The sequence below is a fragment of the Mytilus californianus genome, unplaced genomic scaffold (genome assembly GCF_021869535.1).
Source record: "Mytilus californianus isolate M0D057914Y unplaced genomic scaffold, xbMytCali1.0.p SCAF_8, whole genome shotgun sequence".
Classification (NCBI taxonomy): Eukaryota; Metazoa; Mollusca; class Bivalvia; order Mytilida; family Mytilidae; genus Mytilus; species Mytilus californianus.
In genome coordinates this window covers 74,334,046-74,406,134 of record NW_026262734.1, presented here as the reverse complement: position 1 = coordinate 74,406,134, position 72,089 = coordinate 74,334,046, and the positions used below count along the sequence as shown (strand labels likewise).

Genomic DNA, 72,089 nt, shown 5'->3' with positions numbered 1-72,089 from the left:
CTAAATTTTATCATCGGTATAAGGACATCATTCGTAAATATAGCTCAACATGCAGACTTCTTATACGTTCAGGTATATCACATCCAATTTTTTATGGAAATATTCTTTATAAAGCACAAAAATGTCAGTATTCACCTCTGAAACTAACAAAACCTTTAAATAGACTTATCAAGAAGGGATATAGTTACGATACTGTTGTCAGGTCATTAAAGATTGCATATTTTGGCGTTAATATTGATTCACTTATAGGGTCTTTGCATCGGCACTAAACACATTTATTTAAAAACCAGTTGTTGGCATGACACGGGTTATGTTCTTCTCATATATGTTATGATGGTATGATACTAAACCCCTAACGGGAAGGATTGTGCCTGATATTCATATGATGAAGACATAATCTTTCAATCAGTTTAATTGAAGTCTGGAGCTGGCATGTCAGTTAACTGCTAGTAGTCTGTTGTTATTTATGTATTATTGTCATTTTGTTTATTTTCTTTGGTTACATCTTCTGACATCAGACTCGGACTTCTCTTGAACTGAATTTTAATGTGCGTATTGTTATGCGTTTACTTTTCTACATTGGCTAGAGGTATAGGGGGAGGGTTGAGATCTCATAAACATGTTTAACCCCGCCGCATTTTTGCGCCTGTCCCAAGTCAGGAGCCTCTAGCCTTTGTTAGTCTTGTATTATTTTTAATTTTAGTTTCTTGTGTACAATTTGGAGTTTAGTATGGCGTTCATTATCACTGAACTAGTATATATATTTGTTTAGGGGCCAGCTGAAGGACGCCTCCGGGTGCGGGAATTTCTCGCTGCATTGAAGACCTGTTGGTGACCTTCTGCTGTTGTCTGTTCTATGGTCGGGTTGTTGTCTCTTTGACACATTCCCCATTTCCATTCTCAATTTTATTTGTGTTTGGAAAAATAATTTCAATCCATGAAGATTCAATACTACCTATTTCTAAATCGATTCTTCTCTGGTGGCATACACTATTTCGTATGTACGCAATCACACCTCCGCCATCATTAATAGCGTTTCTATCTTTTCTTTCTATTTTGTAACCTTCAATTTGTAATGTTACGGTACCAATTTCATCATTTAAAACTGTTTCTACCATACCAAATATATCAAATAATTGTTCATATTTTAATAGGAATTTTATTTCTTCAATTTTGGGTTGTAAATGTTGAATATTTAAACAACCTAGTTTAAACCCTTTTTTAAGTAACCAACTTGCTTCATTATTTCTACTTCTATTTACAGAACTATGTGTTTTATTTTGACTTCTATTTCTCTTTTGAGATTTTCCCCAATTAATATTATTAATGTTGTTTAAAACATATTACATGTACATTGTATACTACTACATTGATCACATAACAGATTTAAAATATTATATCTGTTTGAAAAATTAGAACAAGCTAAATGCTACCTCTGAATATAATCTGACTTACGATCAGAATTTGGTAAATGGAAGTCAAAAAATGGTGCTCTATCTTCATTTTTTCAATTTAGCGCATTATTGTTTCCCCACGAGTTACGAGAGTTCATAGTGAGATAATTCCTGTCCTTTACGTTTTTAGTGTTGACTCCTGCATGGTTGAATTTTCTTCTGCTTTCTGTTGTGTTCATGTTACTCCGTGATTGATATCTTGGTTTTATGGGGCTCCTTCTGAAGTTGTTTGTGTAATATTGGTAACCGGAACTTTGGAATCTATTTCTGTTTTGTTGGTTCAAATGATACTGTTGTGGTTTTCCCTTGAATACTTTAAATATTTTATTTACATTTGTCAACAGCTTTATTGTTCCATATCTATTTAGATGAATGCCATCTATAGTGTAAAATGATTTAGCTATATGATCATCCTTGTAGACAAAAGATTCATAATTTGATATAAATTTGACATCATTATGATGACACATTTGTTTTAGGATTGTGTCATATTCAGTGACATCACATTGTATCCTTGGCAATATTCCAGACACAATTGCTCGACAGTTTTGACTTCTTACATAGTTAATAATTTCTTGGTAAATGTCCACAAATTGTTGTACATTCATTTTGCTGCTTGCATCATTGCCCCCGACATGAATTATCATTGTATTGTATGAACTCAGATCCATACTTCTTATGTCATCGTACAAATCTATAACATTTGCTCCTCTGTGAACATGAACATCTATATACTCTTTTGATCTAGATGGGTTTATTCCTTTTAGAACTGAACTTCCCGCAATTAAAACTCTACTTCCTGATAAAGGCAGTTTCAGTTGTGTGTCATACACAGGATTTTGTGGTTCTTTAATTAAATCAGCATTTCTTGGCTGTTCTGTTTCAAAGATAAGCTGTTCTTGTTCATGTATAGGTTCTTGTAATAAATTTTCAAATGTTATTTTTGGAATTGTAACATGTTAACTTTTTTATCCAAATTTTTATTAACATTTTGAATTTCTACTTCAATATCCTGCATTTTATCCATTGACTATTGATCATGTTGCATGCGCACCTTTGCCAAAGCTGTTATGCGATCATTTAAAGTTTGCATACTACTCGCATTTGACAAATTGCTTTCTTGTATAGATATTTCTAATTCGTCAACTTTGTCTTTTAAATGTGTTACAACAGTAGTTAATTTGTTTAGAGTTGTAATGAAGTCTTGCATATTCAACTGTGGTAATTTGTCACCAATTTCATCTGAACATGTGCTTTTATCATTTGAATTAGTCGGATTTATATCTTTAATTTTTGCTTGTATATCATCTGGAGTATCTGTATTTGTAGCTATTGACGAAGTTGACGGTTCCCGATCTGTATTCGACGATACATCATCTTTTATTGATTTTATTGTGTTGTTATCGGAACTTGATATTTGAATGGTACATTCAAAATAAAAATAAAAAATACCTCTGTGGAAATAAAATAATGTCTACTAGTCCAAATGCATGTCCCAAGTCAGGAGCCTGTAATTCAGTGGTTGTCGTTTGTTGCTGTTTATCATATTTATTGTTCGTTCATTGTTTTATATATATATATATAGAAGTCTATAAAAAGGACCAACCAGCAAATTTACTATGTACCGGATCGTCTAGAATAGACGATACTATGCAGATAAGGAAAAAATTATATATATATATATATAAATCAGCTCGTTAGTTTTCTTGCTTTAAGGTAGATCATAAGTATATACTTTTTGAGATAGAATTTTCTTATACATTGCCAAAAGGAAGATTTTACTATGCTTTTTTCAAAAATATAATAAAAAGTATGGGTCACCGTGCTATTTTCCAAGCTATGAGTCGTTGAAATTTGCCCAAATTTGGTTAGATTGTACATGAAAAAACACATTTGTGTGCATAAAAAAATTTCTATGAGATAGAATTTTGAAATAAATTGTAGGAAAATAGGTTTTATAATATGTTTTAAGAAAATAAAAAGAAAAAATGGTGTCACAGAACTTGTTTTCTTGCTACAAGTAAAAATAAAAAAATTTCCTATCAGTCCAGTATATATTTTTTACTAAAAGAGTTATATCCCCTTAAATGGCTTATTTGGGAAAAAAAATGATTCTAAAAACACAAAATTTGATATTTGTTTAAATATTTTTAATAATACAATAAATCACCAAGTTTTCTTTATATAAATAAACAATCTAACTATTAAATTGCAAATCTGTCTCCAAATTTGCACATTTGGGCAAATAACTAGACCATTTTTGTACTGAGATTATACAGTCCAAGATGGCGGTATACCATGAATCTACCTTAAATGTTTTGAATTTGTCAATGACATTTCGGTGACTTTTATAGCTTACTATGCGGTATTGTTTTTGCTCATTGTTAAAGACCGTATAGTGACATATAGTTCTACGCAATTTTGTCTCTGGTCGAGAGTTATCTCATTGGCAATCACACCACATCCTTTTTTTTATTCCTCGACCGGTCTGTGTTTTTGTTTGATCTTTTTCTTTGTATCGATCTGAAGAGTTAAGCCTTTTCAACTGATTTTCACAGTAGATGACCGTGAGGGCATTCCGGTGTTATGTTGCCGCAGTCATTTCTACCCACGCGACTTGCGTTTTTGACTGATAACCGATTGTACTAAGTATAATTACGCAGATATTATTGAGTGCAAAATTAAAATTCCTTGTCGCTTGTTATAAATTAACTTGGATACTGAAGGACGTTAAAATATCCATATCTACGGATATGGACGTAGATAACGAATTTATCCACGGTCTTAGTCCAAATCTGGCGATCATTAGAGAAATTCGACCACTAAGTGTAACGTGAAAGCAACGTTTTTTTTCATTTTTAAAAAAATCTTTTATTGAAAGTGAATTTTACATATTGTTTACGGGGTGTAGGACCCTACAGGTAGTCAAATATAAGACGTTTTTAATCCAGACACAGAGAAACTGAGATGGGTCGAATTTGACGCTCAATCAGTTGGAAAGCAGGTCACGGTTTGACCCCAAGTCTATCAGCAACAATAGAGTCACGTGACCGAGAAAATTCAGTAAAACTAAGGATGAGACAAACCTCACTTTTACTCACTAAAATACCACTGTCATGATAAAAACTTATTGATCAAAATAATCTTGAATATACATATTTTTAACTCGTCAAAACTTACACATCAACTCAAAGTCCTTTATTCTTTATTTTATCTTCAAACTTGAAGTTTGTGTGAAAATTGTCAAGGCTCCTGATCGAAAAATCTAAATATTTTCGAGGAAACTAAAAATGATGGGCTGAATTTGAATTTAATAAAGCATCTCATTAAGACAAACACTCGATATGAATATCTAGGCAATACAGTTTTGGATACGCAAACGTCAAGTTATGTTCAACACGAAGCGGTGGTTTTTTTGCCGATTTGTGCAAGTGGTTATCTCCCCTTGATATCACCAGTCAAAAATAAAAACCCACCAAAATGAATAAAAAGGAGTTTATTTTACCAAAATCAAGAAGAAAATAAAAGAAAGTCGATTAACAACTATGTTATTATAATATTAAGAAGAGATACTTCCCTACTTTTCAGAGAAGGATTACAGATAAGAATTAAAAATAAAAGACAAAAAATTGGTAAAAATTAGATCTAGAAACCTAGCTGAATTGATATAAATTAGCACTGGCTATCATGACATTTACTTTCAGTTTGCAATTTTTATAACGGGATATGGGATCATCCCTAATGGATTTATTAACTACTTCTAACAATGTTAATGCAATAAAACATACTGTATACAATTTAAATAATATTTCTGAAAAAAAATAGTACCGACCATTTCAATGATATTTTAATAAAGTGGGACCAAGAGTCAAAATTTAGTTTCTTCAAAGTAAAAAAGCCTTTTAACTCAAGCCTATGTTTCTTAGTTGAACAGTACAGTACTGCCTAGAAAATATCCTACAGAAAAAGGAAAAGTTTACCAAAAAAATGACAAAATTCTGTAAAAAAATAATGCTTAAAATTATAAGTGAAAGTGACATAATTTTGAATTTTAAAATCATTATTATTGTAAAATTCAACTATTAGATTAGCTAGCACAGAAGCCTTCGTCCATTTTCTCAGGGTATTTTATAGATTATGAAAGTAAACTTTTTGAAAAAAGAATGGGGCTTCTTCTCTTCAGGTTGCTGTATCTGCTGCTTTACATATTTATAAACAAAGTATTGTATATTTTACCTGAATAATTGAATATTAATCTCAGAAATGAAAGTTGGTATGACAACTCTTGTGCATTTTACTTTAATAATGATCAATGATGATGAAATTTAACAAGAATTTGCCATTTGAATAAATTCAATTTTGTAAGAACACATCTCTATGAATTAATTTCTTGTTTGACTTGAAAAGCTAGTGTTTGCTCTTATTAATGTAGCTTACTTAGTAAAGAGATAATTAATAAGCAAGGTTTTTAACTTATGAAATATAAATATAATATTAACTGACCTTTATTTCCTTTATTTATATTTTTGTTCCTCCAGAAATTTTCTTTGCAATGCATTTTCTATTGCTATTTTTGTGCTTTTGTTTATCCATAGGCCATCATTAATTTGTCATATTTGCTTCCAGTATAAATGAAATTTTCTTAGACCTATAGTTTCAAACGCCATAAAGAAGAACTTTGATTGTTGTTTCACTTGTCCAATGTGTAAATTTTCACTATGCACATGACCCTGACACATATTTTGTAAACGTTATATGACGTATGTTGAAAAAGAAAACAATGTCACCGTCAATTTGTGTAGGGGATCAAAAAGGGTTTAATTACTTTAATATGGAGGTATCGTATGGAATTGTGAAAAACAACAATTTTTAATCACAATTTCATTCATATTTATAATTAAATCAGTATTTTAGAGTACTTTGGAAACAGGTACAATGAAAAGAAGTTGAACTTTACTGTTTTGAAGTAGAAACGCAGCCAAAACCAGGTACAAATTGACATGACTGGTGGTCACCAAAATTGATGTATAATAGTAAAAAATGATGGCTTCAAAATTGTGCAGAAATTTGAAATAGTTTACCCGGTTTCATTTAAGATTATTACCGTTCTCTTCCGTATTTGGATACGCAAACGTCAAGTTATGAAAAATCGATGTTTTTGGCGAACAAAAAAGATGGCTGAAATTTTTCAGAACGGACAGGATAAAGAAATAGCAATAACAAGCTATTTTGATAATGTTTGTATGACGTATTGAATCTACATTGGTCGCAAAACCTACAAATTTTAAAATTCAATTATAATGAAAGCATGACAAGTTGAAATAAATACTTTAAACGTCCATCTTTTAGCCGATTGATTTGGCGGACTTTTTGACGTCACGGACGACTAAAGCGCCACCTAATTAATTCCCCCTGCTATTGTTGCTGATAGAGCTTGACGACAACGGACGTTTCCAAGGACTTGCTTTCCAACTGCAATGTTGTGAGAGTTACATCATAGACGGTGTGACGTCAACGTGTGGGTAGATTGCAAAGCTAGGTCAGTAGTCCCATTCATTGACAATGTGGCAGCTAAGTGATGCATTACTTAAATGAGTGCAAATGATAAGTACATGTTATAAGTTAAAATTGTTAGTGGATTAAATGTTTAATTACAGACTTCATTGATAATCTGCAGAATTCTATATTTCACAAGGAACAACCATGGAACTAAGGAAGACGCGCGTGACGTCCTCCCGGAGTAATGGATAGCAACGTCCGGGTATATGAGTTAACACCCAGGGGCTATGGGTTTTGTAACGACGTGCGTTAACCAATCAAAATCCTAGAAATATACTAAGCCGGGGATAAGGTTTTTTCTCGTTGTTGATGGCCGTGCGGTTGCCTATAATTGCTCAAATCCACTTAATTTGAACTTTGTTGGATAGTTGTCTCCTTGGCATTCATACCACTTGTCTTTATTTTTATTTTTTATTTAGTCTTTAAAAACTGTCAAAAACACAAACATATTCATGCAAACTATATAACAGTTGTAAAGTAAAAAACCATGATTGTGAGAGTGGGTTATGCAATCTCCTTGAAAATGAGATGCTAATGAAAGTGCTAATACAATTGACTTATCAAAAGCCGACTATACGGTATGTTTTTTTTTCATTGTTGAAGGACGTATGGTTGCCTATAATTGCTTACATTCACTTTATTTGAACTTTGATGGAAAGTTGTCTAATTGGCAATAATGCCTAATCTCCTTATATTTATATTATCTACAAATTTCAACATTTAAACTATGAAAAACATTCTGGTAAGTTGCAGTGCCAAAACATATGTGTTGGAAAAAACGTCAATGTCAACACAAGTGCATATCAAACACCATTGACGTACCATTAGTGGTTCCCTTAGATTGATCAAATCACAAAATTATACTAATTAACTGTTGACGGCGCCACCATCGACGCCGACGAAAACAAAAAGCCCGCAGAGGCAAGGCAATAACACTGAGTTTATTAATAACATGTATGAATTTTACCACGTTCGATCATATCATTAAATAAAAATTATAAAATATGTATATATTTCAAATTTACAAATATTTCGTGACCTTATCAACTTGTGATTACCATCTACATGCCATAAAGCGTTTGGACCAGAAACTTGGTACGATCTTCTTCGTATCGTTCGGCACCATCGTATTGCTACTCCGGCTTCGTCAACTCTGATGAGGGATTCTGCTACTCTTCGTCTTTGCAAAACGATTCCTTCTGTTTTCAAAATTCCTTGGACCATTCGTTGACCTAACGATCTGTTAAACTGGGTTATCCTCCTTACATGATTATCTAAATCGGTGTCACTAATGACTGCATAACGTCTCCTGAGGAGTATTCTGTATAGTCCCTGAAAATAATTATTTTCTATGTTATTTAGAGTATGTTCGGGATAGTTTACTTAGGTTTCACCGAACATATCAATTCTTTTTATAAGTCTATTCAATTATCGAATATATATATCAGAGTATTTTACATGCAATGGGTAACTCCATAGATACCACTTGCACTAGAGTATCAAAAACAGCTAACCCTTCTGATGCAAATGGGATAGAACCGGTTTTTTCGTTCGGTTAGTGTTGTACAATATTTAGTTTTCTTTCAAATGTTTTGTTATTGCTGTTTGCATGTTTGTCCTTATTTACTTTGGAGATGGTGTTGTCTTTTTTCTTAAGATTTGTTTTATTCCCCCCTTATTATTTAGTTATATAATCTAAGATATAAGATTGCTTGCTGTATCATAAATTGTTAGAATTGAATTTGATATTTACCTCAATCGACGCTTTATGCTAGATACTGATACATGTAGAAGACTTTCCATACATTTTCTAGAAAATCCAATCTCAACCAAAAATTCCAATTGTTCATGAGAGATGTGGTACCTGGGGCATCCTATACCGCCATATTGAGATAGCCTTAATCCAATATGTTCTGTTTCCGACCTGTAAATGAGCGATGAATAAATCAAGTATCCAGATCCTTCTCCTCGTTTTACTATTGACAGTTTTTTTTTTTGTGAAGTAGAGTCCTGTGGAGAGTCTATAACAAAACTCTGCATTCCCAGCCTACGACAGTAGAGGGGGCACAATGTTTAGGTATGGGTGTCCGCCCGTTCGTCCTTCTGTTCGTCTCGTATCTGGTTAAAGTTTTGGTTAAAAGTTGGGTAATGTTTTGGTCTTCAGTACTTTTGGTTATAACAACTTCACACTTAATGCACATGTATATTTTAAAGTGAACTGTTTAATATCTATATATGAATGCATCGATGAGTTAATGCCACAACCTCGTAACTGAAAATGTGTCACTTTTCAGAAAATGATATACAAAGTTTGAATGCCAATATAAATTTCATTTTACTTCAAAAATGTATCAAATTAACTTTGATTGCGCAAATACTCCTAATGGTTATAATTTTATAATTTGATGCTAATTGGATGGCAGATAACCGATACAAATGCTTTTGAAATGTTTAACGGATACTAGTATATAGGCATTCTATAATGATCAAATTTAATGCAGATGTGTTTGCCATAAGGTCATAGCTAGTGATAACACGAAAAAATGGATCAAATTTAGCAGTTAGAAAAAAATTAAGTCGCTATCCATTAGAATTAAAAATAAAGGTCCAAAGTTTACTATATTTAACAAGACTTCTAAATAATTGTTTAAATCCCTTATTGTATGAGGCTTTCACTCTATCAAAGAATCTAGACTCAGCAGGATGTTACACATGGTTTACGTATATAAAAAACATTGCAAAGGAAGCAAATGTAGATTTTAAACATATTGAGGAGTGTAAGAATCTAAACCAAATAAAAACACTTAAAACTGAATTAAAAGTTAAACTACTTAATCATTATGAAAAATTATATAAACATAAATTTGAGAAAATAGATACTAGTATTTTCTGGGACCTTTTTTTTATTACCATGTTTTTCTATTAAATGGGCAGCTTTTTATTAATATGTTTATGTTTAGTAATGTTTTTAACTTGTATTTTCATAAAATATTATAAAAAAAAATGTTTTATAGATTTCAGTAATAAAAAAACCCAACTGATTGTCTAATAAAATGCTCCGCAGGGCGCAGCTTGATACGACCGCAGAGGTCGAACCCTGAACAGTTGGGGGAAGTATGGACACAACATTCAAGCTTGATACAGCTTTGGATTTGGATTGTGATTAAATATTTGACACAGCATAGGTTTCTAACACAGATTGAATGTGGTCTAAGAACTTAAAAATTTTAAATTGGACATTCACCTATTATGGTCCAATATCCAAAATCTAAATACATGGTTAGATTCAGCATATCAAAGAACCCCAAGAATTCAATTTTTGATGAAATCAAACAAAGTTTAATTTTGGACCCTTTTGACCTCAATGTGGACAAAGTTGATAACGGGGCCCAAAAATCAAAAATCTAAATACATGGTTAGATTCAGCATATCAAAGAACCCCATATATTCAATTTTTGTTGAAATCAAACAAAGTTTAATTTTGGACCCCGATTTGGACCAACTTGAAAACTGGGCCAATAATCAAAAATCTAAATACATGTTTAGATTCAGCATATCAAAGAACCCTAAGAATTCAATTTTTGTTAAAATCAAACTAAGTTTAATTTTGGACCCTTTGGACCTTAATGTAGACCAATTTGAAAACGGAACCAAAAATTAAGAATCTAAATACACGGTTAGATTCGGCATATCAAAGAACCCCAATAATTCAATTTTTGATGAAATCAAACAAAGTTTAATTTTGGACCCTTTTGACCTCAATGTGGACAAAGTTGATAACGGGGCCCAAAAATCAAAAATCTAAATACATGGTTAGATTCAGCATATCAAAGAACCCCATATATTCAATTTTTGTTGAAATCAAACAAAGTTTAATTTTGGACCCCGATTTGGACCAACTTGAAAACTGGGCCCATAATCAAAAATCTAAATACATGTTTAGATTCAGCATATCAAAGAACCCTAAGAATTCAATTTTTGTTAAAATCAAACTAACTTTAATTTTGGACCCTTTGGACCTTAATGTAGACCAATTTGAAAACGGAACCAAAATTTAAGAATCTAAATACACAGTTAGATTCGGCATATCAAAGAACCCCAATAATTCAATTTTTGATGAAATCAAACAAAGTTTAATTTTGGACCCTTTGGACCCTCAATGTGGACCAATTTAAAAACGGGGCCCAAAATCCAAAAACTAAATACACGGTTAGATTCAGCATATTAAAGAACCCCATGAAATCAAGAATAAAACCCCATTGAAATTGGTCAAGAAATAAGCAATTTATAGGAAGTATCTTCTTTTGCACAATCCTGTGCTATTAAATATTTCTTGCTATTGCGCAATACTGTACAATTGACAATTTCTTGCTATTGCGCAATATTGTGCTATTGGATATTTCTTGCTATTGCGCAATACTGTGCAATTGAAGATTTCTTGCTATTGCGCAATACTGTGCAATTGAAGATTTCTTGCTATTGTGCAATACTGTGCAATTGAAAATTTCTTGCTATTGCACAATACTTATTATATAATAATTTACACATCCTGTTTGGTGTGTATCTCCTACCATATCATTATTATTTGATTTTAAATATAAATCAGAAATAACCAACTTAAAATGGAAAATTTTAAAAGAAACAAAAAAGGAAAAAAAGAAAAAAAAGGAAAAAAAAATAAATCCCCCCCCAAAATTTTTTGAACCCCCATTATGATTCATCACCCCCAAACTCAATCCCAGCCTTCCCTTTGTGGTATGGTACCTTGCAGTACAATTTCAGAGAGATCCATACACTTGAACACAAGTTATTGTCTGGAAACTAGAAAAAAATGTGTTTTTTGGCCCCTTTTTGGCCCCAAATTCCTAAACGTTTAGGGCAATTACCCCCAAACTCAAACCCAGCTTTCCCTTTGTGATATGGAACCTTGTAGTACAATTTCAGAAAGATCCATACTCTTACACACAAGTTATTGGCATGAAACTAGAAAAATGCTTGTTTTTTGCCCCTTTTTTGGCCCCTAATTCCTAAAATTTGGAGGCAATTACCCCCAAAATCAATCCCAGCATTCCTTTAGTGATATGGAACCTTGTGGTACAATGTCAGAGAGATCCATACACTAACACACAAGTTATGTCTGGAAGTTACAAAAATGCTTATTTTTGGCCCCTTTTTGGCCCCTAATTCCTTTACTGTTATTACCATAACCCCCAAAATCAATCCCAACCTTCCTTTTGTGGTATTGAACCTTGTGGTAAAATTTCATAAAGATCCATTCACTTAAACTAAAGTTAGAGTGCGAAAACCAATGTGTCTTCGGACGACGCCGGACGACGCCGGACGACGACGACGACGACGACGACGACGACGACGCCAACGTCATACCAATATACGACCACAAAAATTTTTTTGCGGTCGTATAAAAAGATAAGTCCTTTCTTAAATTTAATCAAAAAAACAGTTTTCTTATCACTGGATTATGAGTTTGTCGTGTGTTAAAATATGCAAGTCAATGTAAAAAGTGATTATTAGAATAAAAGATTAGAGAAAAAGATAAAAAAAAACAGCAACCGTAAGAATATATAATCTTTCAAAATTTCTTTTTCGTGTATGAATTAATTTATTGTTATGAATAGTCATAAAAATAACTTTTATTACTTTTTTCCGGTTATGTCAGCTTGCCATTTATTGGGGGTAGTTGTTATTGAAATTAAACGTATGTCAAATATTAACAATATCATGAATATAACAGGTAAAGCTTTGATAATCTGGTCACCTGTAATTACATTTACCTGTTAAAATCAAACTTATTTTGTTCAAGATTTAGAAACAACGGAAAGCAACTCTTTTCCAGGTTTTCTCTTCTTTCTTAGTAGCGAGTACACATACATTTAGTATTTCCGACAATGTACATTTATTGTTTATATCCTACAATTTATAACTGACGCTCTAATGGTTAGTTTTTAAATCCAAGTCTGAATTTTTACATTTTGTAAAGAAATCTACATAGTTTTAACCGCTGACCGCGAAGTTGATTGAAATTGAACTGTCACGGCAGAAACAGAAATATTCTCATTACCGTTTGCTCAATATGGAGGTGGAGTACAAGAGGCTTTATTTGTACAAGTAAAAATAAACAAAACTTTATTTTTGAACTTGTTATTTATGCAACAATTAGTTGATAGCAGGATAAAAGCCGGTAACAGCAACCGTAAGAATATAAATCTTTCAAAATTTCGTTTTCGTGTATGAATTAATTTATTGTTTTGAATAGTCATAAAAATAACTTTTATTACTTTTTTCCTGTTATGTCAGCTTGCCATTTATTGGGGGTAGTTGTTATTGAAATTAAACGTATGTCAAATATTAACAATATCATGAATATAACAGGTATAGCTTTGATAATCTGGTCACCTGTAATTACATTTACCTGTTAAAATCAAACTTATTTTGTTCAAGATTTAGAAACAGAACGAAAAGCAACTCTTTTCCAGGTTTTCTCTTCTTTCTTAGTAGCGAGTACACATACATTTAGTATTTCCGACAATGTACATTTATTGTTTATATCCTACAATTTATAACTGACGCTCTAATGGTTAGTTTTTAAATCCAAGTCTGAATTTTTACATTTTTTAAAGATATCTACATAGTTTTAACCGCTGACCGCGAAGTTGATCGAAATTGAACTGTCACGGCAGAAACAGAAATATTCTCATTACCGTTTGCTCAATATGGAGGTGGAGTACAAGAGGCTTTATTTGTACAAGTAAAAATAAACAAAACTTTATTTTTGAACTTGTTATTTATGCAACAATTAGTTGATAGCAGGATAAAAGCCGGTAACAGCAACCGTAAGAATATAAATCTTTCAAAATTTCGTTTTCGTGTATGAATTAATTTATTGTTTTGAATAGTCATAAAAATAACTTTTATTACTTTTTTCCTGTTATGTCAGCTTGCCATTTATTGGGGGTAGTTGTTATTGAAATTAAACGTATGTCAAATATTAACAATATCATGAATATAACAGGTATAGCTTTGATAATCTGGTCACCTGTAATTACATTTACCTGTTAAAATCAAACTTATTTTGTTCAAGATTTAGAAACAGAACGAAAAGCAACTCTTTTCCAGGTTTTCTCTTCTTTCTTAGTAGCGAGTACGGGTGCGTCTAAACACTGCTAAGGAGTCCTTAGTGCACTAAGGACTTATGATATGCCACTAAGGACTAGATGGGGTGCTATTACATGTAATGTCTTTTCATATTATTGTAGATATTGATATTTAATGCATAAATTTCAAATTTTATAGAAAAATAATCACAAATAAATTAGTTATTCAACATTGTTTAGACACGTGCCTGTTTTTCTTTGATATGCCGAAAATCAATGAACCGTTAGACACGTGTCAAATTACATAACTGATTACACGGGAATCCTGCTATCTGTTGTGTTTAATCGACAATATTGGAAAAGTTGGATACTAATAAATGAATAGTTTTTAAGATTATATTTCAGTGATCAATTTTGATTTAACTTGGCACTGAATAAGTCGTTAAAATTTTATTCATGTTTTTTTCAGATTCTCAAGAGTATTTTGTAATTATTTCTTGTAAATAATAGATTTGTTTCCAGAGCAATATATCTAAATTTATTTTCATATATGAAGACGTTAAGCAATGTGTTACTGGACAAAAACGATTTCAATATGATAATAAATGTTTACTACATGCAACCAATAAAAGAAAGAAGATGTGGTATGATTGGCGATGAGACAACTCTTCACAAGAGACAAAATGACACAGGAGTTAATAACTATAAGTCACCGTACGGCCTTCAACAATGAGTAAAGCACATACAACATAGTCATTATTTCATACAATATCTTAAACAGACAATTTGGTTAAAAAAATACAAATCGGATTTCCTTCAAGGTGTAAATGAAGTTTTGAATTCAGAAATTACCGCAGAAGAGATTAGCAAGTGTAATAAACTATACGAGAATTGAAAAACGGAAAGGCCAGTGGCGATGATTTAATAATCAATGAATTTATTAAAAGCACATCACACATTTTTATACCCGTTTATGTGAAACTTTTTAATATGATTTTTGATTCTGGTACTTTACCTGAAATATGGCTTATGGGAAATATTATACCTTTTTATAAAAACAAGGGTGACCAATCTGATCCCCAAAATTATAGACCAATTACTATACTCAGCTGCCTGGGAAAACTTTTCACATCTGTCTTAAATTTTAGATTGAGTTCTTTCTTAGAGGATTATTTATTATTAAGTGAAAACTAGGCTGGCTTCAGAAAAGGTTATTCCACAGTAGACAATATATTTGTTATTCACATATTATTTGAGTTGCTAAAGAGGAAAAAGAAGAAACTATATTGTGCATTCGTGGACTTTGCGAAAGCTTTTGATACTGTTTGGCGGTCTGGTCTCTGGTCAAAACTTATAAAACACTCGATTAACGGAAAGATGTATAACGTTATTGTCAACATGTACAATAATATCAAATCACGTATTCACTTTGGATCAGATTTTTCTGAATTTTTCCCTTGTTCCATTGGTGTTAGGCAGGGAGAGAATCTCTCTCCTTTGCTTTTTTCCATTTATCTAAACGATCTGGAATTGTTTTTACAGAATAATAATATAGAAGGTTTGTGCACTATCTCTGATGAGTTAGAAATAGAGTTAAATGTTTATTTAAAATTGTTTGTCATTTTATATGCTGACGATACTGTCTTAATGGCAGAATCTCAGATAGATTTACAAAGACAACTGGACTCCTTATATGAATATTGTGAGTTATGGAAACTTAAAGTAAATGTGCAAAAAAGTAAGATTGTAATTTTTTCACAAGGTAGACTACCGCAGAATATTGTTTTTAAGTATGATAATATAATACTAGATATTGTGAGTGAATTTACTTATCTTGGTGTATTACTGTCTAGGTCAGGAAATTTTTCAAGAGCTAAAAAAAAGCAATGTGAAAAAGCAACACATGCTATGTACGATATTATTCGAAAAGGTAGAGTACATAATCTGTCAATTGAATGCCAACTTGATCTATTTGATAAAATTGTGAAACCAATACTTCTGTATGGGTGTGAAGTTTGGGGTTTTGGAAATAATTCAATAATCGAGAGGGTTCATATTAAATTTTGTAAAATATTACTTGGAGTAAAAAAGTCTACTCCTGATTTTATGATTGATGGTGAATTGGGAAGATATCCATTAGATATTTCAATCAAGTTACGAATGATAAATTATTGGTAACTGGAAAACATGACAAATTGCCTTATATTTTGTATAACTTAGCAACTGTCAAATATGGTACAAATATTTTATGGTTAAAACAAGTCAAATCAATTTAAGACACGTGTGGCTTGTCATATGTATGGAACAATATCTATTTTGTAAATAAAACATGGCTACATGTAACCATCAAACAGAATTTAATAGATCAATTCAAACAAAATGGCAAGCAAGCCTACAGGAATCACCAAAAGCATTAAATTATCGTTTATTTAAAGATACTTTGGAGTTTGAGAAATATTTAAATATTTTGGATGACAGGCAGATATCCTTATTTCTTAAATTTCGAACTTTGAACATGAAATTTCCAATAGAAACTGGAAGATGGCAAAACATAGAAAGAGAAAACAGAAAATGTGTATTGTGTAATTCAGATGCCATTGGTGATGAATACGATTACATTTTTAATTGTTCAGCTTTTGATAATTGTAGAAAACAATGTATTGCATTTTACTATAGAAATAGACCAAACACATTGAAGTTTTATGACTTAATGAATTCTAAAAAACGTACAGAACTGAACGAACTATGTAAACTTATTAAGGAGATCAATAACAAATTGCACTTTTCTGGGTGAAGAATTGTGAATGCCTCTATCTACTTTCGTACATTATTTATTTATGTAATTGTATTGAAATATGTATAATTATCTCTATACCTTTGTAATTTGGTTTGTGAGAATAAAGAAATATTCTGACATACTTGTTCTTCTTAAAGAAAAAATAGATTTAAAGAAATTATATTTGAAAATATTTCTGTTGGTTTTTTCAAGGATTTGTATAGTAATATACTATACAAATCCTTGTTTTTTTTTTCATTTTTACACGTGATAGATTTAGGTATAAAGTATTCAAATTATCTTGTATTACAAAAAATGATTATTTTCACATCATGAAAAAGCATATTTTCACATCACATTGTCGGAATTAAGTCGTGCACAAATGGCAAATATAACTTTGTCGAGAAAGAAAAAAAAAATAAATAAAATTATTTGTCCTTTTAATCATTGCAAATAAGAACAACATATTTAATTATAAATTATTAAGCATTAATCTTTTCGATACAATTGTTAATTACTTAAAATAAAAAGATTATGATTGTTCATTCAGTTGTTATGTTATATGGCACGTGTCAATCGGTTCACTGATTTTCGGCATATCAAAGAAAAATGGGCAAGTGCTTAAACAATGCTTAATAACTCGTTTATTTGTGATTATTTTTCTATAATATTTTTAATTTATGCATTAAATATCAATCTCTAACTTAATATGGAAAAATAATACATGTAACAGCACCCCATCTAGTCCTTAGTGGCATAGTATACGTCCTTAGTGCACTAAGGACTCCTTAGCAGTGTTTAGACGTACCGGCGAGTACACATACATTTAGTATTTCCGACAATGTACATTTATTGTTTATATCCTACAATTTATAACTGACGCTCTAATGGTTAGTTTTTAAATCCAAGTCTGAATTTTTACATTTTTTAAAGATATCTACATAGTTTTAACCGCTGACCGCGAAGTTGATCGAAATTGAACTGTCACGGCAGAAACAGAAATATTCTCATTACCGTTTGCTCAATATGGAGGTGGAGTACAAGAGGCTTTATTTGTACAAGTAAAAATAAACAAAACTTTATTTTTGAACTTGTTATTTATGCAACAATTTGTTGATAGCAGGATAAAAGCCGGTGTTTCGTAGATATTTTTGTTATTCATATTTTCCACTGATCTAGTTCAGCTACATGCTTGCAGTAACGTATGGTCATCGTATATAAAAGCGCTCAAACAACTCTTATATATAGGTGGCGTATTTATTAATATTAGAAAATGATTTTTTAATATTAAAAAATCAAGCTGAATATTTAATATTAAATATTCATTTTTTAATATTAAAAAATAAGACCATTTATTAATATTAGAAAATGAATTTTTAATATTAAAAAATGATTTATTAATATTAAAAAATGATTTTTTAATATTAATAAATAGGATCTATTTTTTAATATTACAAATTATTTTTTAATATTAATAAATCGAATATTTAATATTAAAAATTGAATATTTAATATTAATAAATAAAACCCATTTATTAATATTAAAAATTACCTATTTATTAATATTAAAAAATATTTATTAATATTAAAAAATATTTATTAATATTAAAAAATCGATTTATTAATATTAAAAAATAATATTTAATATTAATAAATGATTTTTTAATATTAATAAATAGGGAATAAATTCCACAACGGCTTGCCATAAAGATCTATTTTTTAATATTACAAATTATTTTTTAATATTAGTAAATCGAATATTTAATTTTAAAAAATTGAATATTTAATATTAATAAATAAAACCCATTTATTAATATTAAAAATTACCTATTTATTAATATTAAAAAATATTTATTAATATTAAAAAATCGATTTATTAATATTAAAAAATAATATTTAATGTTAATAAATGATTTTTTAATATTAATAAATAGGGAATAAATTCCACAACGGCTTGCCATATAAATAGGATCTATGGCAAGCCGTTGTGGAATTTATTCCCTATTTATTAATATTAAAAAATCATTTAGTTAAACATATTGTATGTTACAGCATCGATAAAGCCTATTACATAAATATGCATATGTTATATCAGAGACATATATACACAGAGATTGGCAACTCCGTGAAATCCCGTTAAAAAACGCGGCCCGGAATGAGATTCTCGTCGATAATTATTCTACAACATATAGACAAGTCAGGGATGAATAACCTCGATAGCTTATCAAGAAAAGTAATAGGAAAACTTATTTCAGATCAAATAAATTCTTTTTCTAAAAAACTACTTGAAATAGTTGTATTTTTTTTAATGTATTTGATTGAGAAAATATTTTTTTCTTTTTTTCGGCATTTCTTTCAATTTAAAAAGTAAAATCTGGTAATGATCATGATATTACAAGAAACATTTCTTTGCTAAAGTTTGCTTCTAAATTACACAGTGAAATTATGATTTTCCGGCCATTATTTCCTTAGAGTTGTGACTGTGGATTCACAGGTGTGCGATTACGCAATTTATTGCCCTCCGATCACCTGAATTTTGCCGGAGGTGAAGTTCTAAGTGGATTATTACTTGGTAATTGTTTTTACAACTAAACAAATTCTGACATTATTTTAACCATGACCAGAACTTTATTTTAACAGAAACACTGGGCTATACTATGAATAGGGTAAACGGACAGAAAGTCACAGTACAAAAAGTCACAGGACATAAAGTCACAAATTGGATAGGACAAAAAGTCACAAATAATTTATTGACAATTGTTTGAATATATAAGAGAAAGATCTTCAAATAATATCTTTTTTTACATTTATTCATTTTTAAGTTCAGGAAATTGTTCATAAGCCTTGATAAATGAAAAATTATTAAATTTTAATCATGCAGGTAATATATTTCTTGGCACCATGAAGCCATTTAAGTGCCAAACCACTTTGACATTTTGTTATCATAACAATTATTTGATCATCATTGATATTTATTGAATAAATTTTAATTACAAAGTTGCTTCATATATTATAGTTCAATAAAAAATCAAAAAATTATTTTTAAAATTAGTGTTTTCTTGTTCAGAGAAAAATAATCTCAAAACTGAATTGTGACTTTTCGTCCGTGACTTTTTGTCCTATGACTTACTGTCCTACATTCTACTATAGTATTCAATCAGGATCAAAAATAGTCATTTAACATGTCAAAAAAAGAAATCAGAAAGCAACTTTTTTATATAAAAAAAATATGTAGCCAGTAGAATTTTGTCTCGTGGAAAACGGATTTAAAGGATTAATTTTTGATTGACCTACAATTTCATTATTTGTGGAACCTTTGCATGAATTTCCTAAATGAACGTACATTATGTACAGTGTTGTCGAAATCACTATTTTTGCTGTCATGAAAGATTGAATATGAATCTGTCATTATTTGTAGTTTTTTATAGACTTAATATCACAGACCCTGATTAAAAACAACGTGTATCATAAGTACAGTAAAATGCTCTGCTAAACTGTAGAATTTTAATGTTCTGTTTCATAGACCACAGAAGTACTGCAACATCCTTATCTTTATTCTTTCCTATCGGGTAGTGAAACTCGAGTTTGAAATTAGAAAGATTTAAAATTGAAGACAAGTTTTATCTGATCTTTTGTGGGTTTATGTTTCGGTGCAGTGCTATGTGGGCTGTTATTTTTTCATTTGTCATTTTTTTATCTGTGTTACATGACCTTGTACTTTTTGTATTGCCCCTTGATATCTCCTGCTTCTGTTTAAACCTTTACCACTAATATCTCATCTGGTTTAAATAAAATAGTCTCATTCCCGGAATTTGTTATACAGGAATTCATTTTAATATCAGTTTTTTTATAAGCATATAAACTGCTTGGTCTCTTCACACAATTTATGTTTAGGACGGAATGCATCAATAGGTACATACATGTACCAGGTCACCAATATATAAGTACACGTTATGTGCTTTTGACCTCCACAAGAATTCTTAAACATTCATAGATGTGCAAAGAATATTTTTGTCGTTGTGGTTGTTGTCTCATTGACATATACCTCACATTTCTGAATAGTCATAGCAGCTGTGCCTTTTCAATTTATTGCAGAAAATATTTGCATTAACATTTTTCAAAATAGGCGAGGTGAAACAGTGATCACAGAATGAGGACACGTAAAACTGAAACAACACAACACAACAGATAAATATAAACAAGCACCATTGCTAAAGGACTGAAACAAACATAGATGATGACTAATATGAGCGACTAGTAGTGTACAAGTAGAGTGAACATTTCTTGCTTCTTATTCTACACATTTTGTCATTTCATGTAAACAATTAAATATGATATTTTCCGAGGAGAGGAAGGAATTTGTGAAACGAAATATTTTGCCTTCAGTACTGTCAAGTTATATATTCACAGGAGTGTTGTTGAATAAATGAACATTTTCCCTTTTTTTACATTATGCTACCTTTATGCTACAAAGGTAGCATTTCCATTCTCATGATATACAAAGATATTATAGAGTGGCCTTCCAATGATAGTCATACATGTAAATCATTGTCTCATTGGCAATCATACTACATCATCATATTGTTATACATGTATGTAAAAATTATGTACATGTATACTTTGTAAACGTAAAGAAGACAAATGAAGTTGAACACAAGATATTTATTTGCATTTTTATCTGTATAGTCTCTGCACAACTGCCACTTCTGTTTCAAATTCAATAGATTGAATGCGGAGTCTTGTATTTATTCTTAGTTCAATGATGTCACCATCACTTGCACAAAAATCGCATACACATGTACATCAAGTTTGGCATATGAACTATGATATTTGAACTACAATAATGTGGTGTTTTCACAGTCAGGATAAGCACATGTCATTTTCTCTCTTACAAAACCATTTTTTAGTATCACATTGATAGTAGTACATGTAATCGGTCCACTACATGACTGTGCAGTAACATTTGAAAAAAGTCATCACTAATAGTTGTTCCTGTCTGCCAGGGAATCTTTTTTTCAATCAGAAAGGCTAGGGAGTCCTACATTCAGCACATGTATGATATTACATCTCTTGTATGCTGCACTGTTAGGTAAATTTGATCAACATCTTTGTTCTTTTATAACATGCAGGATCCTGTTAAAAAAAAAATGCTGTCAGATACTGAATGTAAATATACATGAATATAAACTTGTAAATGTCATCAAAGTGGTGGAAATAATGAAAAAAACAATTTATATACACAAAACCGGTATGTCTTGGGAAAGTAATTCTGTGATCAATGGTGATGGGTACATTTGTTCTTTAAAGATGGACAATTTTATAAAGTGTAGCCATGGACAGGTGCCTGTCTTTATATTGAAGAGAATGAAAATGGCCGACAGCTTGAATGGTCATTTTTAATTGTAAATTGCATCAAAGCTGGTGAAAATATGGAAAAAACAACTGTTATACACAAATCCAGTATGTCATAAGAAAGTAATTCATGTGCTGGGAATAATTATTCTCTAAAGATGGAAAAGTTTATTGACTGTAGACATGGACAGGGGCCTGTCTTTATATTGAAGAGAATGAAAATGGCCGACAGCTTGAATGGTCATTTTTAATTGTAAATTGCATCAAAGTGGGTGAAAATATGTAAAAAACAACTGTTATACACAAATCCAGTATATCATAAGAAAGTAATTCATGTGCTGGGAATAATTATTCTCTAAAGATGGAAAAGTTTATTGACTGTAGACATGGACAGGGGCCTGTCTTTATATTGAAGAGAATGAAAATGGCCGACAGCTTGAATGGTCATTTTTAATTGTAAATTGCATCAAAGCTGGTGAAAATATGGAAAAAACAACTGTTATACACAAATCCAGTATGTCATTAGAAAGTAATTCATGTTCTGGGAATAATTATTCTCTAAAGATGGAAAAGTTTATTGACTGTAGACATGGACAGGGGCCTGTCTTTATATTGAAGAGAATGAAAATGGCCGACAGCTTGAATGGTCGTTTTTAATTGTAAATTGCATCAAAGTGGGTGAAAATATGGAAAAAACAACTGTTATACACAAATCCAGTATGTCATAAGAAAGTAATTCATGTGCTGGGAATAATTATTCTCTAAAGATGGAAAAGTTTATTGACTGTAGACATGGACAGGGGCCTGTCTTTATATTTTAAAAATTGAACGTGGCCGACCGCGAGAATACTGAATTTTAATTGTAAATTGCATCAAAGTGGGTGATTTAATGAAAAATTCAACATATTTACACAAAACCAGTATGTCTTGGGAAAGGTGATTCATCTCATAAATGGTTTTATTCCTTTTCGAATGAAAAGGTTTTAATAAAAAATACGTCCGTGTAAAAAATTTTCATAACGTCTATGTCGGCCAAGCTTTCCCCTTATTATTGACCACAATAAAACGTTAATCGTCACAATATTTTAACTAACAATTACTACAAACTGAATAAAACAAGGTAAATAATTTACGAAATTGAAATATGTACTTACATTATGCTGTTTTGAAAAGCTTGATGCAAAATAAAAATCGAAGCGGTGGTGAACTTGTCATGATCAGATGCAAAATGGCGATCTCGTTAAAGTCTCGTGTGATGCGTGTTTTTAATTGGATTTCGCTGACCACTGTTACAGTTGCCAATCTCTGTGTATATATGTCTCTGGTTATATCGTTCTGAATATGTATGTCATATTTGCATGCCGATGGACAGTATTTTAGGTTAGAATAAAACGTGTATTCACAGATATACAAACAATGCAATATTGCGTTTTTTATTAGTGTATATATACATTTGTTTTACAGTGGATTCTGGAACAGAAACGGAGTGTGGACGAATTGCGCGATGATAAACATGATAACACATCACGTGGTTTTCGACAAATTGCAGATACTGAAACTGGCGTTTTGCTTCTCAGAAATAATTGCACTGAAAACAATACTGCACTTAGTACAACTAAAAATCGTGTATGTCACGACAGTAACAATTTAAATCCGGAGTCAGGACATTGCAAATTATCATACTTACGGGTTAGGAAAATGGTTGCCTAAGAACAACCAGTACCGTTGGTAGTAGCATCTCTGGGTTTCTGCTACATGGGAGGAATTTGATATTGATCATACAGGCAAAAAAAAAACAACTTTCAATTACAGCAGTCCTTTGAAAATCGTTTTTATTAGTAAACCTACGCACTCCAAAAGACAAGAAAAGGGGTTTGCACTCAATCTGTCAAAAAATCCAAATGAAACAAAAAGAAGATTTTCATCTGATAACGAAAAATGGTTATATGATCGGTAAACGGACAAAAAGTCACAGGACAAAAAGTCACAGGACATAAAGTCACAAATTTGATGGGACAAAAAGTCACAGGACAAAAAGTCACAAATAATTTATTGAAAATTGTTCGAATATATAAGAGAAAGAACTTGAAATATTTTCTTTTTATTACATATATTCATTTTTCAGTTTAGGAAATTGTTCATAAGCCTTGATAATGGAAATTTATTAAATTTCAATCATGCCAAGAATATATTTCTTGGCACCATGAAGCCATTTAAGTACCAAGCCACTTTGACATTTTGTTTTCATAACAATTATTTGATCATTATTGATATTTATTGAATAAATTTTAATAACAAAGTTGTTTCATATATTGTTCAAGAAAAAAACAAAAACAAAATTTTTTAAATTAGAGTTTTTCTTGTTCAATTAAAAATAATCTCAAAACTGAACTGTGACTTTTTGTCCTGTGACTTTCTGTCCTGCATTCAAATGATCAGCAGCAAAATATGAATTTGAAACATCATTCAATTAAAGAAATTTTGTCAGCACATTCGAAAACTGAACAAAATACAGCTAAGACCACAAAATACCAAAAGGACAATATTGAGAAGAGTATCAAAAGATTAGATCAGAGACATATAAAACAAAATTTATTGTCAGTATTATATGTCTGATTAGATGTACCATCATTGGTTTTCTCCAGTTCACAGAAACCCTGAAGTCAGTCTGCAAAATTGAATTTATCAAATTCCAAGCAATCATTAAAAAGTGATCAAACATTCAAGATATAGAACTTGTCCGAAAATGTAAATCCGAAAATATAAATCAAAGGAATAAAACACGAAAAATATATAAGGAAACAAGAGTGCACACGCTGAAATGACTCTCCTGCTTTACTTACTATGCTTTTATATTGATAGTCATAAGGATAACGTTTTACTACAAGTTTCACATAAACATGAATGATCCATGAAATGAGGTCCAGGTCAAATAAACTAAATTGACAGACATGTACATCTTACAATCTTTCCATACACCAATTATAGATCTATTGCTTGTAGTATACAATAAACAGACCAAAACCATTAAAACGTTTTACTACTAATGAACCATGAAAATGAGGTCAAGGTCAGATGAAACCTGCCAGACTGACATGTACACCTTACTATCATTCCATACACCAAATATAGTTGACCTACTGCTTATAGTATCTGAGAAACAAACCTAATCACATAACTTAAATCTTGATCACCGATCCATGAAATTATGTCGAGGTCAGGTGAGCCTTGTCTGACGGACATGTAGACCTTGCAAGGAATCTATATCTATATACCTAATATTGTTCCTATTACTCAAAATAAGTGAAAAATTCACATAAGAAAAAACCTTAAAAAAAAAATTCATGCAGTCGCTGAACCATGAAAATGAGGTCAAAGACAACAAACATATGACAGACAGAAACTTCGTAACTTGAGGCATCCGTATACAAAGTATGAAGCCTCCAGGTCAACTACCCTCAGAAATATAAAGCTTAATACAAACAGTTTACACTCCTGCCAAATTGTAATCCCGATGTCCCTTTCATCGCAGGCGTCACAAAAAACAGGGTAAAAAATCAGAATCAAAAAGGTTGGAACTATTTCCACTGAAATTATTTCAAACCTGGATCATTTTCAAAATATCTGTTAAACTTTACTTAAATTCACAGTATCACAGCTCCACGTTGTACCTTGAGGTTATTATTATGTTTTTCCGTCTGTGCGTCCGTACGTCCGTTCATTCGTCCGTCCATTCGTCCGTCTGTACCGCTTCAGGTTAAAGTTTTTGGTCGAGGTAGTTTTTGATGAAGTTGAAGTCCAATCAACTTGAAACTTAGTACACATGTTCCCTATGATATGATCTTTCTAATTTTAATGCCAAATTAGAGTTTTGACCCCAATTTCAAGGTCCACTGAACATAGAAAATGATAGTGTGAGAGTGGGGCATCCGTGTACTATGGACACATTCTTGTTATAGTGGGATTCTTTAGTTTTTTGTGAAATTTTTGGTAAACTAATTCAGTATTCATTAATGCAAAAATATTACAACAGCACAATTTTGTATAAGCTTTCAGTATTTAATTCTTATTTCAATTCCACATTTCTAGTAATAAGTGAAATCGTGTCCATCTGGACTGTTTGAGAATACGGTAATGTCAGACGCCAAGTTCAACTCTTGAAAATACCAATGAAAATGTGTATGAACTTTTCTAGGTGTTGTCAACAAAGATGAAGACCAGGTCCTTTGCCATGAGCTCCTGCAACCAAAATAAAATAAGTCTACTTGAATCTAATTTACAATTAATTTTATCTACATTAAATTAAAAGTATTTTTTTCAAACAATATGTAACATACAATAATATCTTTGAAGACCAAATTGTGTAGTGGCAATGTTGAAATTGACAGAAGTATTCATCTCATGACTTGCGGTTTATTTAATTAATTATCATGAGAAATTGTTCAAATAACAAGATATAATGTGACTTGCTTTAAGTATTTACTAAATAGGATCTTGAAGATTGATGGATATGAAAAGGCATCAAAGGGTAAAGAATGCTCACATTAAGCTCGATACCAAATTTCAGAAAATTCTCTGATTTGTAGTTCCTGCAAGCCTTTTTCAACTGATTTTTTTATGTTTGTTCTTGTGCTCTGCTGTTACATCATTTTCACAGGTTATAGGAGGGTTGGGTAACCTCACACATGTTTAACCCTATCCTATTCTGTATGTGTCTGTCTCAAGTCAGGAGGCTATAATTCAGTGGTTGTCAATTATTGCTGTATATCATGTTTGTTTTCTGTTTGTTGCTTTGTACATAAGTCAGTATGGGTTTTGCTCATTTTTCACATATAATTGTTAACAGCTATGTCATTTTGTCTACAGTGGATAGTTTTCTCATTTGAAATCACACCACATCTCCTTATTTTATATAAAAAGCATAAAAATGTATCTCTCTGAAGCACATTTAAAACAAACAACTAACCATGTAGAAAGAGCCAAATTTTCCCAATAATCCCTAAAACAGAGAAATTGAGTTACGAGCATGTTTAAATACTGAAGATTTTTCTGTGTACATATTATAAATTTCAGATCTATACCAGTTTCTTACCAAGTATGCTACTAAAGAAAGAAGCATATGTAGCACTGCCCGTGACTGCTCCAACATTTGCTGGATTATTTCGTACAGTTTTAACATGAAATGCTGTTTTATTTTCTATTGATCCAGGTCCCCAAGTCTCTACTTCCACAATATGCCAGTTTTCTAACCTGTCATTAATAAACAAATCTCAAAATTAAATGTAGAAATAATGTTGGAATGGATTAGTAAACCTGAATATTACCCTCAGAAATAATGGTGCAAATCTTTTCTTCCCAGAAATTTTTGGAATAAGTTAGCAAATATAATTATTTGAGAATTTTTGTTTATCTTTCCATTATTTTTCATGACTTCACTTGGCCAATCATATAAAATTTTGACAGTTGAATACTTTCATAGAACTCTTTAAGCAGAACATTTATATTATTTGATAAGAACCAAAAGGCTTAAACATTATTATTAAATTGATGAACCAATTCTAGTATGTTCATACCTACAACTTTTACATGCTGAAAATAAAGTCATCAATGATCATTCTTCAACAATAACTAAACTGACAGATGCTACTGAACACTATATGGTTCTAACAATGTATTTGCGTCCTATATTACACGAGAAACCTTATTTTATGTTTTATATCTACATCCGGTAAATATTCAAATTTTAAATGATACTGTTCTTTCAATTTGCCTCAACTATTAAAAGCTATTTTTGTACATGAAATGATTTATTTTATTTGGGGAAGGTTATAGGAGAGAAAAAGGTTTTAGGAGAGACTGTTGTCTCCCTTTAGGAGTCCCCACAATATCAGGTAAGCATCATGTTTGAAAACATTACAGCAGTAAATATAATACTAATATACTTACTTTGGATCAGCAATTATTGATCCCTTAACTTTGTCGAAACCAAGGTTATGTGCTGCTAATGCTGCTGCTGCCATTGTGTTCACATTGTTAGGTGCTAAAGCACAAAGGTTACGGACTGGCCCTACAATTATAAATGATGAAGGAGAAGTTATAAAGTGTTACAAAAGCCTTGAAATGATATTATACATTATCTATTAAACTGTGTTAAACTATGTTACCATAAGACATAAATCAACAACAACATTTTCAAAAATGCTTTCACATCTTTACTTCAGAGCAGAGTTTTAGGGTGGAAACAAATAATAATACATTCCCATTTATCATCTTTTCATTGAATTTTGAAATATAGATTTTCAAGTTCCTCTGTTATAGCTCTCCTGGCCAAAAGGCAAATATACAATTTATGTACATGGTTTAAAAAATCTAAGTGCCTGTGAGCACTAAAGGATAAAGATTGCATTCATTTCGCAGTGGGGACATAAAATTTATCATTACATTGGCAATACTATGAATTTGTTCAACTACAATTATGGACAAAAGAAGATAACTCCAATTCTAAATATTACCTTAACAATGACACCATTGATATTTTTTAACAGATACTAGATTCATGCACAATGCACAATTTTTGTAATTTTCCTGACAAGTATAGTTATACACATACACATCATTTTGTAAATTGAATATCTGAGTATATGTTTCATTGATAAATTTGTTGAATGTTCATGGACAGGATGTATAGAATGTTGTTCCCAATTCACTATGTTTTGACCATCTCAAAAGAAGTGATGAAGTCTGGAAAATTGAAAAATATCAAGCTAACAACATAAGGGATTTAGAGCAAGGGCAAATAAATCTTATATTTTTTCGACAATGTACATACTGGTATATTGTTCCATCTTTCCATTTATATCTTGATCCATGAACATTTTATTTGGTGGAATCTATGGTGACAGATTAATAACCACTAAGCCTTATTTGATTATTGTTTCTTCATACGTAAAACTTAATAAACATGTTTTTATGATGTGAACTTTTTTATATATATCTAAATTAGGGTTTGTTCCAAGATTTGACAGTAATCTAAACATGGAAATTTGATATTGCCAGTAGGGCATGGTGTCCTAAGGACAGATATTCACGTTTTTTTTTTCTTTTTTTAACTTGGGACTGAACTATCTTTTAAATTGAGGAAATGTCAATATAATCTTTTCACAGTGAGGGCTGATTCTCTGTTCATTGTTACACTTTCAACATTGTTTTACAAAAAAATGCAGTTGTAATTTTAGAGGGGCATTAAACTTATCGGCCCTTTAAATAATCTTATTCTAAAAAGTTACCAATTCAACACTGTAATTATATCTTTGAATATTGTTTTTATTGGTATAAATATTGGCTTGGGATGTCTTTTTGTTATAAGTAAATTTTAAAAACCAAACTAAATATTATTGTTATATACATATGCACATTCACGGATCTATAATCTGTCGATACCTGTATCTTAGCATAATATCAAACATATCCAGGAAAATGCAAGTTTACCTCAATCAGGAAAATTGGTACCCACAAAAATAAATGAATGCATAGTACATCATAAATAGAGAAAAGGTCAAAACTGAAGATATTAAATTAAAGGGGTGCTAAAATGTTAAAGAATAAAATTTATTGGCAGAAAAAATAAAGAATAGAGAAAACTGGCAAAAACAATAGAGAATAAATAAATAAAGATCCCATCTAAACCCTCATATAAGAACATTTACTTCTAAAGAAGAAACATCTACAACTTGTGTGTTGACATTTTTCACTACATGTAGCACTGCAATTACACACAGTTTCATTGACATGTCCGACAATTTTGTAACAAAAAATTCAAATGCAAATTTGTTGAAAAGTGAAAACTATAATTCTTTAAAAAACATTCATAGATGTACCACAGATGCAGCCACTATAATGACTCAACAATAATTATGTTGTAACCCCTGGCAGGTGACCATGCAAGACCCTCAGAGGTAGTCAAGGTTGTTAAACACCCCTGTAGTAGTTGTTGTTGTAATCCAGTTTTATAAACTATATTTCAAATTTACAGCTTTTCACTTGGTCAGGATTTTGTTAATGTAAAAGAGTCATTAATTCATATAATTTATAAACTTATTTTTTTCAACCAAATACTGTTGTCATTTATTAAGAAGACTCCAGAATTAAACATTGCACAGCTATCAGGTTAATGTTTCTGTTAGAACTTCTCCTATGGTCACTTTTACAATTTGTTTTTCCAACAAATATCTGGCCAAAACACAACCAATAAAAGAGCTGTGGCATACTTTATGTTGTGGTTTTTCCTAGCTTATCAAGACCTCATGTTGTTGAATCACTGAGGCATATTTGTGATGATCATCTATGCATTACTCTATTTCATACTCAGGAGTATAACATAGTATGAGGCTCAGGAGTACATGTGTATAACATAGTATGAGGCTCAGGAGTATAACATAGTATGAGGCTCAGGAGTATAACATAGTATGAGGCTCAGGAGTATAACATATTATGAGGCATATTTAAAACAACTATTCAAAATAAAAGAAAACAAAACGCTATTATTTTGAATAGATTCGACTTTGTTGGAATCCAAAATCTTGAAAGCGTCTGGGGAGCGCAGCCTCCCAAATACCCTGCCTTGGTAATGACTTAAGACAAGCTAAGCCACTGATATATCTTGGAACACTATAAACAAGAATAAATATTTTTGATGGCAAGTTTAAGATTTTTTAAAGATTACCGCATACATGACATAAATGTTATCAAATGACTGAAAAAAAGTGACATAAAAAAATGAAGAAGAAATGAGGGTTTATATGAGTGAGCAAGAAGTGATAAAAAGAAAAAAAAGCATCAGTATATCAGACCCTAAAACACACTATTTGCTTTGATGTAAAGTGTATTTTAAATATAAGAGGAAAATAGACTTATGTTCTGAAATATTGATATGTTTGATGCATGTAAATTCAGAAATTATTACATTATTGTGCTTTTTGAAGAATGGACAAAAATGTGAGATTAATTATTGCCATTTCAGGAATATGCATAAGATAGATGTATCAGATAAATGAAGTTCTTATTCTTCCGATACTCACCCAGCCACATTATTCACATTTATAAAAACCTCACAATAATGTCAGAATTTACAGTAATTAGGTCTTTCCACTTTTCCGCCTAATTTTTTTCCTTCGCTATTTTTTGGTTTCGCAAGATGTCGCTTAGATATTTGGAATATGATATCGAACAGTTTATACGCTTTTGAAACTGACACCGCTTAACTGAATACTTTCCCATATAAGAGTTATCTCCCCGATCACTGTTTTTCTTGTTATTTCTAAGGCTTCGGAACCGTATAAGAAACCGACAAATTTATTTTTCCAAATTGCTTGTTATATCCTCAGGATGTTCTGTTTTATTATGACCGAAGCAGTATAGAGATTCCATATGAGAGTTATTTCCCCTTTTGTATTTGATATAAGTGAAATGTATTTTTAACTCAAAAACCATAAGTGTTAGAGGCCTAGGGTCTTTTGATTTGAGGTCCTTGGTCCAAAAAAATGAAAATGAGGTCAAGGTCAAAGGTCAAGGTCATGTTCAAAATTTTGATTTTGGCTTGTTATCTCTTATTTTCAGAAATCATATAAGATATCGACAAAATATTTTCACACAATTGTTAGTTGCGACATGTCGTAACATGTAAATTTTAGTTGAAAGGGTACATAGACATTTGATGCGAGTTTTCCTCCCTTTTATATATAATATAAGTTGTATGGTAATATAACTCATTAACAATATAAAGTAGAGGCCTAGAGTCTTTTGATTTGAGGTCCTTGGTTGATGACCTTGAAATTGAACTCAAGGTCATAGGTAAATTTAACGTTCTAGATTTTGACCTATGCTTTTACCTCATATGTATACATGATAAAGACATGGGACTTTTTGCATTAGGTTGCAAGCAATGTGACCTTGAAAAAGCCAACCGGAAGTGACCTTTTGTAAACCGGAAGTGACTTTTTGTAAACCGGAAGTAGCTATTTTTTGTACTAAATTAATGTAAAAGTATATAGAACCAATGATTTTTGGAATCTGTGTCAAGTAAATTATCAAAAAATACCGGAAGTGACATTTTTCAAACCAGAAGTAAAAAAATTTCACCCTAATTTATATATTTTTGTGTAGAAACCATATATTTTTGGAATCACCGTACAATAAGCTGTATTTTGACGCTAGAATAGACATTCAAAACCAAATTTTAATATTTTCATATCAAAATAGTTCCTTTCTGGTGGAAAGACCTTCAATTGTTCTCTGAACAATTTGTTTTTAATTTATTTTAAAGTTTATTCCTAAATATTTCTATGAGACATTTTAAAATAATGTAATGTTAGAATTAAAAAAGAATAAGTGTGAAGTTATCATGTTTTAACCAATTCATTCCTTCCAATGACAATCTGACCATTGTTCATACTGACTGACCTTTCACTTAAATCAGTAGACTTAATAAAAAGTAACACTTAAATACTATGATGAGATTTCATTACACCTGTATATATAAAGATGCAAATATTCTACCTATAACATTAGCAACCCTTCTAGAAATATCAAGGATATTTGTACATTTTGACTAAATTATTGCTTTTTCTAAGTTCTATAAATGTTAGAAATTAGTGAATAGTTTTGAGAAAGTGTTCTGTCAAGGATTTTTATTGTTTATCTTTATGACATAGTTTTAATAGTTAGAAGGTAAGTTTCTGTATACAAACTTTTCAACCTCACACTACTTTGTTCTTATACATAAGTCAAGCTATCTAGCCTTTGTGTTATTTTCTATCATTTTATGTTTTTTTTGTTATCATCAGTTTAGTTTGTTGTTCTATATTATACCTGGAAAGCCATGTAAGCTCTAATACAGACAATATATAGAGTAAATAAAATGTCTCATAATTTTGGCTAATAGATGTACAAAACACAACATAAAATGATATGCAATTGAACAAACCATGTTTTTTTTATTGCAGCTCTTCCTTCATTTAGAAGTTCAGCATAAACACCTTTTTATGTTTCTTTTTTTCTAAAATGTAAATAATAACAGGCCACTGTTTTACTCTTGATGTTTGTGTATAATAATAACATGTTTTTTACCATCATAAAGGACTAATGGCTCTTCAGATACTTCTTCAATCTTTTTCTTCAAATCACCTTCCAACTTAAAACTACTGGGATGCTTGGTCATTGTTACTTTTAATGCCTGAAATAGATAGTACATGCTTGTATGCAATTTTTTTGTAAAACTATTTTTACAATTTTCTATGCAAATATAAATTATTCTTATATGATTACAGAATAAGAATAAAAGAAGGCAAGGGTTAAAAGTCACATTACTTTCCATCTGATCTTGCACTGACACACAAATATATGAAACAACAGCAATGCATCAATGTAAAGGTGTGTGTGTAGGGTGGGGGTAATGCAATTTTGGTGGGGCTTTTGGAGGATTTAGAGGTCCCATATATAAAAATAACACAATAATTCAATAATTTGGGGTTTCCAAAGAGCTCTAGATTTTTTGGATTTACCCTCATCTGGAACACTCAAACCAAAAACAAAATGAAAGCCAAGGCTGTATAATTTCTTGAACATGCGAGAAGCTGTATGACTTAGAGGGACCAAAAGAGAATAGCCATATCTTAGAGGGACCATTGAAAGAGAATAGCCATATCTTAGAGTGACCAAAAGAGAATAGCCATATCTTAGAGGGACCAAAAGAGAATAGCAATATCTTAGAGGGACCAAAAGGGAATAGCCATATCTTAGAGGGACCAAAAGGGAATAGCCATATCTTAGAGGGACCAAAAGGGAATAGCCATATCCATCTAAGGTCAACTTTCCTTGAGAAAGTTGGAACTTTAGTTTCTTAATAATTTCTACATACATAAATGAAGAATTTAAGATATAATGTCTGATAAGGTAAAATACACAAACAAAAGGATAATCAAATATAAGTATAAAGAGATGTGGGTAAAAACCATATTATTAGAAATAAAATGCTCTGCTGGGCGCAGCTTGATACTACCTCAGAGGTCGAACCTAGAACAGTTGGGGCAAGTATGGACATTACATTCAAGTTTGATACAGCTTTGGTTTTGGATTGTGATTAAATATTTGACATAGCATAGGGTTCTGACACAGAATGAATTTGGTCAAAGAACTGGAAAAATTGAAATTGGACTTTTACCTATCATGGCCCAATTTCCGTAATCTAAATATATGGTTTGATTCAGGTTATCATAGAACCCTCAGAATTTGATTTTTGATGAAATAAAACAAACTTTAATTTTGGACATCACTGTGGTCCAATTTGATAACAGGGCCGTGAAAATCCAAAATCTAAATACAAGGTTAGATTTAGCACATTAAAGAACATCATATAGTTAATTTTTGGACTTATATTTGGACAGATTCAGTATATTCAAGTATACCAAGAAATCAATATAGGAGTAAGATCACAAATGGTTCAAACTGGCCCTAACAATTTGATATTTTTTTTAAATCAGGCCAAAATACTACAAATTTCAAAAAGAAATAGTTGCGATGTAACTATTTATACAAGGCAACTTCTTTTTGACACATCACATTGAAAATGACGAATAAATTATCCCTCAAGTATGCATTATTTGTGTGGAAACGTCAGTTTTTGGTAAAATTTTCAATATTTCAAACAGTTTTTTACATAATTTACTTTGGACGCCATCCCTGATCCAGAATGTTTTGTGTCTAGGGATTGAATATCATGATTGGCAACTTTGGCTACTGAACATTTTTTATCCAAGGTTGCGGCCAAAGGTGGTGAAAGTTATAGGATGTACTGAGGCAGCTAAAATATGTCATGTCTTAAATTCCAGTGGTTTTGCATGTGTCAAACACTTCGAAAAGTTAAAGCGAGTATTTATAATTAAAAATGTATTGCAAGTTACATTGAAATTATAAAGTGCTACTGTCGGGGTAAATTTGGGCACTACTACCCAAAGATTAGGCAAAATTTTCTGAATATTCAATTTTCACTCCCAGGGGGGGGAATTTAAGTTTTGTTCTTTTTCTAGTTGCCTTTTATCAACTATTTATTTGTAAATGACAAACTGAATAGGTAAAAAAAAATACAATTAATTTAGTGTACATCATATATATATACTAATTAAGGTGGCACGGTAGTATTTCCTGGCCCATAGGGATAATGATAGCCTTTTTAGAATGTTCTCCACTTTCTAACACTGCCCAAAATTCTACATACACAATCTGAAGTACTTTCAATATAATATTTAGAAATGAATGACCGGTTTCTTTTTATGCTATCTTTTTGAATCTGAGGATACTTTTTTTTTTTATGTTTTTTATCATGCAGAGAATATAAAATTCTCAAAAATTCTTTTTCACTGTATGTAAAATTATTTTATAATTTTCTACACGTGATTCATTCCTCAGTTTAGGAAAGTCTGTTTAGAAGAAACTGTAAGTCTGTCCAATCACACTCTTCAGATACATTAATTGACTTAAGTAGGGTACACAATGAGCAACCTTAATACTGGAATGTAAATACATTGTACTATTGTGCCACCTAGAAATGTTTGGAAATTTGTTTTCAAAGGGAGAAAATGTTATGTGTTTAATAGTGAATAATAAAATGCTCCGCTGGGGCGCAGCTTGATACGACCGCAGAGGTCGAACCCTGAACAGTTGGGGCAAGTATGGACACATCATTCAAGCTTGATACAGCACTGAATTTGGATTGTAATTAAATATTTGACACAGTTTCTGACACAGAATAAATGTGGTCTAAGAACTTAAAAATTTTTAATTTATCTATTCAAACCATATCATTATTATTTGCTTTTATATATAAATCAGAAATAACCGATTTAAAATGGAAAATTTTAAAGAAAAAAAGGAAAAAAAATTCCCCCCCCCCCAAATTTTTTGAACCCCCTTATGATTCATCACCCCCAAACTCAATCCCAGCCTTCCCTTTGTGGTATGGTACCTTGCAGTACACATACATGTGATGGACTGTGAAACTAAGATCAGGAATTTTGGAGATTAGGACTCAGATCAGGATGTTTTTAATCGACATAAATTCTGTTGTAAATGTAACCGTGTGCTGTAGAAATTGTCTGTTAAAGTGTGTTTTCTTCAACTTTCCATCCGAATGTATTATGTATATAGTACCTTTGTACTTATAAATTTTCTCTATCTTTTTAAACTTTCAACTTGTTCAATCTAACATTCTTCTTTTTCAGTATGTTCTTTAAATTTTTTAGGTCATATCTTTTTTACCATTATTCATTGCAATCAGAACATTTGCTTATCTATCTGCAAGTAGATCTTTTATTTTTATCTTTATGCAAGTAGATTTTTTTTTATTTTATCTTTATAATATGCAAGTAGATATTTAATGCATGATAAGTAACACATTCACACTGTAATCATGGGTCATAGTTATTATATAAATTTCAATTTAAGTCTAGAAAGGAAGTATAGAACCCTCAAATAGTTTTCAAATTATTATTTTTTTTTTATGTGTCCTAAAACATTTAAAATCATTTAATTACCATCCTTTTATGATTATTTGTTCAATTTATATTTTATTTATATTCTTTTAAAAATTTACATTATTTAAAGGAAAGTAACTTAAAACAGGATAAATCAAGGGAAGTAACCCAACATTCATTTTAAATAAACAAAGTTTTATTACACAACGGCAGTTAGCCTGAGGTAAAAATCGTTTATTACCAGTATGTTTGACACCCAAGGTGACAAGTGAGGCCATATAATTATGCATGTTAATTGATTTACAGGTAAAATATAACTTCAGTAATGTCAGTTACACCTGAGACTACTATAACACATATATATAATGTGTTATAGTAGTCTCAGGTTACACCAGATATGTTGGGCTGAAATTTCATTCATGAAATATTTCATACACGGGATTTTTTTGTCTTCAACGGGAGGTCGGGAGGAGACCCCTGAAAACGGGATTATTGTACTCCGATCGGGAGGTTCACATGCATGAACTGTACAATTTCAGAGAGATCCATACACTTGAACACAAGTTATTGTCTGGAAACAAGAAAAATGCTTGTTTTTTGGCCCCAAATTCCTAAACATTTAGGGCAATTACCCCCAAACTCAAACCCAGCTTTCCCTTTGTGATATGGAACCTTGCAGTACAATTTCATAAAGATCCATACACTTACACACAAGTTATTGTCCTGAAACTAGAAAAATGCTTGTTTTTTTGCCCCTTTATGGCCCCTAATTCCTCAAATTTCTAGGGAATTATCCCCAAAATCAATCCCAGCCTTCCCTTTGTGGTTTGGTACCTTGTAGTACAATTCCATAAAGATCCATACACTTACACACAAGTTATTGTCATGAAAGTAGAAAAATGCTTGTTTTTTGCCCCTTTTTGGCCCCTAATTCCTAAAATTTGGAGGCAATTACCCCCAAAATCAATCCCAGCATTCCCTTTGTGATATGGAACCTTATGGTACAATGTCAGAGAGATCCATACACTTACACACAAGTTATTGTCATGAAACTAGAAAAATGCTTGTTTTTTGCCCCTTTTTGGCCCCTAATTCCAAAAATTTGGAGGCAATTACCCCCAAAATCAATCCCAGCATTCCCTTTGTGATATGGAACCTTGTGGTACAATGTCAGAGAGATCCATACACTAACACACAAGTTATGTCTGGAAGTTACAAAAATGCTTATTTTTGGCCCCTTTTTGGCCCCTAATTCCTTAACTGTTGGTACCATAACCCCCAAAATCAATCCCCACTTTCCTTTTGTGGTATTGAACCTTATGGTAAAATTTCATAGAGATCCATTCACTTAAACTAAAGTTAGAGTGCGAAAACCAATGTGTCTTCGGACGACGACGACGCCAACGTCATACCAATATACGACCACAAAATTTTTTTGCGGTCGTATAAAAAGTAAAATCACAAAAATACTGAACTCCTAGGAAAATTCAAAAAGGAAAGTCCCTAATCAAATGGCAAAATCAAAAGCTCAAACACATCAAACGAATGGATAACAACTGTCATATTCCTGATTTGGTACAGGCATTTTCTTATGTAGAAAATGGTGGATTGAAATTGGTTTTATAGCTAGCTAAACCTCTCACTTGTATGACAGTTGCATCAAATTCCATTATATTGACAACGATGTGTGAACAAAACAAACAGACACAAAAGGTAAAAATGTCAAAAATAGGGGTACAGCAGTCAACATTGTGTTATCATCTTAATCACTATAAAAACAAACAAATGTAATGAAGAAGCACAAAAAGGCATACCGGTACATCAAATTTAACATCCTCATTTTGCTTTTTTATTATACAATTTTATTTATCTATGTAAAATCCACCCATAAAGGATGGAAGGTTTTAAGTACTGGCGTAAAATCGCGCGTTTGAAATTCGCAGAGGTAGACATAAAATAATTTTGTCGTTCAAAGTATGATGGGATACATAAGTACAGAATCACGTAAAATGGATATCACAAAAAACAGACTTGACAGTAAAAGTAATATTAATAAATAAAATAATTTTGTCGTTCAAAGTATGACGGGATACATAAGTACAGAGTCCTGTCAAATGGATATCTAAAAAAACAGACCTAACAGTAAAAGTAAGATTAATAAAGACAAATAAAAGAGTACTATAACACGTTATTAAGATGATAAACAACGTCAGTACACAGAATCTATACTTCAAGACCATCCTGTATTATTTGTGAAGTTGATACGGAATATTTATCAACAAGGTCTTGGTACCTTCCGATGAACTTTTTTAGAAAAAGGACAAGACGTTCTTTGGCATACCCCTGGTTCATCAACTTTCTGCTCAGACACTGGTGACGTTTTACAAAGTCTGAGTAGGAGCTGCAAGCTCTTGAATAGCGAATAAGTTGGGAGATGTATATCCCATATGCAGGTGAAGTTGGTATATTGCTACTAAGGTGGGGCAAATTGATAATTTCAAAACTAAAATCGTCTCGTTTGTCATAGATTCTGGTACTGAGATGACAGTGTATGTCAAATTCGAGGTATAAATCTAACTAGAGGCTCTAAAGAGCCTGTGTCGCTCACCTTGGTCTATGTGCATATTAAACAAAGGACACAGATGGATTCATGACAAAATTGTGTTTTGGTGATGGTGATGTGTTTTGGTGATGGTGATGTGTTTGTAGATCTTACTTTACTGAACATTCTTGCTCCTTACTATTATCTCTATCTATAATGAACTTGGCCCGGTAGATACATAGGAAAATACTTTGTAAAAATTTACAAAAATTTACAAAATTTATGAAAATTGTAAAAAATTGACTATATAGGGCAATAACTCCTTAAGGGGTCAATTGACAATTTTGGTCATGTTGCCTTATTTGTAGATCTAACTTTGCTGTACATTATTGCTGTTTACAGTTTATCTCTATCTATAATAATATTCAAGATAATAACCAAAAACGGCAAAATTTCCTTAAAATTACCAATTCAGGGGCAGCAACCCAACAACGGGTTGCCTGATTGGTAAGAAAATTTCAGGGCAGATAGATCTTGACCTAATGAACAATTTTATACTCATCAGATTTGCTCTAAATGCTTTGGTTTCAGAGATATGAGCCAAAAACTGCATTTTACCCTATGTACTATTTTTTAGCCATGTCGGCCATCTTGGTTCATGGGCGGGGTCATCGGACACATCTTTTAAACAAGATACCCTAATGATGATTGTGGACAAGTTTGGTTAAATTTGTCTTAGTAGTTTCAGAGGAGAAGATTTTTGTAAAAGATTACAAAAATTTACGAAAAATGGTTAAAAATTGACTATAAAGGGCAATAACTCCTTAAGGGGTCAACTGACCATTTTGGTCAAGTTGACTTATTTGTAAATCTTACTTTGCTGAACATTATTGCTGTTTACAGTTTATCTCTATCTATAATAATATTCAAGATGATAACCAAAAACGGCAAAATTTCCTTAAAATTACCAATTCAGGGGCAGCAACCCAACAACAGGTTGTCCGATTCATCTGAAAATTTCAGGGCAGATAGATCTTGACCTAATAAACAATTTTACCCCATATCAGATTTGCTCTAAATGCTTTGGTTTCAGAGATATAAGCCAAAATCTACATTTTACCCCTATGTTCTATTTTTAGCCATGGCGGCCATCTTGGTTGGTTGGCCGGGTCACCGGACACATTTTTTAAACTAGATACCCCAATGATGATTGTGGCCAAGTTTGGTCAAATTTGGCCCAGTAGTTTCAGAGGAGAAGATTTTTGTAAAAGTTTACGGACGACGGACGACGGACGCAGGACGACGGACGCAAAGTGATGAGAAAAGCTCTCTTGACCTTTTAGGTCAGGTGAGCTAAAAATGAGGCAGAGGAAGCCGTGTCTGTTGTTTCTTTAATTTCTAGTTCTGGTGGATATATTAATGGAACCCAATCAGAAAAGTTCGGATTGTTAATGGAAAGAACATCATCAATATATCTGAAAGTGAAATTAAATAACCTGGCTTCTTTGATCTTCTTGTTTTTGACAAGTGTCTGAAGAAACTCCGATTCATATGAAAATAAGAAGAGGTCGGCAAGGAGAGGCGCACAGTTAGTTCCCATAGGAATGCCAACAATTTGTTGAAAAAGTCTACCTCCAAATTCAACAAATATGTTGTCAATAAGAAACTCCAGCATACTGATCACTTGTTCCTCCGTGTAGCATGTTTTACCCTTTTGTTCATTATTAACAAAATATGCCTTATGGTATCCCAAAGTGATAAATTTATAGCGTATGCTACCATTTTTATGTTGAAAAGCATTGTGGATTATTTCTATTAGACGGTTTTTCAATTTCACATGGAGAATGGTAGTATACAAGGTTGAAAAATCAAAAGTTTTGATAGAACTTATTTCAGAAAAAGATCAAGATTTAAAATTATCCAGAAGTTCTTTAGAGTTTTTAAGAATCCACATATGGTTAATACCACTACGCGAGTAAACAGTTTCACAGTATTTCTGAAGACCCTCTTTCACTGCGGACAGAATTTTAGTCAATCTAATGGACAATTCTTTAGTGGAACATGCAGATGAGCCGGCAATGTACCGTTGTTTGTACGGAATTTTGTGAAGTTTAGGTATCCAATACACAAGGTAAGTCCTCTGATTTGTTGTTCAATGCAATGTTCATTGAAGCCATGAAGGACTTATGATTCGCCAAAATCTCATCCTTGTCAAATGATATGTTTTTGTATGTGGGATTACCTGAGTGCTCATTTATTCCTAATTCTTTTACAAGACACTCTTAGTAATACGATTTACATACAAAGACAATATTATTTGAAGCTTAGTCCGCAGGAACAACAACATACTTATCATGAAGAGATGATAGACATTTCACAGCCTCTTTGTCTCTGAAAACGGACTTTGGTCGATCATTCACACAGTTTTTCAACTTATGAATGCGACGTTTTATCAGAGACCTGATTGTTTTGACCCATTCTGATGAAGTGTCCAGTTGAACTTCTTCTCGTTTAGCCCATGCTCTGGCGTAGTTGGGGTTCTCTAAACTTAGGACCATGAGAAATCACCTTTCGGAGATTTTCATGTTGAATTATGTTTAGATCCCCAGTAATAACATGGCCAGAGGGGCTATAATTGTAAGGCGAGTGGAAACAGTCACATGTCAGAGGGTTTTTTAGGTATTGTTCTAAATCAAGGTCCTGTAATGCTTGTTTATAGTTAAATGTTTTGGGTGCAATGGTTTTGGTGTAACTGTAGGATACAATAGGAACAGACTGATTTTGAAAATAAATAGGAATTTTAGATGTTACCTCCTTGTGATGTAGAACGTTGCTGATGTTGATTGCATCAATTCCTCTATTAGTAAAGTAAACAGGAAGGAATTTCCTCTTTTTCCTCATGTAAAGGTTCTGATCTTACTGGTTTAAAAAGACGGAAAAGAGCTACATCACAAATTATACTGACAAGTCTGTATATTGGAGAAAATGTATTTATGCATCCTTTGTCAAGTGCATAATCTCTCAAACATTTTAGAAAATTAACAGGCAGTGAAAAAAGGATAGTTCTAATGTAATGTAACCCTAGCGGATGATGAAGATGAGAAAGAAAGTCATCAAAGCTCCCAGAGGGAAATCTAGATTTGGAAGACTTTTTTACATTAGGCCAATGGTGATGTTTTTGCCCATGACTACGTTGGTTTCGTAAGATAGTATTAAATAAACTCATTACATTAACATCACTGCAGGCTGGACTTGACAAATTTCCTACTCCTTTGACATTATCATTGCAGTACCTAGTTCCCTTATCCAGAAATTTTCTGTATCTTTTGGGAAAGGAGTACTCAGTATAGGGCTATTTGTGTGGTGATAAATTTTCTTGATGATGCGTACTTTCATAGATAAAGAAGGATCATGGTCCGGTTGATTAAAATGGTTATAAAGAACCCTGAATATCTTTATTATCAGACCGGTGTTGATTCATCCTTTTACGCAAAGTTTGTTGAGTTTCACCAACATAAAGTAGTCCACACAAAGTACATTCAATTCCGTACACGACATTGTCCGTGGAACAGTCCAGCGACTCGAAAGAATTATGATTTTATTGTATTTTGAGTTATTTCCCTTTGAACAGAAATGGTGTAATTAATAAGTATATGGATAGATAGTGTATCAATGATTTTATCTGTTTTATTGATTTTAGTCAGGAGTTGTCAAGTTTCTTTATAAGTCATGTGTGTTTTGTATAAAAACACTTAGTGTAATCAAACTTTATATATATAATTAATAGTTCCCAATATTTTTTCTTTCATTTGTCACAAACTAATATCTGCAACTTATCTATCAATGTCTACAATTTATCTACACAATGTATTGTAATGAAATATATCCTTTAATAAAAATAGATTATTATCTAAATAAATTGCTTCGCTAAGCAGATGTCGAACCCTGAAAAGTTGCGGCCAAAATGGACACATTATTCGCGCATGATACAGGTCTGAATTTGGATTGTAATTAAATATTTGACACATAATAGGTTTCTGACACAGAATAAGTGTAGTCAAAGAACTTAAAATTGGTTATATGATTTGAATTTATATTCAATTTTTTGCTTTTGTGCAATACGCTATGCTGTTGAATATTAACCACCCCCCCCCCCCCCCTCCGCCCAAAAAAAATATTTGAAGAAATTTTCTTTTTATTGATTTCTGAAATCTGAAATGAGAAAATTGTAGTCCCCCGCAAATTCTTATTTACAGCTAACAGCCCTCAAAGTAGCTTCTGAAATGAGGTTTGCCAATTGGCCACCAGACATGAAAATTTAGTGGCCAACTCAAAATTTCAGTGGCCAGGAAATAATTTCAGGTCGCCTACATTTTTTTTTTTATTGCTAAACAACCCTTGTGAAATAAAAGTACCGGTATTAAATTTTTGTTGTGTTTTTATGCTGACGAGTGTAGAAAATAGTTTGTGTAAATCAACTGTTAAAAACCTCATGATTTATTTGATATTATATTCATTGACATTGTACATGTTTTAAAACAGTCTGCGACGTTAAGAGGTAGCCCAAAGCCCAAGTATAGTAAAAATCTCATTGGATTTGGTCAGAAGCACTGGTGATTGCCCGATCGGTCAAGTGAACATCTGAAATTGTTTGCTAAATTGTAGCCAGTATTTTTATTGAATCTATGAACACAAGTTACAAAATCATCCCGACCTTGTTTCCATCCGTTTACTGACGAAATCAAGAACGAGGCACAACCATGTGCTTTCAATAAACACAATCTATAAATGACAATGGTTTTCTTTTAAACGGCACGTAATAGTCCAAGTTGTGACTGAGTGCGGAAATTCGAAGATAGATATATATAAATCCTGTCAGTAAGGGACGACATCAAAAGTTCAATGTAGGATAAAAAACTTATTCACATAGTTTTTTTCACTGACCCGCCACCCCCCCATCTTAACTTAGTTTGGGAAAAATTGATTGACCAATATGGATATATGTAAAATCAATTTTGGATAAACAAAACTTGCAGCAGTTTTAACCCCCCACCCCCCAATCTATTTGATTTAAGTTTTTTATCCTACATGGATCTTTTGATGTAGTCCCTAAGTCAACGACAACAAATTGCTTACAAATGAACTACAAGTACCTGATGCAATAAAGCATTGACAAAATCAAGCTTAAATCTAAAAGGCGCTTGAAATACAGTAAATATTTGTGTTACTGCCAAGTGCTCAGACTATTTTTTAAAACCCGACTCTGATCAGGGCAAACTTTCCGAAAAATTTACGGTCGCCAGATTTTCAATATTCTAATAGCCTAAATGACGACCAGTTATGAATTTTTGGTCGCCAATCAGCTTTAAAAGTCGCCCAGGCGACCATTTCAGTAGACTAAATTGAGGGCTGGCTAATCATCTCAAGACAATCATCAATTCTTAATACATAATTTACAAGCAGTGTAATGGAGGTAATCAAACATATATACAACAGTATTCTTTAAATGGATTGGATTACCTCCCTTATACTGCTTTTAAATTGTCTAAACTGTCCTTTAACCATAAAAACCCTTGTTTTTCCCCTTTTTTGCCCCTAATTGCAAAATGGTTTGATCCATAACCCCCATAACCATCCCTTTGTTGTATGGAAACTTGTGGTATAATTTCAGAGAGATTCATACACTTAAACACAAGTTATTGTCTGGAAACTGCAAAAATGCTTATTTGGGCCCCTTTTTTGGCCCCTTATTCCTAAACCTTTTGGACCATAACCCCCAAAATCAATCCCTACCTTCCTTTTGTGGTTATAAACCTTGTGTTAAAATTTTATTGATTTCTATTTACTTATACTAAAGTTATTATCCGGAAACCATCTGTCTTTGGACGACGCTGACGACAACGACGACAACATGATACCAATATACGACCAAAAAATTTTTAATTTTTGCGGTCGTATAAAAATAACATTTTTTTTTATTAAGATGTAACATAACATAATGTATGGCACAATTGTATTTAAAAACTTCACTTACCTACACTTCTCCTTCAACAGATGGACAAAGGTCTATTTTAATTTCCAAGGGAAATTTCAACCATAAGAAAATATTCAAACATGTTAACAATCTTTAAATAGAACACAATGCACACACAATTATCACCACAATTAATATATCTGAATCAGCAAATCTATTTTAAACTATGACTCAATTTAAAATTTCTATTAGTTATGCATTAAATCTATAAATGTAGAGCTTGATTGACTATTTAATATCCCAACCCTCCTATTGTGGTATGGAACCTTGTGCTAAAATTTCTTACACATCCATACACTTATACTAAAGTTATTGTCTGTGAACCAATTTATTTTCCATGAACCAGTGATGTAAACCACAAAAATAGTTCTCTAAAATAAGATATGATGTTATATCTATTTTCAACTATGACCCAACTTAAAATTTCTGTTAATTGTGCAATAAGTCATCTCTGAAATTAGATTCTGAGCAAATATGTAATAATATAAATAAGAAGATGTGGTATGAGTGCCAATGAGACAACTATCCATCCAAGTCACAATGTGTAAAAAGTAAACAATTATAGGTCAAAGTACGGCCTTCAACATAGAGCCTTGGCATAGTTTAGCATAGTTTCTTACACAGAATGAATGTGATATAAGTTCTTAAATAATTCTAAAATTGGACGTTTACCAATTATGGTCCAATATTCAAATTCTAAATACATGGTTGGATTCAGCATATCAAATAACCACATTGTTTCATTTTTTGTTAAAATCAAACTAAGTTTTATTTTGGATACTTTGGACCTTTATGGGGTCCAGTTTGAAATAAACTGCTTCGCTAAGCGCAGCTGGATACGCCCACAGAGGTCCAACCCTGAACAGTTGGGGCAAAAATGGACACAATATTCAAGCTTGATACAGGTCTGAATTTGGATTGTAATCAAATATTTGACATATTAAAGGTTTCTGAATAAATGTAGTCAAAGAACTTGAAATTGGTTATATGAATTGAATTTATATTCAATTAAAGATTTCTTGCTGTTATGCAATACACTGTGCTGTTGCACAATACTAAGTAAATCTGTTGTCAGACTATAAACAAATAAAGTTCAATTTCTTCTCAATGTCATATTTGAAATTTAAGAAAATCAATAGGGAGATAACATCAATAGCTATAAATAATTCACGAAAGTTTCATGAGAACTGATGAAAGTATTCTTTAGTTATTGTCTGAAAACTGGAAAATCCCCCTTTTTTTTTAATAATACCCTGTAACTTGGAAATGTAAAATCTAAAATTCATAAAAATCAAAAGGGAGCTCATGTCAATAGATATGAACAATTCACCAAAATTTCTTGCAAGTTGGTGAAAGCATTCTTGAGTTATTGTTGGAAAACTGGAAAATCCCCCCCCCCCCTTTTTTTAATGAATAAAACCCCAAAACTCGGAAACTGTAAATCTGAAATTTATAAAAAATGAAAGAGAGCTCACGTCAATAGATATAAACAATTCAATAAAGTTTCATGCATATTGGTTAAAGCGTTTTTGAGTTAATGTCCGACATGTTGACGACGGACGGACGGACGGACAGACGGTCAACGGTATACCATAATACGTCCCGTAAACGGGCGTATAAAAATGGGCCCAAAATCAAAAATTTAAAACACTGTTAGATTGCACACATTAAAGAACACCAACAATTTAATTTTTAAAGAAATCAAACGAAGTTTAATTTTGAACCCAAATTTGGAACAACTTTGAAAACTAAGCACAAAATCAAATAAACAGCTGCGCCAAAAGCGCATGATACGCCCATCGCTTTTTCAATAGATATAAACCAGTCACCAAAGTTTTATAAAAACTGCTCAAAGCATTTTTGAGTAATTGTCCGAAAACTGGAAAATCACCCTTTTTTAATGAATAAAACCCCATAATTCGGAAACGTAAAATCTAAAATTTATAAAAATTTAAAGGGAGCTCACATCAATAGATATAAACAATTCACCAAATTTTCATGAAAACTGTTCAAAGCATTATTGAGTTATTGTTTCCGAAAACTGGAAAATCCCCCTTTTTTCATGAATAAAACCCCATAACTCGGAAACGTAAAATCCAAAATTTATAAAAATCAAAAGGGAGCTCACGTCAATAGATATAAACAATTCACCAAAGTTTCATGCAAATTGGAAGAAGCGTTTTTGAGTTATTGTCCGACATGTTGACGATGGACAGACGGACGGACAGACGGACGGACAGACGGACGGACGGACAGGCGGACAGCGGTATACCATAATATGTCCCGTAAACGGGCATATAAAAATCTAAAACACTGTTGGATTGACCATATCAAATAACACAAACAATTTAATTTTTGATGAAATCAAACAATGTTCAATTTGGACCATCTTGAAAACTGTGCCCAAAATCAAAAATCTAAATACACGCTTAGATTCAGCATATCAAAGAACCCCAAGAATTCAATTTTTTTTTTAAATAAAAAAAGTTGTATTTTGGACCCTTTTGACCTTAATGTGGACCAACCATGCCCCAAATCAAAAATCTAAATACAGGCTTAGATTCAGCATATCAAAGAACCCCAAGAATTCAATTTTTTTTTTAAATAAAAAAAGTTGTATTTTGGACCCTTTTGACCTTAATGTGGACCAACCATGCCCCAAATCAAAAATCTAAATACAGGCTTAGATTCAGCATATCAAAGAACCCCAAGAATTCAATTTTTTTTTTAAATAAATAAAGTTGTATTTTGGACCCTTTTGACCTTAATGTGGACCAATTGGAAGACAGGCCTCAAAATTAAAAAAAAAAAAATACACAATTTGATTCAGCATATCAAGGAATACCAATAATTTAATTTTTAACGAAATCAAACAAAGTTTAATTTTGGACCCTTTGGACCTTAATATGGATCATTTCAAAAACAGACACTAAAATCCAAATTCAATACCCAATTAGATTCAGCATATATATTAAAGACTCCCAAGAATTCAAGACTTTTGAATTAAACCCCATTGAAATTGATAAAGAAAAAAGCAAGGTATACAAAGTATTGGTTTTGGCCCCTTTTAACTAAATCAATAGGGTCATAACCCCTTAATTCAATCCCAAACTTTATTTTATGGTATAACACCTTGTAGCACAATTAAATAGCAATAAATAGACTTATACCTAAGTTATTGTCCAGAAATCAGAAAATCCTAGTTTTTTTGGCCCCTTTTCAGCCCCTTATTATTAAAAGCTTTGGACCATGACCCCTAAAATCAATCCCACCTTTCCTTTTTAAGTATGGAACCTTGAAGTAAAATTTCATAGAAATCCATACTCTAATACACAAATAAGTGTCCTGAAACATGAAAAATGCTTGTTTTGACCCCTTTTTGGCCCCTTTAAAATTACTAAACAGCATCAACAATAACCCCCAAAATAAATCCCAACCCTCCTATTGTGGTATGGAACCTTGTGCTTAAATTTAATAGAGATCTATACAGTTATACTCTAGTTATTGTCTGCAAACCAGAAAATTAGTTGTTTTCGGCCCCTTTTTGACCCCTAATTATTGAACGGTATGGGCCATGACCCTCCAAAAATCATTCAAAAATCATTCAAAACTTTCCTTTTAAAGTATGGAACCTTGTGGTAAAATTTCATAGAAACCTATACTCTTATACACCTATTATTGTCCTGAAACATGAAAAATGCTTGTTTTTTCCCCCTTTTTGGCCCCTAATTCCTAAACAGCTATGACAATAACCCCCAAAATTAATCCAAACCTTCCTATTGTGGTGCGGAACCTTGTGCTAAAATTTTGACCAGAGAAATATCTCTTTCACTCAAGTTATTGTCTTAAAACAAGACAAATAATTGTTTTTGGCCCCTTTCTGGTCCCTTATTACAAAACAGCTAAGACAATAACCCCCAAAATCAATCCCAACCCTCCCATTGTGGTATGGGCCTTGTGCTAAAATTTCTAACACATCCATACACTTATACAAAAGTTACTGTCTGCTAACCAATTTATTTTCCATGAACCAGTAAAACTGACCTTTTTTGGCCCCTAATTACAAAACCGCTAGGACAATAACCCCAAAAACAATCCCAACCATCCCTTAGTGGTATGGAACCTTGTGCTAAAATTTCATAGAGATCCATGAACTTATACTCAAGTTATTGTCTGCGAACCAAAATGTCTTCAGACGCAGACGCAGACAACATCATAACATAATACGAAAGCAAGCAAATTTGCGGTCAATTTACAGTCTATAAAAACCATTGATGTACAAATTTATTAAACTAATGAGTACAAACAATGTAAAGCAGCTGTGTAATTTAGATAAACTTATCTTTAGATCTTTTAACCTTAGAATCGATATGTTAAAATAGTATTTATTTATAATTACAACATTTTCTGTTGTTCTGTCACATATTTTGTGTTTATATATGTATTATTGATGTGGATGTAATTCAAATGTGCATCTATAACTTATATAGACTTTGGTATTAATAAAGATATATGTATACATCAATAGAGACTATATAAAAAAATATTGTTGTCAAGGTCTAAATCAGCCTTAGACTAGTCTACAATAGAAAAACAAAGGATATGCAGTATCCATCCATGACACAAAATCAGTACATGCACAGCAAAAAAACACACAAAAAGCAAAGGAACAGCACTTTTATTGCTGTTCTTCATTTCAAAGTCACAGTGAGGCCTTCAACAAGTCTTAAATAGCTTAAACCTAGACATCTACATATAACACCAAATTCTTAAAAGAAAAAACACCAAAAAAAATACAATTATTTGACTTTTAAGAACCTTATTATGGATTTGAGGAACCAGGGTGATAAGTGCTTTTCTATAAAGAAAATTTTACATCTAACATAGTGCCTTCAAAATAGAAATATCCCTACAACTATAAACCCGTAGGAATGTCAACAACGGCTACGGGAAAATAATGAGAGAGATATAATTAACCTGTAGGAATGTCAACAATGGCTAAGGGAAAATAATGGGGGAGATATAATTAACCTGTAGGAATGTCAACAATGGCTAAGGGAAAATAATGGGGGAGATATAATTAACCTGTAGGAATGTCAACAATGGCTAAGGGAAAATAATGGGAGAGATATAATTAACCTGTAGGAATGTAATCAACGGCTAGGGGAAAATTAAGGGTGGAGATATATTAGCCTGTAGGAATGTCAACAACGGCTAGGGGAAAAATAATGGGGAGATATAATTCACCTGTAGGAATGTCAACAAAGGCTAGGGGAAAATAATGGGGAGATATAATTAACCTGTAGGAATGTCAACAACGGCTAGGGGAAAATTAAGGGTGGAGATATATATTTTTTTTTAACTTTTGATTTTTTTATTTCCAACAATTACAACATATACATGACATACATACAATATAATACATATAAGATATATACAATGTCATTATTATAAATACATCTTAATGGAAATATTTTACATTTTCTATTGAAAATAAAAAAAAATAAATATATAAAAATTAATAAATAAATAAATAAATAATGATAATTAACAGATTGGAGTTAAGAGAAAAGAAGAAGGAAAAAAAAATAAAATAAAAAAAAATAAAAAAAACAAAAGGATTATCCAGTTACATCCCTATCTATATTTTAAATATCAAATATCTATGATGAAAAATATTTGCAAAATTAACTAGACATATTTCTTTCGTAACAGCCATCAACACAGATCAAGTACATAACATGACAATAATATTTTCTTTAAAATAGATTATAATTAAATAGTCATAAGTTATTGTAACAAAAATAGACATTAGCTGGTATTCAATAAAAGTTTTTCAAAAACATTCCATACATTGTCAAATTCAGTTATCTTTTTATTTTTTACAGCTATCATACTCTCTAATTTATACATATCTTTCAGCTTTATTATAGCTGCTTGCAATGAGAGATTCTTTTTAAAGCATCTAGAATTATACACACATATTGTTTAATATAAAGAAAAATCATGTTGTATGGGTTGTTGGGTGGAGATATATTAACCTGTAGGAATGTCAACAATGGCTAGGGAAATAATGGGGAGATATAATAAACCTGCTCATATTCCTTAACTAAATCTGATTTGCGTTAGGTTGCATAACTGGTCATTGATGAAGCATCTTTTAGGAAGGCAATTTGAGCAAGGAGAAAACATAAATGGTTAATAAGTTGCATATAACAATATTTTTGTTGCAAATTGTTGAAGAAAATCCTGCTGACAAAAATATTTGATCTGACTGTAAAAGTGGTGGAATGGCTAAACATGTTTAGCTGAAAGTGTAAGCCTAAGAAAGCTGCCTTGGTGCATAGCCCACCACTTTTTAGAGGAATTTCAAATAACAATTAAGCAAAAACATATTTTAGGATTTCACTAATCAAAGATTGCTATTCAATTTCCCGAGAGGCATTCTCAGCAAAAACCAATTTTATTTAAAGAAGGCAACAACAACAACAACATTTAGTCCGATTAGTCAAGTCTCATTTTGGTATTTGATACTTTGTACTACCCAGTGATATACTCTATTCGAGTACTCGTTGAAATCCCTAATTTTTTCCCTTAGGTTTTAAAAAGTTTACCAAGCATTGTTCACCACATAAATAAATAGGTGACTAGTAATAACCGACCTGGCAAGGGTGAAGATCAGATGTTAATAAAAAATAAATAGGGAATGTGTCCATGGGACACAGATGATGCCCCTGCTTGCATATCATATAAAGTTATAAAGGGACATAACTGAAGAACGGTAAAAGTGACCCAAATTTGTACTTGATCTGAGTTTTGTGGTAATAAGTATTGTGTATAAGTTTCATAACATTTGGTTGAGGCAAACTTTAGAGAACGGAAACGAAAAATTTAGTAATTTTTCCGTTTGTAAAGGGGCATAACTCTAGAACAGTAAAAGTGACAACACCAAAATTCAAACTTGATCTGTATTTTGTGGTAATAAGCATTTTGTATAAGTTTCATAACATTTTATTGAGGCAAACTAAAGTTAGAGAACAGAAACAAAATATTCAGCAATTTTTCCATTTGTAAAGGGGCATAACTCTAGAACGGTTAAAGTGACGCCACCAAAATTCAAACTTGATCTGTGTTTTGTGGTAATAAGTATTCTGTATAAGTTTCATAACATTTGGTTGAGGCAAACTAAAGATAGAGAATGGAAACCAACTTTGAGACGTACGTATGGACAAGGGTAAAACTTAATGCCTCCTCCGCTATGGCGGGGGCATGAAAATGCTTAGTAACAGTTTATCTGAGTATGCAAGTGTTTTGTAGTAGAAGAGACTTACTTGTAAGGTACCTCTATCAGCCATCTTTTTAATGTCCTCTCCACCCCAGAATGCACCACTTGGAATATACAGTCCATGCTTATCTGAAGCATTCCTCAATGAAGTTTCTAATGTCTGGTCACTTAAAGCTGTAGGTGATCCTATCTGAAACAGAAAAAAGGCTTTCTATGAACTGTAGGTGATCATATCTAAAACAGAATAAAAGCTATCTCTATGAACTGTAGGTGATCCTATCTGAAACAGAATAAATGCTCTCTATAAACAGTGATAAAAGTCAAAAATATTTTGTTGCAACTTTCAATCTGGATGATTTAAATTTTATCACCAAAAAAATGCAATTAACATGTAAATGATTTAAATCCTATTGCAAATAATGGTAACAAGAAGTCTTTTCAGAGCCACTGCTGCCTAAAATATAACCGAGATCTGTTTTTTGACTGAAAGAAACTAGAGGCTCTAACAGATCCTGTGTTGCTCACCTAGACCTTTGTGCATCTTCGAAAACATTGCAGAAGAGAAAATAATTCAGAACTAAAATCTATTTTTGGTTGATCATGTTCTTCTGATCATGTTAACTGTTATTATGACAGTTTCTTTTATCAAAAGACGCACAATCCTGTTGGTCATTTTTGCTAATAAAAAACAAAGCATCCTTGGTGTTGTTATCCAGCCAATTATTTAGCTAGTCAAACATTTTTCTTATCTCATTTTCAATATTTTTTCTTTATACCAACCTTCACTTGAGATAAGTGATTTTGGTCCAAAATTTAAATTTGGGTTCTGTGAGACACAATTTGTACTTAAAACAAGAGGCTCCTTAGAGCCTGAATGCCTCATCTAGTAAAATATATGCCATTTTGATATTTATTTTTTTCCTTTTTTGCTATCAGTAATGTTTAAAATTGAGAATGGAAATGGGGAATGTGTCAAAGAGACAACAACCCGACCATAGAACAGACAACAGCAGAAGGTCACCAACAGGTCTTCAATGCAGCGAGAAATTCCCGCACCCGGAGGCGTCCTTCAGCTGGCCCCTAAACAAATAAATATACTAGTTCAGTGATAATGAACGCCATACTAAACTCCAAATTGTACACAAGAAACTAAAATTAAAAATAATACAAGACTAACAAAGGCTAGAGGCTCCTGACTAGGGACAGGCGCAAAAATGCGGCGGGGTTAAACATGTTTATGAGATCTCAACCCTCCCCCTATACCTCTAGCCAATGTAGAAAAGTAAACGCATAACAATACGCACATTAAAATTCAGTTCAAGAGAAGTCCGAGTCTGATGTCAGAAGATGTAACCAAAGAAAATAAACAAAATGACAATAATACATAAATAACAACAGACTACTAGCAGTTAACTGACATGCCAGCTCCAGACTTCAATTAAACTGATTGAAAGATTATGTCTTCATCATATGAATATCAGGCACAATCCTTCCCGTTAGGGGTTTAGTATCATACCATCATAACATATATGAGAAGAACATAACCCGTGTCATGCCAACAACTGGTTTTTAAATAAATGTGTTTAGTGCTGATGCAAAGACCCTATAAGTGAATCAATATTAACGCCAAAATATGCAATCTTTAATGACCTGACAACAGTATCGTAACTATATCCCTTCTTAATAAGTCTATTTAAAGGTTTTGTTAGCTTCAGAGGTGAATACTGACATTTTTGTGCTTTATAAAGAATATTTCCATAAAAAATTGGATGTGAAGTACCTGAACGTATAAGAAGTCTGCATGTTGAGCTATATTTACGAATGATGTCCTTATACCGATGATAAAATTTAGTAAATGTTTTGACTAGTTTGTGATATCGAAAACCCTGGTGTAATAATTTTTCAGTAATACATAAATTTCTCTCGTTAAAATCTAAAACATTGTTACATACACGAGCGAATCGTACAAGTTGAGATATATAAACACCGTAAGATGGTGACAAGTGAACGTCACCATCTAAAAATGGATAATTAACGATAGGAAATGAAAAATCATCTCTTTTATCATATATTTTAGTATTAAGCTTTCCGTTAATGATATAGATATCAAGATCGAGGAAAGGGCAGTGGTCATTGTTAGTATTAGCTTTATTTAAAGTAAGTTCAACAGGATAAATTTCTTTAGTATGCATACTGAAGTCGTCATTATTGAGAGACAAAATATCATCCAAATATCTAAAAGTATTATTAAATTTGTGTATCAGATGTTGTTTCTATGGGTCTTTGCTGATTTTTGTCATAAATTGTAACTCATAGCAATACAAAAAAAAGGTCCGCAATAAGTGGTGCACAGTTAGTCCCCATTGGAATTCCGATAACCTGACGATATACGGAATCTCCAAAGCGAACAAAAATGTTATCTAGTAAAAATACAAGGGCATATATAGTATCAAAGCATGTCCAATTGACATAGTTTTTTTGTTTATTGCTACTAAAAAATGACCTAAAAGAGTTTGAACATATATATTCACATTCTGACTTTTTAAATGCCCATTTAATTAGGTGTGTGAATTTTTTCTTAATGAGAATGTGAGGCAATGTGGTATATAGGGTAGAAAAATCAAAACTTTGAACAGATTCAAAATCACCAATATATGCATGCAATTTATCAAGTACTTCCAACGAGTTCTTGACACTCCAAAAGTAATTAATTCCACTATTTTCGAAGGCCTTATTTGAACAATTTATTATCAGGTTTTTGATTGTACCAAGTGTACTGGTAAGAAGAATAGACAATTTAGTAGTGGAACAATGGCTTGAAGATGAAATGAATCTATATTTGTAAGGTGTTTTGTGTAGCTTAGGAAGCCAATACATAGTTGGGACTTTCATTGTATTTGGTTCTGCTTGTAGAGCCGTAGCTTAAAGTTTATGTTTGTTACAGATGTCGTTTTCTGAAAATGGAGTCAGTTGGAATGTTGGTGAATTGGTGATTTCTTTTTTCAGAACCTCAATGTAAAATTTACGTCAAACAATAATAATATTATTAGCAGCTTTATCGGCCGGGACAAAAACAAATTCCTTGGCTAGTTCTTTTAGTTTATGTTATTTAGCTTATTTGTAGATCCTATTTTATTAAGTAACATTTTTATAGATCTTGTATTTATGATTTTTTCTAAAATTCTACAGGAGATAGACCTTGACCTGTTGATCATTTTAACTTAATTTTTCGTCAGATTAGCTCTTTCTACTTTAATTTTTAGGAGATAGGCCAAAAACTGCTTTTTACTCCTATGTTCTATTTTCAGCAACAGCAGCCATGTTTACTATTGGATCAAATCCCCTAATACATTCAGGCAAAGTTTGTTAACATTTGGCTGAGTAGTTTCAGGGGAGGATTTTAAAGTTTACAATGACAGACAAACTGACTTACGTGGACAATGGACATTAAGTGATGGCAAATGCTCATAATGCCTTTTCGTCTAATAATAAATTTAATCACAGACAACACAAGGATTGAAACATAGGACATTTTATTCAGTTTTATTACCAAAATTATAAATATAGTTGTAATGTAATGGAAAAGGTATTTCTACATGTTTTTGTGAAAAATGCTATGCACAATTTTCAACTAGTTTTTGGACTACACAAATAAAGAGCACATGCAAGTAACAACTAAATAACTTACCATGTTGTTTGTTTATATTTATCAGGTTCTTGCATGTGCTCAATATTCCAAGTCACAAATATGCATGAGAAATGCAATTTTTGTCATTTTATGTTGAAAATCAAATTTTTGATCTATAGTTTGACCACAAAATCTCTGGTATCTCAATTCCTTCTGGTTTAAATATTGCAGCAACATATCAATTATCTTTACAAAAAGATCACCTTTAAGGCTTAGCATGCCCTCCTTATCCTATTGAAACAGTGGCAGAAAGGATTACTGACTTCAGGAAACATCTATCAGACCTCTTATAGATCATGTTTGTATCAGTAGCTTAATTACTAAAGGGCATCATTTTCTAAAGTTTGGAAGCTTTTGTTGACTTTTACAAGGTTATTCTGGATTAATAATACATTTATTTTAACCTATAATCTACCTAAGTAACAAAAGTCACAGGTTGAAAAGTAGGAACATAATACAGAAACATAATTTTTAAACTTGACCCCCTTAAGATTTCTACGGTCGATTTTGATTCAAACCAGCTGAGTGGTTTAACATGAAAAGATTATTGGAAAATTCAAATTTTATAGCAGACACCCATCTCCAAGTGATGAAAAATTAACATAATTATAATAATAATCATGATAATTACAATAATTTCTTTATCTAAAGAGAGTAAACATAGTAAGTTACAATAACTAATATCCACTGAAGCTCTCAAAAGGCCAGGTGAGCTATAGAGTTGAACATATTACTAACAGACAAAGGAATACACAGACAGACATAATAAACAGATGAACTGGGGAAAACAATATGTCAATAATCAAGAGGGTATCAGGAAATTATTGTCCCAAAACTTAACATAAAATAACTGTATCCTGCTTATTGATAAACTTATCTTAAAAAAAGTTTGCTCACCATATAATCAGCATTTTGAAGAAATTTAGGTCCCCATTCATGTGTAATTTTAGGATGGGCTACCTCCACAATTAAATCTGCCTGCCTGAAAATATATAGTGATATGAAGATAAAAAAAAAATATCTAAATAATAAGTATGAAACTTATAACCTGTCAGCTGAGTCATTAATGAAGTACTTTGTTGCTGATTAAAATTCCTTTCTGGAAGAAAGTAAATAAATAGGTGAAAAAAGAAAATAAATAATTTTGGGACGTACTGACAGACGTACAGATGGACAAGGGTAAAACTTAATGCCCCCTCCGCTACATCGGGGGCATAAAAAAATGTCCCTTTAAACAAAGTTCTATTCATTACCATGATTACATTATAAAATCCACTCTTAAACATGACATAGGAATCTAAAAAGCAGTAATGAAATTTGTCTTCTTAACTCTAAAATAATCAATTGAGGTTGAACTATTGAGATAATGCCTTTTCACTTTTAATTCAATGTTTGGTAACTTCATGGTTGTTGATTGCATCTACCCGATTGTCATGATTGTACAATAGATATAATTATGTCTGTGTTATACTATACAATGAAATTAAACAGACAAATTGACAGTGGCTGTGAACTTATTTTAAGTTTGTTACAAAAGATTATTTCAACTTTGATATTTTATATTTTATACAGCAAGATTCAAGCATGACCTGCATATGGTGTATATATTCCATTTACCATAGTTAATGAGGTTTTCCAGATTTTCCATTTCCTTTAAAAATGTTCTTAATAGCTGTTATAAAATTAAGTTTCTAAAACAAAAGTGTTCCCATAATCCTCTCTTAAAAAGTTAATTTAATTTCTATGGCTTGGATACAGAAAAGGCATGCGACAGATGACCACACGTCACAGATGACCACACATGTCACAGATGACTACACAAGTCATAAATGACCAAACATGTCACAGATGACCAGACATGTCGCAGATGACCACACGTCACAGATGACCACACATGTCACAGATGACTACACAAGTCATAAATGACCAAACATGTCACAGATGACCAGACATGTCGCAGATGACCACACATGTCACAGATGACCACATATGTCACAGATGACCACAAAGGACTACACAAGTCACATATTACAACACATATCACAGATGACCGAACATCTGACAGACAACCACACATGTAACAGATGACCAAACATGTCACAGATGACCAAACCTGTCTCAGATCACCACACATGTCACAGATGAACAAACCTGTCACAAATGACCAAACATGTCACTGATAAACACACGTCATAGATGACCATATATGAGACAGATGATTTCACATATGACAGATGACCACACATTTCACTGATGATCCCACATGTCGCAGATAACCACACATGTACCATATGTAGTAAACACAATCCTTTTCTCGTTTTCTTATTTATGAATGTCACAGAATTAGACTTGTGTTCAGCCCAGTTTTCTCTAGGAATTTGCTTTGTTCTATTTTTATTTTTCATGGCAGTGTTTCATGTGTGGACAGTTAATATTGTCTTGGTTTTTTCGTTATTTTTCTTTTCTATTGGTCATGATGCTATTTGTCCTTCGTTTACTGTGATTTTTATTGCCCTTTTAATATCTACTAACTTATACATGTATATATAATTTCATGTAAACATTTTCATATCTAGCTAGCCCTATGATACAATTTCTGGTGACTTTTTTAAACATGTAAAAGCATGCATGTACTATGTGTATATAAGTTCAAACATGAATAATCAGTGTTCAATATGCACCCTACCTGTCTCTCCCCATCATGACTTAAAACATGAAATTAATGTCCCATTGTGATTTTTAGCAATGAAGAGACATCTATTATTCAGAAATATTTACTGATCCAGCTTTATCTTGATACTATACATACTTCATACCTATTCTACTCACACAATAACTGAGCCATATAATCCTTATCCAATGTGAGTAGTGCAAAAGTGCTTACCATAGTATTGGTTGGGAGCATAGATGCCCCACACTAATGAGGAAAAATTCCATTTCAGTATTCTTGAATAAAATGCTCAACCCTGAACAGTTGGGGCAAGTATTGACACAACATTCAAGCTTGATACAGCACTGAATTTGGATTGTGATTAAATATTTGACACAGCATAGGTTTCTGACACAGAATGAATGTGGTTTAAGAACTTAAAAAATTTTAATTTACCTATTCAAACCATATCATTATTATTTGCTTTTATATATAAATCAGAAATAACCAATTTAAAATGGAAAATTTTAAGAAAAAAAAAGGAAACCCCCCCCCCCCCAAATTTTTTGAACCCCTTTATGATTCATCACCCCCAAACTCAATCCCAGCCTTCCCTTTGTGGTATGGTACCTTGCAGTACAATTTCAGAGAGATCCATACACTTGAACACAAGTTATTGTCTGGAAACTAGAAAATAAAATTGAGAATGGAAATGGGGAATGCTTCTTTTTGGCCCCTTTTTGGCCCCTTATTCCTAAGCGTTTTGGGCAATTACCCCCAAACTCAATTCCAGCTTTTCCTTTGTGATATGGAACCTTGTAGTACAATTTTAGAAAGATCCATACACTTACACACAAGTTATTGTCATGAAACTAGAAAAATGCTTGTTTTTTGCCCCTTTTTTTGGCCCCTAATTCCTAAAACATTTAAGGCAATTACCCCCAAAATCAATCCCAGCATTCCCTTTGTGATATGGTACCTTGCAGTACAATTTCAGAGACATCCATACACTTGAACACAAGTTATTGTCTGGAAACTAGAAAATAAAATTGAGAATGGAAATGGGGAATGCTTCTTTTTGGCCCCTTTTTGGCCCCTTATACCTAAGCGTTTTGGGCAATTACCCCCAAACTCAATTCCAGCTTTTCCTTTGTGATATGGAACCTTGTAGTACAATTTTAGAAAGATCCATGCACTTACACACAAGTTATTGTCATGAAACTAGAAAAATGCTTGTTTTTTGCCCCTTTTTTTGCCCCTAATTCCTAAAACATTTAAGGCAATTACCCCCAAAATCAATCCCAGCATTCCCTTTGTGATATGGAACCTTGTGGTACAATGTCAGAGAAATTCATACACTAACACACAAGTTATTGTCTGGAAGTTACAAAAATGCTTATTTTTGGCCCCTTTTTGGCCCCTAATTCCTTAACTATTGGTACCATAACCCCCAAAATCAATCCCAACCTTCTTTTTGTGGTATTGAACCTTATGGTAAAATTTCATAGAGATCCATTCACTTAAACTAAAGTTAGAGTGCGAAAACCAATGTGTCTTCGGACGACGACGACACCAACGTCATACCAATATACGACTGCAAAATTTGTTTGCGGTCGTATAAAAACATCTAGATATAGAATAACCATACATTGCTAGAAATATAAATTTTATTTGTACAAGTCTTAGAAACAGGTTGCTTTGCCGAGCATTTCTATCCTGTTTTGAGTAGAGTACAAATAAAATTTATAGTTCGAGACTATGTATGGTTATTCTTTATATACTGCAACTCCTACAACTGTTCGTAAAAACCATCATTTTTTCAGTTGTTCCAAATGAAATATTTAGGGTAAAAACCATCATTTTTTAATTTGGAGTGAACAACGTAAAAATTCCATGACCCTGTACTTTTAATGACGTCATAAATAAAACTTTACGGGAACACATTGTCAATGTCATAAACAAGGCTATATACGGTCAGTGACTGTATATCACAAATGATTATAGGGTCAATGCAATTTGACTGTGCAAATAGTACAGCTAAATATACTGTTTAAGAGTAAAATTTCTTTGCTATTTTGAATAGTTTTAAAAGAATTAATATGTAATTCTTTACTGGCTCTTCCAAATTTCTACGGGATAAACATGTGGTTAATCATGGAGCCTGACACTTTTCATACTGTAAAGCTACTGCTAAAGTAATTCAACCTCTGTGGGAAATCATTAAGCTCTTCTAGGATTAACTCTTTGTTTCCGAAGTCTTCTAATGCTTCCTGTGTTCTGTTCCAAATAAATGCCAGTTCTAATCTATCATCATCTTGAATTGTTTGTACAAGGTATTTACCTGCCAACAAAAAAGTAAAAAATTATGTACACTTTGCAAAAGTTATCTCCTTCTTGGTAATATCATTCTTCTTGTTCTTGCATATAAGAATTTAGCTGTAAACCCTATATATGATTTTCATAATTAAATGCAATATATTGAATACAATGCTTATTATTAGTGTTGTCAAATTGAAAGGCATAAAGGAGTAAGAGCAGACTGGTTGACTTGAAGTCAAAATAATGTGTATGGGAAGGGTGATATGTCTTCCTGCAGACTGTTTACCTTGTTAATAATTACCACATTAATAATACGGCTCAGCACATTGGTCAAGTACAAAGCAGGGTTACATCATCATCATCGTCGTCGTCGTCATCGTCATCGTCATCGTCATCGTCATCGTCATCATCATCATCGTCATCATCATCATCATCATCGTCATCGTCATCGTCATCGTCATCGTCATCATCATCATCATCATCATCATCATCATCATCCATCATCATCATCGTCATCATTGTCATCATCATCGTCATCATTGTCGTCATCATCGTCGTCATCGTCGTCATCATCATCGTCGTCATCATCATCGTCGTCATCATCATCGTCGTCATCGTCATCATCGTCGTCATCATCATCATCATCATCGTCGTCGTCGTCGGCGTCGGCGTCGTCGTCGTCGTCATCATCATCATCATCATCATCATCATCATCATCATCGTCGTCATCATCATCATCATCATCATCATCATCATCGTCATCATCATCATCATCATCGTCATCGTCATCGTCATCATCATCATCGTCATCGTCATCGTCATCGTCATCGTCATCGTCATCGTCATCGTCATCGTCATCATCATCATCATCATCGTCATTATCATCATCATCATATTAAACATTTTTAATCAACCAGTTACTCAGACATACTTTTGACCAATCAACCAGTGAATTGATAATCTAGTTTCCGTTCAAAGACCAGTCTTGTCTACAGTGCTTTACCATGTTTTCGTACAGTACGATGTATAACTGAAGTTTTAGCCAGTTCCTGGTGAACATGGTGAAGTTTGAAGCACAAACATGTTTGTCGGACCCTAGACCTTAATACAAATTGGTCGCTCATTGTGTGAAACAAAAAAATTATGTGAATCGTTGATCTATCCTTTTGCACTAACCAGTATGACGTCATATGTCCTGTTCCTGTGTCATATGGAAAATTGACCCCAGGGTCAATTTTCCACAACAGGAAATTGAACCCCCCCCCCCCCTCTATAGACCTCAGATTTTCCAGATGTCATAGCTATTCCAGCTATGTCATCTAGTTAAAATGCATTAATAAGTATTTAGTATGGATAAAACATGTTAGAAAATATTTTTACCATGCCATGGAAAATTGAAACCCCTACCATGGAAAACTGAACCCCCTTATAGACCTCAGATTTTCAAATTGTCATAGCTAATCCAGCTGAATGTCTTTCAGCTATATTATAAAGTTATTATGCATTAATAAATACTTGGTAAGAATAAAACATGTTAGAAAATATTTTTAAACATTTTTACTAGCGATGGTAAATTGAACCCCCTACCATAGAAAACTGAACCCCTCCCCCTATAGACCTCAGATTTTCAAATTCAGTGTGAGCCAAGGCTCCGTGTTGAAGACAGTACTGTGACCTAGTTATAATGGTTTACTTTTATAAATTTTGACTTGGATGGAGAGTTGTCTCATTGGCACTCATACCACATCTTCTGATATCTATTAGCTATTCCAGCTATGTTATAAAGAACTTAATAAGTACTAGGTAGGGATAAAACATGTTAGAAAATATTTTTTAAATATTTTACTCAGTCATGGAAAATTGAACCCCTTAACCATGGAAAACTGAACCCAACCCCTCTATAGACCTCAAATTTTCAAATTGGCATAGCTATTCTAGCAATGTTATATAGTAATAAGTACTAGGTTAGAATGAAACATGTTAGAAAATATTTTTTAACATTTTTACAATTCCATTCAATTCAATTCAATATTTTATTGGAAAGAGCACAATAGAGGCGTGATCCAAATAACGGCTAGTAGTCCCTTGTTAATTTATGTATCATTGTCATTTTGCTTAGTTTCTTTTGTTACCTATTCTGACATCGGACTCTGACTTCTTTTAAACTGAGTTTTACTGTGCATATTGCTGTGTGTTTGTTTATTCTACATTGGCTAGAGGTATAGGGGGAGGGTTAAGATCTCACAAAACATGTTTAACCCCGCTGCATTTTTGTGACTGTCCTAAGTCAGGAGCCATGGCCTTTGTTAGTCTTGTATGTTTTTTAATTTTAGTTCATTTTATGTTTTGGAGTTTTAATAGTATGACGTCGATTTTCACTGAACTAGTACACATTTTTATTTAGGGGCCAGCTGAAGCCCGCCTCCGGGTGCGGGATTTCTCGCTGTGTTGAAGACCCATTGGTGGCCTTCAGCTGTTTTCTGCTCTTTGGTCAGGTTGTTGTCTCTTTGACATATTCCCCATTTCCATTCTCAATTTTATGTATACAATGTATAAATACATGTATGCATTAGTATCTATATAGGATTGGTATCTGGTGAAACAGTATGGTGGTCCCTAAAATCAAGAGCTTCTTGTATACATACAAACAGATTTTAATTCTTTTTTCAGAATTTGGGTTTATAATTTTGATAAAATGGTCATTCAAATCATTTGTATCAATTTTTTTGATGTTATTATGATTTAGATCTTACTCCGCCATGGAAAAATGAATCCCCCTCTATAGACATCATTTTAAAATTGTCATAGCTATTCAAACTACTAAATTATATATCTCTTCATGCAAGAAATAGATAACAGGCCACAACCATAATAGAGAATCTAATATAAATGTTTGACATTCAAGAAGCTGAAAAGTAAAAAGACAAAATAATAGATAAATTCTTTTTTTTATCTTTTTTTAGTTTTTTATAGTGCTAGAAATTGTGTACATACGCTAATTCACTCAGTCTTTATTGTTTACTCCAATTCACTCAGTCTTTATTGTTTACTCCAATTCACTCAGTCTTTATTGTTTACACCAATTCACTCAATCTTTATTGTTTACTCCAATTCACTCAGTCTTTATTGTTTACACCAATTCACTCAGTCTTTATTGTTTACTCCAATTCATTCAGTCTTTATTGTTTACACCAATTCACTCAGTCTTTATTGTTTACACCAATTCACGCAGTCTTTATTGTTTACACCAATTCACTCAATCTTTATTGTTTACTCCAATTCACTCAGTCTTTATTGTTTACACCAATTCACTCAGTCTTTATTGTTTACTCCAATTCACTCAGTCTTTATTGTTTACACCAATTCACTCAGTCTTTATTGTTTACTCCAATTCACTCAGTCTTTATTGTTTACACCAATTCACTCAGTCTTTATTGTTTACTCCAATTCACTCAGTCTTTATTGTTTACACCAATTCACTCAGTCTTTATTGTTTACTCCAATTCATTCAGTCTTTATTGTTTACTCCAATTCATTCAGTCTTTATTGTTTACTCAAAATCACTCAGTCTTTATTGTTTACTCCAATTCATTCAGTCTTTATTGTTTACTCCAATTCACTGAGTCTTTATTGTTTACTCCAATTCACTCAGTCTTTATTGTTTACTCTAATTCACTCAGTATTTATTGTTTACTCTAATTCACTCAGTCTTTATTGTTTACTCCAATTCACTCAGTCTTTATTGTTTACTCCAATTCACTGAGTCTTTATTGTTTACTCCAATTCACTGAGTCTTTATTGTTTACTCCAATTCACTCAGTTTTTATTGTTTACTCTAATTCACTCAGTCAGGGATTGAAGTTAAAATTTTGGCATGGTAGCCCAAAGCTTAAATTTTGTAGCCCACATATATAGTCCTATACAAGAAAAGCAGAAATTTAAGTAGCCCACACCAAATTTTAGGGGCCATTGGCGAGTGGGCCCCTGCTAATTTCAAACTTTGTCAGTCTTTATTGTTACTCTAATTCACTCAGTCTTTATTGTTTACTCTAATTCACTCAGTGTTTATCATTTTATTGTTTTTTCAACAAAGTTTTCAACAAAGTTTAATTTAAGATTGAAAGATTCAACTTTTTTACATTAATACTATTTTTATTTAAAAAATTGGCTTTTTATTAAAACTCATTTTAAAAATTACTTTATATATAATCTTTTCAAATGTATATGTTTGTGTTCTTTGGACATGTTTGACTTTTTTGCTGTTGCATCTTAATGTCAAACATAATGGACTATACATTATGGGTTTTTCTCATTTTTGAAGGCCATACAGTTGCCTATAATTGCTTCCATCTATTTTATTTGAACTTAAGTGGAAAGTTGTCTCATTGGCAATCACACCACATCTCCTTATTTTTATACAGATTAACTGCAACAAAGCCTATTTGGGTGATTGAAAACTGTTTTGGTTTTTCAAACACATATATGTAACGGATAAATTTTGTATACATTTGTAGCTTCGTGTACACAAAGACATATCTATGTCAAAAGCAGAAATTCAATAATTTGATTTTTTCACCCTTTAATAAAGCCTTTTGAAGCAGATACTATGAAAAATCCTTTTTTAACATTAACTTGTAATAATTTTGCATTTTAAAGGTCACATGAAGGTTTTAAAAGATAGGAACAAACAAACCACTATATTTTGTTAGATCTGATAAAAATTGATATATATATATATATACAAATGTAATCTACTGTATTCTGAAAAAAGCCCAAGGGTATTTTTATAAAGGAAAATCTAAAAACTCCACAATATAATTAATTAAACTTTTATGAATTATATATATAAGTAAAGACATCTATCATAGACATGCAATTCTAATATGACGTTCTTCTTTCGCTTTGGCAACAACAAACAAAGCCATGTTCTGATTCCAATAGAACATGATTGACGTCACAATTGAAATTGCAACATCAGTTGTTTTTTGAACAACGCTGGAGATCAAAATGGACAATTGTGTTGGTGTTGCTCTCTAGGAAATTAAATAAAATCATGCTAATAGTAAGTTTACGTGTACATGTATCTGTTCATTTTCTATTGTGAAACGGTTGATTTTCCAAATTGTAATGGCTTTACCAAATCAAAATTGCTTCCTAATCATGCTAATGGAAAGTGTATTATAGGTCTGCTTCGAAGTACAAAAGTTCTACATTTTCCTATTAAAATTGTAATAATTCTATCATGCTATGCTCATTTTAACATGGGTAGGCATTAGGGAACGACCATTTAACTTCAAAGGGGGGGGGGGGGATCATGGTTTTTTCTAAAAAAATATTATGATCTCCAATTTGATGAAAAAAAATATTGTGGTCAAGCAGATGACAAAAAAAAAATATTCTGAATCCAGAATTTCCCCATACATTATAGTGTTAAATATTGAAAAAAATTAATTTGATAGATAGCGTTGAAAAACTACATAAAATTGGTTGCGCTATGCGCGAAAATTAATTTCTGACTCAGACAAAAAACCATAACCCCCCCCCCCCTTGAAGTTAAATGGTTGATCCCTTATATTTGTCAACATTGCTAATGCTCAGTATAAAGATATTGACAACTATAATGTCTACCCATGTTAAAATGAACACAGCTCATGGAATAAAATAATTATTTCTCAATTAAACACACTATTTGATTGAGGCGCCCAAATCAGAAAATTGCTCCAGACTCAGATCTGCGCAAATTTATATTACCAAAGAGAATAATACTATGATGACAAACATTTTGAATTTATTCTGTTTGTGTACGTTATAAAATAACTTTAATGCTTATGCAACGTTAAACTTTATCAGAAAACAAAATGATATCTCTGGGGAAACTCACCTCAGATCATTCAGGCAGATTTTTGTATCTGTACAAAGATTAGTAATAAGACAATTTTGTGTATTCGTTGATTTTAGGTATACATTATTACGTTTTTAATTAAAGTACTGGTCGAGGACCAGAGTTACCCTCAGTTACCAGTTACCGTCACTAGGCATCTTTTGTAATAAAGGATGTGTTGCATGAATTCAGCATACTGCTATTATCTTTAGACACATATCTTTGCTTCATATTTAAAACTTAGGTTTTTTTTTATCCGATTAAGATATTGAAGTTCTCAGTTTTTCGTTTTCATAACACGCTGTAGGAAGATAAGCATGCAGGGACATGACATTATTACTTTATGGCGTCCTCGATTTTAGAAAAATTACTGTTTTCAAATACATAATATATAAAAGCTTGCTTAAGAAGCAAAATTTCTTTCATAAGTAGAGAGACAGATTTATTAATTTGAAAATCATATTTTTTGCTCTCCTTCAACATGTTTAATACACTATATATTTTGTTGATCTCAAGTGACATATTTATGACCAGTATAGACATTGCGAAGAAGAAAATATTTAGAATATATACGTACATAATGACTATGTGCTTAGCTAATAAAGGAAATAACCTTCTCATCTTACTACAGAAAAGCATTATATGACATAAATACACATAAAAAGTGGAAATATCTATTTAGTGAGTAGATTCTTAAATGACTGTAACTGGTCCTCGCAACCATAAAATTTCACAGCAAAATCGGCACACTAGTTTATCGATTTACGTCATTTATAAGATGATTTAAAGGTTGAGTGTGTGGTGTTTAACATGTTTAACCTAACTTTTGGTAACCCTTTTTATGGTAAAAAATATTTTCAACAGGACTGATACTGTAAAACAATATTTGAGAAATACTACGAATTTCTGACGATAACTGGTACTGGACCAGCATGACCAGTTTACTTTAAAACTTTAGGCAAAAGAGAATAAAAATGCTACCTGAAGATAGCGTTTCTTTGTTTACACTGAAAATGACGTCAAATAAACAATTCCTAACAATAGGACCAATATCGGACAGGTTTCCGTAATTTAATTATTTTTTCACCAGAAATTATGCTGGGAATTTTTTTACAATTAAGATCAATTGACAATGATAAATGTTTGAATATATAAATCTGCTGTAAACAATAGGGACTTGACAACAGGTCAGATATATAGCCCGTTAATGGGTTTTGAATAGGAATCCAGGTCCGTTCGCGCCCAATCACGTTCGCCACCATGCACGTTCGCCTCCTTTTCATTTTCGCACCCTACACGTTCGCACCCAAAGTCCGTTCGCACCCTACACGTTCGCGCCCAATTTTTATTGGTTTTGTGTTTAATAATTTGTAAACGAGTTTTGGTAATTGTATTGCTTTAAATATATATTTTTTCATTGTTTCTAAATAAAGTGAGATTCTTACAAGGTTTTTTTTGTGTCATGGTAAATGTATTGCTATATAAAAAAAAAATTTCATTGTTTTTAAATAAAGTGAGATTCTGACATGTCTGACGACCAGTATTTTATTTTTGTGTTGAATATGTTGAATAATTTCTAATCGTGTTTAGGTAAGTGTATTGCTCTATATATATATAAGTGCCTATAAATAGCAACACATGACATACAAACCTATGGGAGTGTGGATTAATCAGTACAGAGATTAATACAATTACACAAATAAAATTATAGATTGCCTAACAATGTAATTTTAACACACTATTTAGTATGTAAATATTAGAATGTTTAAAATATTTACAAAACAATAAAAATAAACATAAACGCAATATTTCGCTAGACAAACTAGCTTTATCAAGCGTGCATCTATCCAGGTGAAATCGGATGTAGATGATAAGAAACTTTTGCAGCTCAATGTACATGTTGCTCATGAATTTAGCTGCCTTGTAAATAATACATAATGTGGATAAAGTTCAAGATTATATACAAAATTTGTGGTTGAAGTTTGCAACGTCCATTGGCCAATATTACAGGATAAAAAAGACGATGCTGTGTATTAAATTATTCTTTATCTTTCCTGTATCTCTTCTCGTCTTTTTCGTTAAGACCATCTGGTTCTGAAGTGTGGAGCTGGTGAATCCAAAAGTTTTCTCTTCTCCTTCTCGCCGTGGTGTCCCACTCAGTGTTGACTTCTATGATTTGGAAAGTAACATTATCAAAAGGATGTTTCGTTGAGCGAAGATGTCAAAAATTACATTGTTAGGCACTCTATATATATATAAATTATTTTTTTTCATTGTTTCTAAATAAAGTGAGATTCTGACAACGTTATTTTAGGTGTTGATAAAATCTTAATCATGTTTTGGTTAGTGTATTGCTATAAATATTTCTTTTTTATTGTTTCAAAAGGAATTGGGATTCTGACGTTTTTTTTTATGTGTTGAATAATTCGTAATCATGTTTTGGATAGTGTATTGCTATAAATATTTTTTTTCATTGTTTATGAATAAAGTGAGATTCTGACACTCATGAGATCAAAGGAGCCAAGCTGTTAAAAACAATTATCTTTCATGTTTTTTATTTAAAATCTTCAAAGTTTTACCCATACCAAGCTAAATACATGCAGTATTTACATTTGAAGCAAGTTAAAACAACCATGACAACAATCATGATTTTTAAACACTCAACAATAACACCAAATTAGGCTGTGTATAAATACCAATTAGCAGTAATCATACATAATTAACATTTAATAATTAATCATCAAATCAATTTAAAACAATATTTCATTTAAAAATTCCCAAATTTTTATTTATGAAAATAAAAATATTTTGATATACATGATATATATAGATTCTACCACTGCATCGAGTGTGATACGATATTTATCCACTCGAGACAGTTAAATTTTCAAATTTAAAACGCGAGGCTCGCCGAGCGTTTTAAATATTTAAAATTTAACTGTCGAGAGTGGATAAATATCGTATTACACGAGATTTGGTGGTGGAATCTGTTTCTCTAATGATTTTCAAACAATACGCAGGCAATGATCTTTTCGAATGATCTGCAAAAAGATGTGTTCTTTCTATGTGACGTCATCAGGCATGGTCGCCTTTTTTCATGCCGTCACAATAGGAAATTCAGAGGAAAGCAAGAAAATTCGACGTCATAATCAGATTTTAACCAATGAAGAGCTGAGATCAAACAAACCACACGTTGATTAAATTTTTGTTATACAATGGGTGCAGAAAGGGATAAATTGGCGAAGAATTAGAGAAAAACATCTACAAAACACCTAAAAAAAAAAAAGGGTGCGAACGTGTAGGGTGCGAACGTGTAGGGTGCGAACGTGTGGGGTGCGAATGTGTAGGGTATGAACGTGTATTGGGCGCGAACGGACCCAATACCTTTGGATAGCAGGGATATAAGCACGGGGGGTCTCTTCCTATATGAAGGTATATTATACATATGTGCCGCTGGAATGGGTCCCTTTTTTGATACGTCAAATATATCAATGGGGTACAATTTTACCGAGGAAATACATCAATAGGTAGTAATTGACCAATTGTGATATATCAATGGGCCATAATTTTTCAGTTTGTTGTGCAACAATCTTTACTGAATTTCCCAAACTCTTTGTCATTAAAATTTCCACATCTGCTGAAACTTATTGACACAAGTTTTGTTTGTGATCAAATTTTATTACACTGTCACAATTAATAATCTTTACCCACTGGAGTATAGTAAAAAAAAGGTCACATATCGAACCTTTTGAACTTATTGCGTAACACATCGATCTATTTGCACTAATTTTGTTGCGTTTATTCTCATTGTGTTTTTAATATATAATAAGATTGTATATGCATATAGGTACTATTTGAGCTGATAAATATATGAATGGGTTATGATTTCGCTGTGAAATATATGTATAGGTAGGGATTTCACAATTATACACCTTATCGCTATTCCCGTTTGACCCGAGAATCTGTCCGGCCCGAACTTTTGACGTCATACAACAATCACTTTTCCATTGTGGCGTCAGACATTTTCTATTATGACGTCAACATTTTACGGGAACTTGTGTGATGTCCAGTAATGGTGGACAAATAGGGATAAGGTGTATTCAATATATGAATGGGGGTGTTTTTTAAATCCCAGCTGCACAACTGTACCCAAAATCCCATGTAGAGACCCCCCCCCCCCCCCCCCCCCCCCCCCGTCCCCCCGTGGATATAAGTTTTTTTTAAATGCAGGTAGACGATTAACAGGCTATATATCTGACCTGTAGTCAAGTCTCAATGTTGTAAACGGATACCGTAACCGTTGGTAACGTATTCCAAAGGTTTGCTGACTACGTTCCCCTTCTCAAGTAACACCTGCCTCATATTATGATTATGAACAAACGTAAGTGGCCACATGGTTACATAGGTGAAATATTTTAGTGATAGTTTTACCCAAATGACCATATCCTACGATACCAATACGAATTTTCTTCAATGATGAAGACATACCTTGAGTCTTAAGGGTAAGGGGAAAGAAACGGGACTTATTATTTTGTTTTGGATGGTCATTTAAAGTTAGAAGAGGGTGGTAATGGGTTATTTTCGTGCAACGTGTTTTGCCATTTTTATTTCACGTGCAGCTGTGAAAAAGGTTCGTTATTCACCGTGTTTCGTGAAATCGGTAAAAAGATCAACGTGCAAGAAAGTTTTAATTGTTCGTTCATCGTGAGATGGCAATTTTATTTCGCGTTCTTCCGTGCAGATACCCTACGCCCCTCTTTGAAAGTTTATGCGACCGTACAATGGCTAGGCAACTCATTCCAGATTTGTGCAGCATTATAGCGAAACAATTTCAAACCATTTCTGGTCGTTCTGACTCTCTGGAGTACTTCTGTTTCCTGTGATTCAAGTTAAACTAGGCACTGGCTACGGT

General features: G+C 32.2%; 1 protein-coding gene and 2 long non-coding RNA genes across 3 annotated transcripts; all 3 read right to left on the bottom strand.

Moving 5' to 3' along the window:
• Nucleotides 1-21,543: 21,543 nt before the first annotated feature.
• Nucleotides 21,544-23,903, bottom strand: LOC127712453 (uncharacterized). Its single transcript, XR_007987087.1, has 2 exons — nucleotides 23,408-23,903; nucleotides 21,544-22,034 (listed from the first exon to the last, which is right to left on the bottom strand). It is a non-coding gene; the product is annotated as an uncharacterized LOC127712453 (long non-coding RNA).
• Nucleotides 23,904-26,291: 2,388 nt separating this feature from the next.
• Nucleotides 26,292-71,684, bottom strand: LOC127712441 (aspartate dehydrogenase domain-containing protein-like). The gene is made up of 8 exons (XM_052218885.1): nucleotides 71,609-71,684; nucleotides 61,183-61,318; nucleotides 57,225-57,309; nucleotides 52,686-52,829; nucleotides 33,378-33,483; nucleotides 28,200-28,320; nucleotides 27,346-27,503; nucleotides 26,292-26,492 (listed from the first exon to the last, which is right to left on the bottom strand). Exons 1-8 carry the CDS (start codon nucleotides 71,661-71,663, stop codon nucleotides 26,455-26,457), a joined length of 843 nt encoding a protein of 280 aa, XP_052074845.1. The 5' UTR covers nucleotides 71,664-71,684; the 3' UTR covers nucleotides 26,292-26,454.
• On the bottom strand, nucleotides 36,998-37,613 carry LOC127712452 (uncharacterized). The gene is made up of 2 exons (XR_007987086.1): nucleotides 37,171-37,613; nucleotides 36,998-37,116 (listed from the first exon to the last, which is right to left on the bottom strand). It is a non-coding gene; the product is annotated as an uncharacterized LOC127712452 (long non-coding RNA).
• Nucleotides 71,685-72,089: the final 405 nt, after the last annotated feature.

Coding starts and splice junctions, on each gene's coding strand:
- LOC127712441 (XM_052218885.1), bottom strand. CDS start 71,663: ATGTCTTCATCATTGAAGAAAATTCGTATTGGTATCGTAGGATATGGT. Junction 61,319..71,608: donor CGTAGGATATGGTCATTTGG/GTAAAACTATCA, acceptor TTTTGTTGGCAG/GTAAATACCTTGTACAAACA. Junction 27,504..28,199: donor TCAATAATTGCTGATCCAAA/GTAAGTATATTA, acceptor TATTAATGACAG/GTTAGAAAACTGGCATATTG.